The sequence below is a fragment of the Tenrec ecaudatus genome, chromosome X (assembly GCF_050624435.1).
Source record: "Tenrec ecaudatus isolate mTenEca1 chromosome X, mTenEca1.hap1, whole genome shotgun sequence".
NCBI classification, from domain to species: Eukaryota; Metazoa; Chordata; class Mammalia; order Afrosoricida; family Tenrecidae; genus Tenrec; species Tenrec ecaudatus.
The window spans coordinates 57,436,977-57,508,689 of NC_134548.1; the positions used below are offsets into that span (position 1 = coordinate 57,436,977).

Below are 71,713 nucleotides of genomic sequence, written 5' to 3' on the forward strand. Positions count from 1 at the left end.
TATTGATGGATTTTTGTCTATTCAGAGCTGTATTCTTATCACTGCCTGGCACATAATTGGGCAAAATGAATAAGTAAACAAATACAAAGTTGTCATGGGAAAGCTAATCTGCTTTCCCTTGGCAAGCTGTGGCTGAGTGCCTAGGCCAGCAGTCTCACCCTCAGACATATGCTGCATCCCCCAGGGGCACGCGTTATAATGGCAGACCCTACCTGGAGGCAAATTTCAACTTGGAAAGATTTTTCCCCATGTTCAAGATTTAAGGGAGTTGTGGGGCCTTCACTGTAACTTTGCCCTCTCATCTGCTGGAGATCAGCCTGGAATGGCTCTTGGGCACTCAATGGTCGGCACGACGATGCCCTGAGACATATCACTTCAGGGCATCATGGTAGGGCAGAGGGGGTGGAGTGGTAGTGCAGTTCCTTTGGAACAATCCGTTGTGTTTGGAACTACAAGTTTACACTCACTCAGGACATCAACTACCTTTCTTGATGGTGGCTCCCATGGGTCACATTCACCATGCTGGTCACCAAGCTCATTTCGGCTTATGTGGACACTGAGTCTGAGATTGTGGCCATCATTCTCACGTTGCCAACTAAGTCCCTCTATTTCAGCAGATGAAAATCCAGCTTTGGGGGAGGGGTAGCATTAAAACCCACCCCCATCCCCAAACTCATGGCCAGCCAATCAATTCTGACTCATCAAATAAAATGCACTGCCAATCCGTGAATTCCCACTCATTGTGAACCTACAGGACAGAGCATAGCCACTGTGCATTTGCAAGACGATACATCTTTACAGGCTTCAAAAGCCTCACCTTTCTCCTGTGGAATTCTGGTAGGTCCCAACTATTGATAGACCTTGCTGTTATAGGCCAAATGTGTACCTGTGTAACTCACTATACCACCATGTCTCCAAAGTGACTAAGTATATAAACTTGATTTTTATTGGGGACTCTTACAGCTTTTATAACAATCCATTCATCACTTGTGTCAAGCACATTCGTACAGATGTTGCCATCATCATTGTCGAAGCATTTTCTTTGAGCCTTTCTTATCAGCTCCTCTTTGTTTTCCCTCCCCCCATGACCCTCCCACCTGGGCTTTATAAATCCTAACAGAAGCAGTCAGCCTCATCTTTCTCTCCACAGGGATTGATAGATTTGGACCACCAAAGATCCGGTTAGTAGTTCAACGTTTTAACCTAGAGAGATACCATAGAGCTTTGGGATATGATACAGGAGTGGAGGTGGGATGGGGGTTGGAGGGATGGGTGTGTGATTAGTCACAGCAACATCACCAGTTTGAGCACTTCCGGGTGCCCAGTTCAACTGGAAGTAACCCTACTTCCACCCTCATTCAGCCCACCTCATTCCCACTAATCCAAATGTTTCAGTTCCTCTCCATTCTTATTCATTTTCCACCATTCCCGCACACACACGAGGCATTTGAATATAACAAAGCTTGCTCCTTAACATTTTAAAAGAGGTCTTTTCCTGCACATTTCCCCAATCCAACATATCATTTGAGTTATTGGTTGTTATTTCCATGAGCATGGATTGCTGACACAAGGAAAATGAATTCCTTGAAAGCATCAGTCTTTTCAATGTTTATCATGACTTTGTTTATTGCTCCAGTAGTGAGGATTCTTGTTTTGTTTTCTTTGCCTTGAGGTGTAATCCATACAGAAGGCCAAATTCTTGTATCTTCATCAGGATTAGCTTCAGTTCCCCTTTACTTTTAGCAAGCAAGCAAAATTATGTCATGAGCATATCACAGGTTGATATAAGTGCGGTGTAAGAAGACAGGCAGAAGGAGGGGAAGGATATGTGGAGAACGTGGCTACCTTGTTCAAGATGATCAGGGAAGGATGGTTTCCCTGGAGTGCTGATGACTGCATACTGACCCAAAGGAAAGAGGGGCGCTGGCCAGGGAGAAGCGAATGTTAGGTGAAAAGAACAGCAAGCGAAAAAGCTCTGAGGGGAAACCCACTTGATGTGCTCCTGGATTATTTCAGGCAAGGTTCTCTGGAGACCCCAAACCACGGACACTTTATATATGTATATAATGACTCTCTCGTGGTCATCCAGTCAGTGCTGACTCATAGCGACTCCCTGTTGGTTTCTGTGTCTGTAGATGTTTATGGAAGTAGAATGCCCAGTCTTTCTCCAGAGGAGCTGCTGGTGGTTTTGAACTGCTGACTGGATGGATCATAACCCAATGCATAAGCCCTACACCACCATTGCTCCTATATATAATGAGAGGCGTTTGGGTCACTTTCCAAGAGACCCGACGCAGGATCCAGGCCAGCAGTAAGAAGAGGAAGAGGTAAAGGGTTCATCACTGCTTCTCTTTTGTGGGTATCAGGTAGGACACATCCCCAAAGAGAGGTCCTCATGCTGTGCCCCGAGTGAGAGGTTGCCTTGCTGCACAAGGCAGCCTGGAATTGTTTACATTGTGTTGGGTTCAAACTACTGAGGCCCAGTCAAGTTGGCACAAAACCTAACCCACACGGTCTACATTGTCAATTTAGCACCTGTACACATCTTACACATCTATTTAAACAAGCATAATCTCCTGTTAGCCTTGCGTAATCCCTCCCAGTCCCATGTTTTTCTTTTTAAAGGATGCCCAACTGGCCTGAATCAAGCAATCCATCTGCAAAGGTCTGGTCAACAGAACTGAGTCTACATTCTCAGTTCCCTGACAATTAGATCCAGACATCTTAGTGATCTGACCCTTGCCCAGGAGTACAAACACTGCTTGCGGGGTAAGAGGCACGAGCGCTTGATAAATTGCTTTTCCCCACCTTTGTGCTACTTTCAGCCTGACTCCAGTGCAACAAGTCGTGGGCTGAGAGCTGTTGGCCCTTGTTGTCGCCCACAACACTTACCATACAGTGCGGACAGCTGCCGTGTGAAAACTTTGTAAAATAAGTTGGTGAAGCTACACAAATCATTTCAGAAAGTGGGGATTCCCTGGTAAAAGATTCAGTTTGAAACAATGTCAGACACTTGCTGTCAACTCTCCAGGAACGCTGCTTTCTTAGGTTGGCCCTTCACCATGCTGCAGGCTGCATCAAGTGTCGTTTTGTGTGGGTTAGTATGCCCATAAACCGCTTGCACACCTCCAACGACTTGGGAAGATAACCACTGGACTGTTGTTACGTTTGATATCAACCTTGAGCTCTAAATGGGTTTTTTGTTTTGTCTTGTCTTTTTGCGGATGGCATGAAATGCATCCTTTTATGGAATATACCCTAACAATATGAAGTCAAATGTGTGATTGAGAGAACTTGTCTGCAGCCATTCACTGATCACAAAGACATATTTAAATCCATTTAGTTTGGAATAAACCCATGAGTGTATGAACTGAAGTCATAGCAGTGATACCTTTTCACTTACCCTTTTGTAGTCAATATTCTTTATCAACACCGTAATTCACGTACTCCAAAAATAAAAACTAAAATGATAAAAAAAGAAAATACTAGTTAAAATAATTTTTTCTCATGTGATGAGATTACAGTTGATTCAGATGTGCACATATTTACTTTATTAGTTACTTCTGTTGAAATTGTTGGGGAAACCAAGCAATTAGGAACTGGAACAACACGTTCATTGTTTTGACAACCTCCCACCCCACCACACACACCAAATCTTATTAGTCCAGGTCTTGAAAACCAACAATCATTCAGTAATTCCCCAGGGTCACTTTGAGGCATGCTGGGAAGAGGTATTCTATGGAAACCAAGAGCACATAATTTTGTTTTCTTGATACAACTTGCCTTGCCCCTCGTTGGAAATGTTTTGCCGCCGATCCTATTGGCAACAGGTGCAAAGATCTGTGTAATGACATGTCCTACTGATTTCAATGTTGTTTTTCTCCCCCAATTTATTGATTTACCACAAGATTTCTGGATTGACCACAAGAGAAAGCACCATGTTGAATTGCTCGTTTTTCATAATCTTCAAGTCAATGAGGTCAGTTTTGATGAGTTATTAAAGTTTTGAGCGTGTGGAAAATACATATTCGAATAGAATGTGCAGGCATCACATCGAAATGTTTGGTACAAATGTGAAGCTATGAGGCCAGTGCCTGAAATAGTTTATACTCCTTTACAAGGACCATTTCCTCTGCAGGAAGCGCTTACATGTTACATTTCAGCACCAAGCACTCATCTATATAAAAGGAACTTATGTTCAGAGGGAGACATTTTAATTAATACTGTGTGGAACACTGCATCTGTAGATTTAAAATGCAGGTGTAGGAAAGGAGCTTTAAACAAAATTCATTCCTCTTTGGGGGACTGTAGTCACAATAGCACTTGCAGCAGCCAGGCAGGATGTACCATTCATCCATGTGGATCGTCATGGGGAGCGGAATATCCATTCTGCCCACAATGTGAGTACCTGTGCGATACAGTCTCTCCTCTCTCGTAGCCCCTTTGTGTTCATAAGAAGACACTTTTAAGAGAGTGAAGAGAAAACCACAAAGTACTCTGACAGGATATATGAAGAATCTATACAAACAAAGTTTCATGGCCTAGATGAATTTGGCCTTAGGGTGGCAGAGAGATTTGTGGTATCTTTGATTGGTATCAAAGATAGCCAGTCTTGGGGCCAGCCCCATACCACCTAAGTGGACAGCACCACCCATCCACTACAACCCCCAGAAGAATTCACTTCAGAGGAGAGAACTGAAGCCACAGCACAAGACAAGGGACTTGTCTGATCAGAGCACACAGGAGCCAACGAGGGGGGAAAGGGAAAGAAAAAAAAGAGTGAGGCACATCCTGGCTCACCAAGCCCTGAAGACAATGTTTCTGGTCAGAGCAGCAATGCACAGCTACGACCACAGGGCCAGCCTCACCACGGGACACAGATTTTCTCAATGACCATTGGGGACAACACTAGAGACGGACACTGGGAATTGTGCCCGCCTTGTCCTCACTATGCCTAAGCCAGCCTCTGGGGGCATGCAGCAGAGCAGTAGGGGGAGAAGAGCAATGAGGTCCCCAGGGATAGATGTGGGGCCAGGGCATGGCAGCCAGTCAGACTCGACAGCAAAGCACTCGCGAAGGACAACAAATAGACCCTGAACAATGTATAGGATGTTTTGGTGTGTTGTTTTTGTTGTTGTAGCTATTGTTTTACTTTCTCTTGTTGCTTCATTGTACTCAGTCTTGTGACGGTACATAGCATGCCTACCTGGAAAGGATCGGCAGGATAAACAAGCCGGAAGAGAGAACAACTGGATGACAGTTCTGGCGGGACATGGGAGAAGGAGAGGTGGGTGGAGTGGAAAGAAGTGGATGTTAACAAACCCAGGGACAAAGGATCAAAAAGTGATCCGAAATCAGTAGCAAGGAGGGTGCAACAGGTCTGGCAAGGCTGGATCAAGGGCAATGTAACTGAGAGGAATTCCTAAAACCCAAAGGAAGGCTGAAAATGATAATGGGACAAGAGGAAAGTACAAGGAAATAGAGGAAAGAACTAGGAGGCAAAGGGTAGCCATAGAGATCTAAATACAAGCATATACAGATGTAAATATATATATATGATGAGGAGGTAATAGAACTATTTACATATATGTATAGGTTTAGTATTAAGGAAACAGATAGCCAGTTGCCCCTGCTCAATTAATCCCTGAACAAAAGAACACTTTGTTCTATCAATTTGGCAGTCTGAGATGCTCACCTTCCTGGCACATTCGCTGAAGACAATGGGTGCACAAGCAAATGTGGTAAAGAAAGATGATGGTGCGCAGCTACCAAAAGATATAGTTTCTGAAGTCTTAAAGACCTGAGGATAAATATGTGGTCATCTAGCAGAGAAATAACAAAACGCACATGGAAGAAGCACACCAGCCTACCCCAACAAGATCGCTGAAGACAAAGCGGGTGCATAAGCAATCGTGCTGAAGAAAGCTCACTTTGCCCACCTGTCAAAAGATATAGAATCTGGGGTCCTATAGGCTAGAAGATAAACACCGGGCCATCTAACTGAGAAACCACGAATCCCACATGGAAGAAGCACACCAGCCTGTGAGATCACAAGGCACGGAAGGGATCAGGAATCTGGCATCTAAGACATCCGCGCAAAAAAACCATAGCATTGTGAATGAGGGTGAGTGTGGAGTCTGGACCCAGGGCCCATCCGTGGGAAATTAGACATCCCCTTCCAGAAGGACTGTGGGGAGGAGATGAGCCAGTCAGGGTGCAGTGTAGCTACGATGGAATTTATAATTTTCCTCTAGTTCTTGAATGCTTCGCCCCCTCCCACTATCATGATCCCAATTCCACCTAACAAATCCAGCTGGACGGGAGGATGTTAACTGGTACAGATAAGGACTGGAAACATGGGGAATCCAGAACAGATGAACCCAGAAGGATCAGTGGTGAGAGTGGCGATACCGGGAGGATGAGGGAGAAAGGGGGAACAGACTACAAGGATATACTTATAACCTCCTCCCTGGGGGACGGACAGTGGGGAAGGGCGTGAAGGGAGACGTTGGACGGTGTCAGATATAACAAAATAATAATAATTTATAAATTATCAATGGCTCATGAGGTAGGGGGAAGTGGGGAGGGAGGTGAAAAAATGAGGAGCTGATGCCAAGGGCTCAAATAGAAAGCAAATATTTTGAGAATGATAATGGCAACATTTGTATAAGTGTGCTTGACAAATAGATGGGTGTATTGATTGAGATAGACTTGTACAAGCCCCCAATAAAATGATTTTTTAAAAGATAACCAATCATGGTAATATCTTAAATATTTATAACGGTACTTCCCACTTTTTATTCTTAATTTTATTCCTAACTCTGCATTTGTGCAATAGTTTCAACCAGGCTGCCTACTTATGGTACACTCTCTACCTGGGTGACTGAATGTTTTTTTTTTTACATCCTATAGCATCTACATAATGTTATCTTCCAAATGTCTATCTCAAGCAAAAACACCTGTCTCTCTAGATATGCTTGTCTCTCTCAATAATTCAGAGGTGTCTTACCTTCAATATGTTCAAAGCACACGGCTTACTTGATACCCAGTAGAACAGCAAAACTGACCAAGCATCTCCAGTAGAGTTTCACACATGCTATTTGGGTGGTCGCCCCCAAATATTTGGAGGGAGTTACGAATACCATGGATAGAAAAGCCATACTAAGGAATTTCACTTCATGGCAACCATAGTTCCTTCCTCTTCTCGTTTCCTCCAGCACTCCTTTTCAACCTCCATAAATGTTTCCCCAGGATCATTCAGAGACACACAATAGTGTGCTACTGATAAGAATTGTTGATGTGTGAGCATGCCCTCCACAAAAGACTCCAAACTCTCTTCTTCTTTAAAAAAACAACAACACAAAAAACCGTGTTATTGGCATATACTTACTTCACATAGCGTACAATTTAATCATTCCGTCGTACGAAGATAACTTGTACGTTCGTCACCACAATCAATATCAGAACATTTTCTCCTCTACTCATTGTTCCTAGTTCCCCATCCCCCCGGCCCCAATCCTCCGCTGCCATGCCTCTCGGCAATTGTCAGTGCAGTTGCTGTCTCTATAGATCTACCCATGCCTGGATTTCATATATAGGAAAATCATATACAACACAAACAGGAAGCAAATAAACAACCAACTAGACAAAACATAGACAAGCCTCCATCGATGAGAAAAAGGGAAATATTACAACTTTAAAATGGGTCAAAGGAGAGATCTAATGATGAGGTATTACATTTTAAGCCAACTACATCTAACAAAATCATCTTTACAGTGTTCTCTGTCTGAATAAGCAGGTTATTCACATCTCTTACCTAGTCAGAGGAAATTCACCAAGGCCTTAGTCTATGCCAGGACTCTGCAAATGGTCCTGGGTTTCCACTGTCAGCCCTAGCCTTCTGCAAACTGGGAGTGCACAGCTTAAGCTCTGATTCCATTCACTCCTTTCCCTTTGAATTTTATAATTTACAAGTTTTGGATCACACGGGCTGGTATGCTTCTTCCATGTGGACTTATTGATGTCTCACTTGGATGCTTCTTTGAAGACTAGCCTTTAAGACCCCAGACACTCATTTTTCTGATAGCCTGGCACCATCTGGTTTCTTGACCGCACTTTGCTAGAGCACCCATAACTTCAGTGGCCTCATTGTGAGGGCGAGCATCGGGCAGGGACCTGTCATAAGAACTAATTGTTCATAGATTGGGCTGGAAGTAAGTGTGCACCCAAATTCCACCCGCGCATCTATAGTTTATACATAGACAGGTTCACTTTAGAGACATCATTATCATTTTATAATAGACAGCATTATCAATCATCTCCCTGGGACATAAGGTAACTCTCTTGATGGTGCCATTAATTTAGCCAATGGTATAGAATTTAAAACAGTGTGGAGAAAAGGAAATTCTGCAAGTATAAGGCGGCTTCAGACTGCAATCCAGGAATTTCTGACTTATACAGATTAAAATCTTGCATGGACACCATTTACAGAAACAATGGAGGTTGGTGATAGGGCAAAACTGTCCATAACACTCATTTACAAAGTCAGAACCATGCCTACCAGGTTACATACATGTGAGAAGAAAGCAAGGAGATAATGAAAATAGTAAATATGTGGACCGCCATTCATTGGGCACCCAGAACACAAGAAATCCGAAGTAAAGTCCAACGTCGGCCAATTCCATAATCTGGGGACAGCAGCTGTCTGATTCTTCTCACACTAGAGTATTTCAGCCTTAATTCCCAGGGAGTATGTCAGCTCCTGTCTCTTTGTTCTTTGGGGGATATGCCCAGCAAAGGTATTGCTCGGTGGCATGGTATTTCTCTCCCCCGTTGTGTTAGGTAGCATCATGTCGCTTTCCACAATGGTTGTACTTATCTACAAGCCTGGGAGCAGCGTATCAGTATTCTAATCTTCCCAAACCCTCCCCAGCCTCTGCTCTTCTCAGTTTCTTTTAATTGGGCTGTCATTGTGGGTGGAGAGTGACATTCCATCTTTATTTTGACTTGCATCTCCTGGATGGCTAGTGATCCTGAGCATTTCCTCGTGTGTTTGCTAGCCATCTGAGTGTTGTCTTTTGTGAGTTGTCTATTCATGCCCTTTACCCACATTTTCATGGTATTACTTGATTTTTTCTTATTGAGGTGTTGCAGAATCCTGTGTATTTCAGTAATCGGTCCCTTGTCTGTTGTTTCATGGCTAACGATTTTTTTCCCCTATCTATTGAATTTCATTTTACTCCTTTGATGTGCATGAGTGTTTTGTAGGTCCCAGTTATCTATTTTGTCTTCCACTGTCTGTGCTTTCTTAATTACATTTCACACTCTGTGTATGCCCTGCAAGGGAGCCCTTAAGTTTATCCTGATTTTCTCATTCATGATCCTTGTAGCTCTGGGGTTTACATTTAGACCTCTAATCCATTTCAAGTTCATTTTTGTGCATGGGGCCAGGTATGGGTCCTACTTCTTTCTTCTGCAGATGAAGGTCCATTTTTCCAGGACCGCTTGTTGAGAGGGTGTCTCTTCCCAGTAAGTTTAATTTCTCATTGCCAGGAAGTGCAGGATGTCCCTTCTACCGGAAACTCTCCAGTAGTGGCTGAGGAGATCTTCCCACGCGTGTTAGCTAGTGGCCATAATCCCTGGCCTAGAGTCTTGTTCTCCCCCTTATTTTCCCAGGTTCTCTTATCCTTTGACAATGCACACCTCAATGCCCAGGGCCTGGGCCCTGGAGCTTGGCTTCAGGAAATGACTTTTAGAATTGATGAAATGAAAATATGATTCACTAGCATTAGCCTATGAATCACTCTGAAAGTTGAAAACTTTGTCAACAAAATGTTAACATAGCTAGACTATACATTATATAGGAAACAGCTTAAGGAATGAATAGAGGTAACTTACAGTCTTACCTGCATATATTAGAAAAGAAGAAGGGCTGAAAATGAATTATCAAAGTCTTCATCTCAAGAAGCTATTGTAAAAAATAGCCAATTGTATCCCAAATAAGTAATAAAAATTAGATGCAAAATCAAAGAAATAAGAGAACAATGAATAACAACAACAACAAATACCCAAACCATCTGCTATGGGATCTATTCCACTTCAGAGCAGCCCTTTATAAGGATTCAAAATCTGTAAATCATTATGGGCACTGACCACCTCATCTTTCTCCTGCGGAGTCGCTGGTGGGTTTGAACCTCTGGCCTTGGGGTCTAATCAACTGTGCCACCAGACTAGAATCAATTAAAAACCCAACAAGATGAAATTTTTTAATTGAGAAAACAAACAGATTAATAATCAGTAATTTACAAAGTGCAGGGGACTTAATAAGAAACACTGGAGATATTAATAAAGTTGAGGTTCCCCCCCCCCGATAATATATCTCTGTTTGATATCATGAGGTCAAAGTCGACTACTGTGTTCAATTGATTTATAGGAATTCTTTATAATTTAATTTTATTTTTATGAAATACTTTTATTGGGGACTCTTACATCTCTTATCACAATCCATACGTGCATCCAGTGTGTCAAGCACATTTGGACATATACTTCCATCATCATTTTCAAAGCATTCTTTCACATTCCCTGACACGATCACTGAACACAAAATGGTGCAAAGTCAATGGGGTGAAGAGAGTGGATGGTACCCAGGTATAAAAAATATAGCATCTGGAGTCTTAAAGGATTGAATGTAAACAAGAGGCCATCTAGCTGAGAAGCAACAAAGGCCACATGGCAGAAGCACACCAGCCTGTGCGATCATGAGGTGTGCAGGGGCTGAGGCATCAGGCATCAAAGATCCAAAAGAAAAAATCATATTGATATGAATGAGGGGGAAGGCAGAGTGGAGACCCAAAAGTCATCTGTAGACAACTGGACATCCCTTTACAGAAGGGTCACAAGGAAGTGAGGAGCCAGTTATGCAAGGCACAGTATAGCACTGACGAAACATAAAACTTTCCTCTAGTTTTTAATGCTCCCTCCCTCCCCCAGGTTACCCACCACCATGACTCCGATTCTACCTTACAAATCTGGCTAGACCAGAGCATGTACACTGGTACAGATAAGAGCTTGCAACACAGGGAATCCAGGACAGATAGACCCTTCAAGACCAAATATGGGAGTAGCGATACCAGGAGGGGGAGGGGAAGGTGGAGCGAGAAAGGAGGAACTGATCACAATGATCAACATAGAACTCCGTCCCAGGGGAACAAACAACAGAAAAGTGGGTAGAGGGAAACAAGACAGCGGTCAATGTAAAACATGAAAAATAATAATTAATAAATTATCAAGGGTTCATGAGGAAGAGAGTCGGGGGTAAGGACGAAATGAGCTGATATCAAGGGCTCAAGAAGAAAGGAAATGTTTTGAAAATGATGATGGCAACATATGTACAAATGTGCTTGACACAATATATGTATGTGTTGGCCAAGAGCTGCAAGGGGCCCCAAGAAATTATTGAAAGAAAGAAAATAGCCACAGAATTCAAAGCTGAAGTATTAGAGCTAACAGCAACAGGGTTACAAGTTCATGTGAAGCTGGCTTAGTGACGAGTTTGCTTAAATAAATAGCTGTAATGCTAATATCCAAAATAAGCCCCGCCTCCCCCCCCAACACAACCAACAACCCGTCCCGCACACACGTCAATAAAGAAGGTAGGCAATCATTTGTAAAAGATTGATAGGCACTCCCTACTGATCATGATCTAGGTTTTTCTTTTCTTTACTTTTCAAATCTGATCCTTCTGGTGTGGCCTAAAAAAGATGTTTCCGCACTGGACATCGCCTTATGGAATGGTCGCGGGGGAAGAGCCAGTCCGGGTGCAGTGTAGCAACGATGAAACATACAACTTTCCACTAGTTCTTAAATGTTTCCCCACCACCACCACTACCATGATCCCAATTCTTCCTTACAAATCTGGCTAGGCCAGAGGATGTACACTGGAACAGATAGGCACCTGAAACACAGGGAATCCAGGACAGATGATCCCTTCAGGAACAGTGGTGAGAGTGGTGATACTGGAAGGATGGAGGGAAGGTGGGGTAGAAAGGGGGAACCAATTACAAGGATCTACATATAACCGCCTCCTTGGGGAAGGGACAACAGAAAAGTGGGTGAAGGGAGACATTGGACAGTGTAAGATATGACAAAATAATTTTAAAATTATCAAGAGATCATGAGGCAGGGGGCGGTGAGGGAGGGGGAAAATGAGGACCTGATATCAAGGGCTCAAGTGGAGAGCAAATGTTTTGAGAATGATGAGGGTAACCAATGTTCAAATGTGCTTTATTCAATTGACGTATGTATGGATTGTGATAAGAGTTGTATAGCCCGCCCCCCAATAAAATGATTTTAACAAAAAGAAGATGTTGTGCACCTTCAAAATTCAGAGCCTGAAATCCTAGCTGTCTAAAATACATGGTTTTTAGAAGAACCCAATAAGGGACGTGGTACGGAGCTTAGTGGTCTATATACTTTATGTTGATCCCTTTTCTCAATAGCAGGCAGCCCCACCGGAAAGGGTAGTTGGCTCTCCCCGAATAGCGTTTCTTAACAAATTACCAGGAGACCTTAACATCACTGCTGCTTTAAGTGTCACACAAAGCAGCAAGGTCAGAGTCTAGACCTTTTGCCCCTAAAGGGCAAGGACCACGCCTGAAGTTTGTAGATCCGCCCCTTTCTCAATATGTACATTTCAACTCCCACAACCCAATTGCTCAAAACACTATTATTGTCCTCACATGGAAAGTCCTCAGCTCTAGTCGATCTATGTTCCATTCTCTTCCTCCACCTACCTCTGGCTTAATTTACAACCACTTCTATCCTACATTGATCCTCTAGGCTCAAAGAAAACTGGCGAATACACACCTGTACATGCATTTGCACACGCATGAGAACCGTTGGGACACATTTAGTGAAGTCCATGTTTATGGGTCATCCCCGTAATGCATCCCGAGTCTTAGTTTCCTCTTGCGATGTTGCTTTTCTCTTCTGCCAGATGAACACAGCTTCAGTTTCCTTGAGAGCTAATTTGGAATTCAGTCTCAACCTCTGGTTACACAGAAGGAGACAGAGGAGCATGTTCCCGATCTTAGAAAATGCTGTCTCTAAGCTTCTTCACCCCATAGGGTCTTCGCAGTCTCCGTAGTGGTGCCATTGGAAGGGGATCTCTGTGCTTTCCTGTTCCTCTCGGGGTTCTCGGTGGTTTCTGTGGCAAAGATGACATTTAGCTTGTGTCCCACTGGGGAGAATGCCCTCCATCAACCACCTCTGTGGCTGGTGTAGCTTGCAGGTTTGTCTCTCACCTTGGCCAGGCCTGGTACTGCTCCCTAGCTGACTTGGCTTCAGTGGCTCTGTGCTGGCATCTGCAGACCCTCTGTTTCTGAGGCCCCTCCCCCCTGGGACCCCCGGCAAGGGCATTCCATACCACAGCCTCAGCCACAGCTGCATAGCCATTTAGCCCCTTTCAAGTTTGGGTTTCCTGCATGGTAGAAGCCCAGGCTTGAACCCAGCCCTTTTCCACATTGGCCCTCCCTGGCAGGCTCTCACCTACTCCACCACCAGTTCCTGAGGCGTCAATTCCCAAACTCCAGCCATCCCACTGCCCAAGGAATCTGCTGGATCGTCTTGAACAGCGAGTCCTCTGGGTTCCCTTTATAAAATATAAATCGGGACAAAACTCTTTGCGTGGGGCCTCTCCCACCTCTCTGATACACTACTCTGCCTGAGATGAGGCCCAGAGAAGGCAGCTTGAGACACGAGTGTCTTATCTGCATCTGTCACTGCCTCTGTGTGCCTTCTGATTTCCTGTGGAAGGAAGGGAACACATTCTTCTTTCATTTGTTTCATGTCCACCAAAGGTACTGTTTCTTCCAGAATCCAGGCTCTGGGTTAAGCCGTACTAGAATACAAGGAGATAGAAAGGAGCTAATTGGCTTAAAACAACAACAACAACAAAAATCACAAAGCATAAAATATATATGTCTCTGTTAGGCCACATGGGGCGTGGGGGGGGGGGGCGGGCGGGCGGGACAGAAACAAAAACAAGAAACCCAAGCACTCTGTGACAATAAACTCAGGGTTGTGTAGAAAACTTTTCTTCTGGGCAAGCCGTCCCCCGCCACCTCTGAGAACCATTGAGAATAGGTAAGCAGTAGAGCTGAACTATGGGGAAGCTCTTGGTGCGTTCTAGGAGGTAGAGGAACAATTGTGGATGGATGCTCATGTCCGTATGACCGTGGGACTGCACGGAGGCCCCAGCAACCTTCTGATTGGCTGACCTCCCCCTTTCTCACACGTGTTTATCATGGACATCACATTTGAAATGGCAATAAAGCGATTTCATGGTCTAGAGGAAACAGCAGGCAAGGCAGGTGACTTTGTTTCATCTTTTACATACATGCCCAGAATCCTGCAGGAGTTAGCGAGGGCATATGTGCATTGCAAACTGACACGCAGAATCGAGGGGAGATCCTTTAGTCACTTCTCCCACTCTCACCCAACTCCCCTTTAAGGTGACAATAAACGGCCAAAGTTTTCCTTCCAAAAAGCATTCGGCCAACCTTTATGGAACCTTGTCAAATAGGTTTGGGGCATTCTTACAGAATTTGCTACTTAGGTGGGTCCAAAAGGAAGACCAAGGAAGTAATGAAGAAATAAGTACAGAATGTGGTAAGTGTCAGCAACAACCCAGCTCACGGGCTAGCATCTGCTCCTTTACTTGGAACGGGGGGTGTCATAGAAGACCTCTTTGGGAAGATCATACCGGAGTAGAGACCCAAGGATTAGACAAAACCAGCCATATAAAGAGTTGGTAGTAAACAGTTCCAGGCTCAGGGGGCTAAAGTTATAGAAGCCTTAATGGGGAAATAAGCTTGGAATTAGGCCAGTGGTGTTGTGGTGAAGGCAAGAGATGAAGTACTTGCTTGGATGTGAACGCAGTAGAAGTCAACAAGGCAGGAAGGGGCTGGAAACAAGACGTATCCCGAGGATCGAATCAAGTGGCTTTGCTGGTGGATTTCCACTGTAAAGTGGGAAACAAACAAAACACATCGCAGAGGTGTGCTTGGGGCATGAGTTAACGAAGAGTTGCCTCCAGGTGATTCAAACAGAGACACAGGCAAGTGTGGATCATGGGGCAGACAGGTGTTTGCTTGCGATAGACATTTGGAAGATCACACTATGCAGATGATTTCTGATGGCCAAATGAATCCCGTCACCCAGAAGAGCATGGAGAGAGTAAAGTCAGGCAGCAAAGGAGGAGCAAATATGGACGCTGAGGGATGGAGGGGCCGGTGTGTTTGGAGAACCATCGGGAGAGGATAATGGCATGAAGCCAAAAATGAAAATGAAATGAAATGAAAGAAGCAAGGAAGTGAGGTGGGTGAGATGAATGGGGATGAGAGTAGCCTTCAAAAAGGAGAGAATTCTCAAATGTACTGAATGGACCCAAGGCACTTGGTGGGGCAATGCACAAAGATTCATTAGGGCTTCGACGCCTTTAAAGAAGCATTGTCCTTGCGGAGAAAGAGGGCTAGAAGGTCAACTGCAGACACAATGATTACGGAGTAAGTGGAGACATTCCCTGCTTGGAGCTTAAAGAATGTGAGACAGTAACTTGGAGGCAAACAGGATAAAGTTTTACGCTTTAGAAGGGAAAGTACTTCTGGATCAACCCCCTCCCCCTCTCCCCAGAGACCACAGATGTGAATGGTCTTGTTCGGCAGTGTGCAGAAGACGTTAGGCTAAAATCTAACATCTTCTGATTTTGAAACTTCTTTCTGACCCATTTTAAATTTGTTTAGTGTTTCCTGCTTTCATTTTGATGGAGGTTTTTCTCTACTCTATTATGTTATTGTTGCCTTTTCCCGGAAGGGTCTCTCTCTCTCTCACTCTTGCTCAGCTTTCCTGTATATGAAATCCAGGATAGGCAACTCGATATACTTCTATTGACGGTTCATTGTGGGTATGGAGGGGGAGGGGAGGTTGGAGAGCAATGGTGAGCTAATAACAATGAGTATGAGAAGGGGAAATGTTCTAGAACTGATTGTGGTGATAACTGTAATATTCTTGCAAATAAGAATGCTGAAGTGTATCATACGTGAATTTTATGTCAACTCAATGACTGATATGAAGACTTTGTACTTTCCTATCTTTAAAGGTGTGAGAAACAGTAGCATGTTAGTACATGGTAGGATGATCGACTGCAGAAGGACAGAGGAATAATTGCAACCCCTCCCCCCTACCCCCCCCTGGCCCCTGAGGATGGTCCAGTCTCAAAGATGGTCTGGTCACTTCCTCCAGAGGGACAACACAGACTACAAGGGCAGAGTCATGGTTTTGTGAAAGTGGGGAGGGCTCCTGACTGATGTTTTCTGGTTTCCTTCCTGAGACAGTCCGAAGGGTGGTGGTGATGGTTGCTGGGGGGTGTGCAGAGAATTTGTCTAGTGTTGGGGGTGTTGGACGGGAGGGGGGATGAAGAAGAGCCAAAGAGGTTTGCTGGACTTGGGGTTGAGTAGTTCTGCATAAGCAGAGGGAGGGAGGGTGTGGAGGAAGATGACAAGCTAGTTAGGTGGGAGGAGTTGGGTCTCCTTGCAGTTAAAGGGGCACTGGAAGGGAAGGAGGTGGTAACCAGCCAATGGAGATGACTGAGAGGTTGGGGGCCCGGGGCGATGGAGGCTCAGGTGACCTGCAGGAGAGTATCCCTAAGGACTGAGGGACTGTGGGGTTGGCCAGGTCAGCCTCCAGAATGCAGTGATCCCTTGTAATAAGGAGAGGAGGTTAGCACAAAGAGGAGGACTGCAGGTGCCCTGGGAGTGACACAATCCCAAGGGTAGCTAAGGTGGATAGCTTGGCGGCTGTCGGTCCGGAGAGTGGCCGGAAACTGGTAAGGGTCTCGCCCGGGAGCGCCTTCCAGTGGTAGGACCTGGGCTTCTGGGTCACGTCATTGATGCTCCCATACAGGAGGGCCTGCAGGCTGAAACCTGGAAGGACCATTCTTCCATTCCGGGGCCTGGGCTCGCGCATCACAGGCAGCCCCGCCCCGTGGGCGGAGCCGCGACCAGGCGGCTTGACGTCACCGGTTTGTTGCCGTGGTTACCAGGGCGGGCTCAGAGGTTTCCCGGTCCTGGCCCTTTGCCGTGCCTCTTTTGCCTGCCTGGAACCCGTCCCTTCTGGTGCCTTCACGTCTCTACCCCCGCGCGGCGCCTTTTCAGCCAGGTAAATGAGCCTAAGGGCCTCCGCAGAAACGCGGCGAGCAGGAAGGAGCCTTTCCTCCCTCGTAGCAGTCGCCCGCGGTTTCTCTGGCCTGAAGATGGCAGTGCGGCGCCGCGTGAGAGCCTGCGGCGCGCAGCTGCCCCGCCCGTCGTGCTGGAAAAAAAGCGCGCAGCCGTTTTCTTTAGAGAAGCCCGGTTTCCGCCTGGGCCTTAGCAGCCGGCTGCCCTGAGATTGGCCGAGGCGGCCCCTTGCGGGATTGGCTCACAAAACCTTAGCAACAGGCGCGCTGCCCCTTAGCTGTGCTTTTCAGGCCGCCATTTCTTCCTCTGGGACTGCTGGGGCCTTTAGCAACGGTAGTTCTTCATCCTGAAAACTCTGATCGTTCCCTTTCCTAAAACTTGCCCCGGATTTTGATGTGTGAAGCTCGGCCCCGAGCTGTTGTCCACTGGGAACCGGCAAGCCCCAAACCCCTGTGCTTTGTTAGGGGCCAGAGATCCAGGGCTTTTCTGCAAAGAGTTAAACCGCGCGGTTTACAGAGTGAATCCACGGTTTTATGGAAGTATAGAATAACTTCCAAACACATGACGGGGTCCCTCTCCGGGCTTGAGAAGGACAGCTGCAGCCTAGATGAGCTGCACTTCCCTCCAGGAGGGCAGGAGGGCAGGGCCATTGTTCAGGGGTTGCAGGGTTGGCTATTTGAAATGGCCCTTTCCATTGGGCTGCCTCTGTGCTTCTGCAGATGGTCAGGCAACTTTCTAATGAGCTCCTGGGCGCCTCTTGGGTCTCCCACATATTTCCTTTCCGCTTTTGTCTGGGCCTCTGCTCCAGCCAGCATGCTTCAGAATGATCTTCCAGTCCACTTCTGTGTGCGTCACTGGGGCCTGCCTTGAGGGTTGCGGTGTTTGGAAGGCCTGTTCTCACAGGGTCCTTTGTTCACTTCTTATTTCACAGCGTGCTTTCTTTATCCCCTTAGCCAGCAGGGCAGAAACCCCTGTTCTGTCCCTGCCGTTTATGGACCTGCATGAACACCATTTTCAATATAGAGCTCCATCAGCCCCACCATGAGAAATCTGGAAGCCTGGTAAAGTGCAATCAGGAACACTCGCCTTTTCTCTACTGCAGCAACCCCCCCCCCCCCCAGAGATTAATATTAATTCTATTTTGTGGTATGTTGCATTCATTTAGGTGAGTTTTAAAAGTATTGAGGATAACACCCTGCCTTGAAAAGCAACCCTCAGGTAACAACCGCAACAAGTGGGGGGAGAAGGGTATAAAGAATACGTTCAATATGAACCTGTTGTTAGTTGCCTCCCAGTCATGTCCTGCTCATGACGGCCCCGCGCGCGCGCATGTGTGTGTGTGTGTGTGATGTGTAAATGCGTGTGTGGGCACACGCGCGCAAGGAGGGATTCCAAAGGTGTGCCTTTTCCAAAGCAGAGCGCCAGCTCTGGCTGGAACTGCCAGTATTCTAGGGTAGTAGTGGAGCGCTTAACTACTTACAGCACCCAGAGGCTCCGAATATGAATTTAGGGGCCCGACTACTGACATGCTAATGCAATTAGCTGGAAGAGGGGTGGTTCAGTGGTAGAATTCTCTTCTTTCATAAGAGAGACCTTGACTCGAATGGTGGCTGAGGCCTTTCATGCCTGGCCATCACTCCCCTGTCACTCCCCTTGTATGTTGCTTCCATCCTGAGCAAGTTTCAGCAGAGGTTCCAGACAAAGATGAACAGGGGAAAGCAGCCTGGCAACGGTGTACTTCAAAAATCAGCCAGGGAAAACTCTATGGGTCAGCCATGGACCACTGATCCACAAGTGATCGTGGGGTTGGCTCAGGACAGGGCAACATGGGGGTCTTTGTGCATTGGCTGCCCTGAGTCAGAGGCCAACTCAAATACCGTTAGCACCACCAACCGAGGACATGTTCCCTAGAGTGGGCCGGTAGTGCAAACGATTAATGTACTGGGCTGCTGAGTTTGAGGTTTAAGTCCACACAAAGGGGTATGAATGAAAGTCAAAAAAAAGAAAGTGCAGGGACCTAGTTTAGAAAGTCAGCCACTGAAAACCCCATGAGCACAGCTCTACTTTCACATGCTTGGGGTGGTCATGAGTCTGAAGGGACACAGGTGACAAATGGCTAGGGCTTTGTTGTTGTTTTCTTTGTTTTTTTTTTCCTTAGGAAGACATGTAAATGAAGCAAGCAGAACAAAAACAAAACCCTCCCTTCCATTGAGTGTATTCCACCCCTTGACCACTGTTCAGACTCTAGGGACCCTACAGGACAGAGTCGGCCTAACTGCCTGGGGTTCTGAGACTTTGAAAAGGTTTAAGCCTCATCCTTCTCCCACTGAGTGATTGATGGGTTCAGACCCTTGGCCTGTAGTTATCTGCTCAATGTGTAGCCCATTACACTGCCAGGGCTCCTTAAGCAGACCCAGTACGAAGTTAATATGAAGCAAAGGAGCCGTGGTAGTGTTATGGGGTACGTGTAGGGCTCCTCACCACAGGGTTGGCAGTTCAGGTCCCCCTGAGAAGAACGGGGCTCTCAATTCCAATAAAGATTTCCAGCCCCAGAATCCTATATAAGGCCGCTCTGAGTCAGAATCAACACAATGGCAGTGGGGTTGGTTTGGTTTTGTATATTAAGTAATCCTGATCTGTCTGCCTTGTTCTTGCTGCATGTCCTACTATATTCCTGAAGGATCTTGGAACATGCCTCACATACGAGGGGGAGGGGATCTCATACAAAAGAAAAGTTTCATTTTCAGCTACTATACCCACATAATCTGAAATCATTTATACTGGAAATCTCTGTACCATTCAAGAAGCTGTTTGATGTGTGCTAATTTTCACTTTGCCCAGGATCCCATGAGGCACGTGTCTTGGCACTACCAGATCTGCCTATTTTACTAGCTCTTTGTCAGTCTAAGTTGGGGCTGGAGAGACTACTGGTGATTGGGTGGGGGAGGATAGGGGAGGGAGATCAGCTAGGGAGCTCCTGTTCCCAGCCCCCAAATTCCTCCTTCTAATCTTTTGGGGTGTTTTGTTTTGTTTTGGGGGTTGTGTGTGTGTATGTTTGTATTTGTTTTTGCAAAGAAAGCCTTCTTTTCCTTTCTCAAAGAGTTTGAAATCCATTGTTGTGTTTGATCTCTAAGATGATTATTCTCTGTGCTTAAACTCCCAGAGATTAGTGGAAGGTTGGAAAGAAATGAAATTATGGAACTAAGTAGACCCAACCATCCTTTGGAGTACTGCGTATTCAAAGGAATCTCTAAGTCGATGACTCTGGTTTATATCGGGTCGGTTAAGGGGAGTCTACAAGAATTATAATCTCAAAACCTGCAGCCTGAGAAGGTACTGAACGTGGACATGGGACTGAACATGCAATCTTCCCAATTCTTACAGACATTTTGAGAGGAACAAAATACCTCGGAGAAGCCTAGAGAAAGAAGCATGAAGAGCAGGTAGGGCCGATTCTTAATCCAGTGCCATCCAAGGGAGAGGCCAATGCAATGATTGGGGTACCCAGGGAGATAGCCTCCGATTCTGGGGCAGGAGCGGCTTGCCTGACTGTCCCTAGGCCTTAGGGGAGAAATTCTCAAATACACCCCTCATCCCTAGTGTCCTAACCGTCTCCTGTCTGTGCAACCCCTTGGGCATGTCTATTCTCTTCACAAGGAAGACCAGAATGCATCCACTGTTGTAAATCAAGAAATGGGCATGTTTGGTCACACATCCGTGGCCGAGCAGCCCAAAGCACAACAAGGACTTGGGGCACTGATAAAATAATTTTGGGACCGAATTCTGCCACTTTCTTTGTTTTCATTTGGGTAGCCAATGGATTTCCCTTCACACGTAGTGTTCTACTGCAGCGCATTCTCACCCCGCTTTCATGATCATGCTAGGAAGAAGGTAGCTTAGGTAACATGCATGATGATCACCTCAAAACTCAAGCTTTCAAGTCAATTCGGACTCACGGAGCCCCATAGGCCGGGAGAGAACCGCTCCTGGGGCTTCCAAAGCCTGCAATTCTTCACGGGAGTGGAGAGCCTCATCCTGCTCCTGAGGAGAGGCTGGTGGTTTCAAACCGCTGGCATTGTGGTTAGCGAGAGCTCCGTCCCTGCGGGCTGTTGCAGTGAAGCCCGAGTACTACTATACAGATGGTTGGCAAAAGGAAAAGTTTGTTGGTTGTTTCCCATAAGATCCATGACGCAAAGGAGGCAGACGGTTGCTTCCTCTTCTGCTCTGAGAACAAAGAAAAGAGAGGATATTTATGCATTTGTGGGGGGAAAAGGGAGAGACTTGGGAAATAATCTTGTAGGAAGTTAGGGTGTGTCCGTTCATAAACGCTCTGCCTTCCTTAAGTTACATTCCCCTCCTTTGCCTGCTTGGTGGTCATTCCACTTTGAGTGGCGGCAGCTGTTCTCTGGAACTCCAAAGAACAAGCTTTAATCTGGTTACTCTTTAACAAGCATGCCTATTCTCCTGCCTAAAATCACAAACTAACCCTGTGTTCCCATTTATTTACGACGAGGAAAATGAAAGTACATCCGAAGGTGACCACAAACAAGGTACACTGAAATCATTAAAATCTTAATTCAATGTACCCCACTCTTCATTTATGTTGTTGCGGTTGTTAGGTGCCTTCCCGTCCGTCCAGTCAGTTCTGACTCATAGCAACCCTGTGTTCAACAGAACGAAAGCACTGGCCAGTCCTGTGCTTCTGCCCATTGTTGCAGCCACTCTGTCAGTCCATCTCATGGAGAGCTAAAGCAAGTGGAACAAATGATGAAATCAAAGAGCTGAAAAGACATTTTTAAAGGGCAGGTTGAGAAGAACAAGGGAGGTATTGTACTGATATGGACAATGACCTGAAGTTATAAAGCCCAGCAAAATATGGGTAACCTTGAGGAGAATGGGAATGTGATCGGGAAAACCCAGTCCCTGGAGAAAGACACCGTGCTTGCTAAAGTGGAGCATCAGCAAAAACGAGGAAGCCCCTTGAGGAGGTGGACTCACACGGTAGAATCAAATATAATAACTGTTAGTATCGCTGAGGACTGGGCAGTTTTCTTCCACTGTATATGCGGTTGTGGGCAGTGTTTCCTTCCGTTGTCTATGTGGTTGCTGTGTACCTGAACAGACCGGACACTACAGCCCCCTAACCACACATTGAACCTTCCATTTGACTTAAAACATTTCAACAAGAATTTGAACCTTCCATTTGACTTAAAACATTTCAACAAAGCTAAGGCCAGCATGCATGGTGGCTTGGCACTTAGTTCACTGAGGTCTGATACGACTTAAGTGGCGCCATGACAGAACTGCCACAAGTGGAGTGTTTGTTGTTGCCGTTTCAAAGATCATTTTATGGGGGCTCTTACAGCTCTTATCACAATCCAGACGTCAATTGTATCAAGCACATTTGTACATATGTTGCCATCATTATTTTCTAAACATTTACTTTCTATTTGAGCCCTTGGTATCAGCTCTTCTTATTTCCCTCCCTTCCCCCCTCTCACCCTGGTGACCCCTTGATAAATGATAAATTATTATTATTTTCATATCTTTTAAAAAAATGTTTTATTAGCGGCTTATACAACTCTTATCACAATTCATACATACATCAATTGTGTAAAAACCACATCTGTACATTCATTGCCCTCATCATTCTCAAAACATTTGCTCTCCACTTAAGCCCCTGGCACCAGGTCCTCATTTTTCCCCTTCCTCCCTGCTCCCCCTCCCTCATGAGCCCTTTATAATTTATAAATGATTACTTTGTCATATCTTGCGCTGTCCGACATCTCCTTTCCCCACTTTTCTGGTGTCCGTCCCCCAGGGAGGAGGTCACATTGTAGATCCATGTAATCGGTTCCCTCTTTCCAACCCACTCTCCCTCCACCCTCCCAGTATCGCCACTCACACCGCTGGTCCTGTAGGGATCATCCGCCCTGGATTCCCCGTGTTTCCAGTTGCTATCTGTACCAGTGTACATCCTCTGGTCTAGCCAGACTTTCAAGGTAGAATTATTTTCATATCTTACACCGACTGCTGTCTCCCTTTCCCCATGGTTTCTGTTGTTCGTCCCCATGGGGGTGGGAGGTGGGGAGTAGGGGGTGGCATGTGTGTGATATGTCGATCGATCATTGTGATCAGTCGGTTCCCCTTTCTTCCCTTCCTCTCCCCACTTTCCTCCAACCTCCTGGCATCGCCTCTCCCATTTCTGTTCCTGAGGGGGTCAAATGACCTAGAGTCCTTGTGCCATGGGCTCTTATCGGTAACTGTGTGTAAATGCAAGTAGATAGTTTTAACAAGCATAAGTTCTCTCTCACATTTTAGGAGGCTAGAAGTCCAAATCCGTAGTGCCAGCTCTAGGGGAAGGCTCTCTCTGTCTATCGGGTCTGCCAAAAGGTCTTTGTCTCCTTTCAACATCTGTGGACCAGACATTCATCCCTTGTAGATCTCCTTGTGCCGTGCTAGCAATCTTCCCCTGGATCTAGGAGCCTCACAATACAGGGGCCCTATGTCAAATGGACATACTGCATGCCTGTCTCTTCTGTCTTGGCAGTAGTAGTAGGTCTCCCTCTCTCTCTGCTCACATCCTTTCCTTTGATCTCATGTAAGGTAAAAGATGTTGCTGGCCATCAGCAGGAAAACCCCTCTTGGTGGCATACTGGTTAGCAGTTTGAAACCACCAGCTGCTCCCACGGAGAAAGACAGGGCTTTCTATTCCCACAAGGAGACTTGGAAACTCACAGGAACACTTCTACCCTGTCCTATAAGGCCGCGATTAGTCAGCATCAACTCAATGGCAGAGAGTTTGGTTTTCTGAGGTTAATATAGGAGCAGTACTCTGACAGGATTAAGGGTATTACAACCTACCCTCAATCCTCTTATTGGTTTATCAAGTCAAATCCCATCAGAGGGGCCCATCACATAACTGCCACTTCACACTATTGCCAGAGAGTCCTGGCCTAGCCAAGTTGACATGCATTTGGGGGGACACTTTGTAAGTATGTACTTCAAATAAGGCCCTCCTTCATCAGTGAGCCTTGGAAATGCCAAGTAGTTTGTGCTGTAATCTCATAGGTGAAGTAACCGTGATGTCATAATACATCGCTGATGAAACAATAGTAATTAGTTCCCATGACACAAGAAAGTCCTCTGCAGTGTTGGTCTCTGCAACACTTTGCCAAGGACTTGAACCTTAAATAGGCACTGGCAGCCGCTCCAGTCTAAGAGTTTTTCTGTGGAAGTGGTTAGAATGATGTAACCTGGAATCGTAATTTGGGGGCAGAGTACAATGAGTTTACTTAGGTAAAGCTTATTAACTTAGTCTTTAAACTTTCCTGTTCTTTCCACTCACTTTGTTCATGTAAAATCGGGAGACTAAATTTTAGGAAGCAAACTAACAGCTTGGTTTAGAGTTCGTGTGTTTTAATTTTCCTCTCCCTACTTGGGGATGATGCACTTTGGACTTTGTCTCTCTGGGGTCACAGATGGAGATGTGTATTCTCAAACAAGTTCTCAAATTTCTATGTTGCCACTCACTTGCTATTTAAGTGCTTGGTTGGATGACCATTACTCCCGCCCCACTATCTTTGTGATTTATTTTCAGGAAAAGAAGACGAAATGGTAATGAAGATGACAGCCACCAATTGCCCCGGTCCAAAATGAGTAAGAGTGACGTCTATCAGGATTCTCTGGATACAGAGGTAGGAAACAGAGTCCTTCTCTATTCATTGATTGACTAAGCTAAATTATCCAGGCTGTGCCCTGAAGTTAAGAAACTTCCACCAGGTTAATTTCATTTAGCACGTTTTAAAGAATCACACTTGAAAATCTGTTGAGTGCCCCAACACACACACTCCCTCAAATTTTGTTGTTGTCAGAAAATCATAGACCATTGAAAAACCTATCCATAGAATTCCTGTTTAATGATAATTTTGGAAGTACCTTTTGTTCTAGTAATTTACAACCTTTCTTTTTTGTCCATAAGTCATAATATGTTATTGCTTTGGTTTATGTGTCTTTCCAATGGAACCAAAAGCTATAAGAAAGCCTATTTTAAATGTTTTCACTTTTCCACTGTGTTGTTCTGAAAAGGGCTGAAATTTCCAAAAATGTTTGGTTTATTGACGTTCTACCTAATGTATGGATATTAAAGTGAATTTTTGCATGTTTTCACATAATTTACTTTTCAGTGATCTGGATTTGGTAAATGGTCATCCGTTTCACTGATTTCTGTTTCTGACTTCTAATTTCTCCAGGGATGAAATGCATAGTAGGGGTGGAAAAAAATCTTGTTTTGATTTTTCTTCCTTTTCTTTCTTGTGAGGTTCACATGAAGGAAAGCACTGAAGCATGGGGAATGGGCTGGAGGTGAGAGGAAGCTAGGCCTTGAAAGAAACTCAAATACTTGGTTCCGCTGCCTTACAAAGAGCTTCACAATTTTATATTATAAATGCCATCTATATTCCAGTTCTTGTTTTTAAATCGTTTTATTGGGGGCTCATACAACTCTTATCACAATCCATACATGACATCCATTGTGTCTAAGACATTTTTATCTAGTACATTTGTTGCCATCATCATTCTCAAAATGTTTGCTTTCTACTTGAGCCCTTGATATCAGCTCCTCATTTTTCCCCCTTCCTCCCCACGTCCCTTCCCTCTTGAACCTTTGATAATTTATAAATTATTATTATTCTGTCATATCTTACACTGCCCATCATCTCCCTTCACCCACTTTTCTCTTCTCCATGCCCCAGGGAGGAGGTTATGTGTAGATCCTTGTAATCGGTTCCCCATTTCTATCCCACCTTCCCTCCACTCACTCTCCCGGTATCACCACTCTCACCACTGTTCCTGAAGGGATCATCCGTCCTGGATTCTCTGTGTTTCCAGTTCCTATCTGTACCAGTGTGTATCCTCTGGTCTAGCCCGATATGTAAGGTAGAATTGGGATCATGATGGTGAGGGTAGGTGGGAGAAGGAAGCATTGAAGGACTAGGGAAGTTGTGCGTTTCATCCATGCTACCCTGAACTCTGACTGGTTCGTCTCCTCCCCGCGACTCTTCTGTAAGGGGATGTCCAGTTGCCTACAGATGGGCTTTGGGTCTCCACTCTGCACTCCCACTCATTTACAGTGATAGGATATTTTGTCTTTGATGCCTGATACCTGATCCTTTCGACACCTGGTGGTCACACAGGCTGGTGTGCTTTTCCATGTGGGCTTTGTTCCCGATATGATCACTGAAGACAAATGTGTGCCTAAGCAAATGTGGTGAAGAAAGCTGATGGTGCCCGGCTATCCAAAGATATAGCTTCTGGGGTCTTAAAGGCTTGAAGATAAAGAAGCGGCCATCTAGCTCAGAAGCAACAAAGCCTACGTGGGAGAAGCATTCCAGGTCTTTTTTCGAAGATAAGTAATTGATATTCCTTCTCATCTCTTCATAGTTCACTTAACCACTAGTTCTTTCATTAGCCTACTGAGGTTTCTATTCTCCCTTCCTGCCTTAGTTTTTCCTCAAGTTACTGATTCTTTTCTCTCTCCTTACCTCCGAGTTGTGACCTGTATGCACTGCCTGTTTTTTCCATCTCCTTTGTTACAACTAGTCACTAAAACTTGGCTTCCTCCACTGCTATGCTATTTCTCAGGGACCCCTTGAGATCTTCTCAAATTCATTCATCAAGTCCTGACAGTTAAGTTCAGGACTGTCCACTGGACAAGCATTAACGTTGGTGCTTGGCATCAACTTAAGTGTCTCAGTTCTCTTCTTGCAAGGAAAGCTGGACGCCTTTTGGAAGTGGGCTGCTTGCAAAGTGAGGTACCTCCAGGCACACACTGGGGGAGTTAGTTCTGTTAACATGTGAAGTTAAGGATGGAGTTCCTTTGAGCTGAGGCATATGGCAGAGTGAGGTGCCTTTTGGGGCATTCATCGGTGGCACTAAAAGAACTTTGTAATATTGCTTGAGCCGGGCAAAGGACAGGGGACTGGGTAGCTCAGAGGCTGAAGACCAGAGAGAGTTGTTCCTGTAGACATGTCTGAGAAGAGCTGTTCCTGAGCAGAGGATTGCATCCTGAGGAGTTCTAATTCTTAATCATAACCTGTCAACTTCCCTAGTCAACGAGAGTACGCACTGTGGCTGCTATGTGGACATTGCAATGAATTATCAAACCCAGCTGAGAAGTAGCGAGGGATGGTCGGTATGAGAACTGCTAAAGAAGGTTGGAGTGTGAAGGCATGTCTGATCTTCACCTCATAGGACTTGACCTTGGGGTGATGTGAAGTTTGATTGTCCTTCCCTTGGTGAAGTCAGAAGAGGTCAGATGCTGCCTGCAAAGCATTTCGACAGAGATGAAAATCGATTCCTTAGAAAGCATTTGTAGTTCTTCTTGCTTTATTTTTCACACAGTATCTGTAGCTTAAAACAATAAGGAATATCAACTGACAGGAACCAAAGTATTTTAGTGGTCGGTCTCTTATCCAATGTAATAGCCTACTTGATATTTCAATAATAAGAAGTTGACTAGTTTTTACCAGCGGGGAGAATTTTGCCCTCTGAGCCAGGGACATCTTTTCTTGAATTTTCTTCGGTATTAAGCCCTTATGACAATTTCATTGCTATTGCCGATAACCCTGCCACCTGAATTCATTTGGCCATTACTTACCAGGTGACAAATGCATAAATGTCCCACGTGTGTTTGTTTTTAAGTTGTATCTCATTGCTTACTTAATTACTTAAGCGAACTACTGCATTCATTATCAGAAGGGACATTCCATGATCTATCTTAAAGTACAGCACTGTCTATAATAGGATAACATCTATCCATATACAAAGAACTTGAGTCAATACAACAATTATTCAAGTCTCTTCACCACTGACTAAAGCTATTGACAAAGAAATTTAAGAATTCTACTAGCATCTTCGTTCTGTAATTGATCAAACATGCAGTTAAGATGCATTGATAACTTTTGGTGACTGGAATACAAAAGTTGGAAACAAAGAGGTAAGAACAAAGAAGTTGGAGGATATGTTCTTTGTGGGAAACAAAGCTAGAGATCGCATGATTGAATTGTGTAAGACCAATCACTCATTCATAGTAAATACCTTTTTACAACAACACAAACGTTGACTATGTACAGGACTTCCTCGAATGGCATGCATAGAATTCAAGTGGACTCTATGTATCTCTGGGAAAGCCAGCGGGGAAACTCAGGCCAGGGACTGACTGGAACAGACCGTGAGTTTACTCATGTGTACGTACGTTCAAGTTGTAGCTCAAGAAAATTAGAAGTCTACAAGAGCTAACATATGCCTTTGAGTCTATCCCGCCTGAAATTCAAGAACCCCCAAGGAGCAAATCTGACACATTGAACAGTAATGGCAGAAGACCTGATGAGTTGTGAGAGGACATCATGCGCATCATTCGTGAAGAAAGCAAACGGTCATTAAAAAGACAGGAAAGAAAGAGAAGAGCAAAGTGGATGTCAGAAGAGACTCTGAAACATGCTCTTGATCTTAGAGTGGCTAAGGAAAATGGAAGAAAGGATGACGTCAAGAAGCTGAATAGAAAATTCCAAAGGGCAACGGAAGAAGATAAAGTCAAATATTATGATGAAAAAGTACAAAGACCTAAGAGTTAGAAAACCAGAACTTGAGAGCACGCTGACCATACAGAACTCAAGCACAAATTCGAGCCTCAAGTTGGAATATTAAAAAGATCCTATGGGGAAACATTGACTGACGCAGGAAGCATCAGAAGAAGATGGAAAGGATACTGAGAATCACCCGCCAGAAAGAACTGGTCGACATTCAACCATCGTGTGAGGTCGCATATGAGCAGGAGCGCCAGTTGTGCTGAAGGAAGATGTTAAAGCCGCACGGAAAGCATGAGACAAAAACAAGGCTCCAGGAATTGATGGAATGCCAAATGAAATGTTTCAACAAGGCGAAGAAGCGCAGGAAGGACTCACTCGTCTAAGCCAGGAAATTTGGAAGGCATCTACTTGGCCATCTGGCGGGAAGAAATCCATATTTATCCCCATTCCTAAGAAAGGTGACCCAACAAAATGCTCCCATTATACAGCAATGTAATTGATGATCACATTGTGGCAGTTGCATGATCTCGTGTCCATTTGAGAGTATTAAGAGTGAAGGGGTGGAGTCTAGCCTGTCAATCAGGTCACAGCCTGATGATACTTCCTTGTGGGTGTGGATTTCCTATGAGGATTCTAGGAACCTCCTGTCTTTCTCCGGGGAGGCAAGCCACACTCTCCTCTCTCTGCTGCACCTTCCTGATGACAAGCCACGCCGATGGCAGCCAGAGACCTGGAGACGCGTCCACTGCCATTGGCTCCACAAGACTTTGCACCCACCAGCCTGTGATCTTCCTGCATTTTCCACCATTGCATGTGACTGCATGAGTCTGGAGAGTGATTTATAGACTAGTATCAGACTTATGGACTAATATCAGACTTATGAACTTGATCTGGACTGGGCTGGAATGTTTTCTCTATATACAATTACTCTTTGATATACAGCTCTTTCGTATACACATATGAGTGTCCCTGGATTTGTTACTGTAGTCGACCCGGACTAACGCACAAATGCACATAAAAGTTTGCTGAACGTCATCCAACAACAGTTGCTGCAATGCATGCATTGACAGGGAGCTGCCATAAATTCAGGCTAGATTTAGAAGAGGATGTGGAACAAGGGATATCACTGCTGATGTTAGGGTTGAAAGCAGAGAATGCCGGAAAGATGCTAACATGTGTTTTACTGACTACGCGAAAGCATTTGAAGTGGATCATAAAAAAAAAACCACAAAACTGTGGGTAGCCTGGGGAAGAATGGGAACTCCAGAACACTTCATTGTGCTCATGCAGAACTTGTACATGGATCAGAAGGCAGGTGTGCAAACAGAAGAAGGGAACACTGCACGGCTTACAATCAGTACAGGTGTGTGTGTGTCAGGTTGTATCCTTTCACCGTATTCATTTAGTCTATATGCTGAGCAACTAGTCAGAGAACCTTGATTATGTGACGAAAAATATGCCATCAGGATTGGAGGAAATCTCACGAACAATTTGCAGTGTGCACATGACACCATTTTGCTTGCTGAAATTGAAGAGGGGATTTAAGGACGTACTGATGAAGATCAAGGATTGCAGCCTTCAGAACGATTACAACTCAATGTCAAGAAGACCAAAATCTGCCCAACAGAACCAGTGGGTAACATCATGATACATGGAGAAAAGATTGAAGGTATCAAGGATTTTGTCTTGCTTGATTCCACAATCAGTGCTCATGGAAGCAGCAGTCAAGAGATCAAAAGATGTGTTGCCTTGGGTAAATCTGCTGCACAAGGCCGCTTTAGAACACTGAAAAGCAAGGATGTTTCTTTGAGGACGAAAGTGAGACTGACCCAAGCCCTGATATTTTCAGTTGCTTCACATGCATGTGAAAGCTGGACATTGGCTGGATAAGAAAGGCCGAAGAAGAATGGATGCATTTGGAGTACGGCGATAAGAGAACAAACCCATACGTCTTGGAGGAAGTACGGCCAGAGTGCTCCTTTAGATGGAAGGCTGGCAAGACCCCGTCTGACACACTGTGGACATATTGTCAGGACAGACCGGTCCCTGGAGGCCAGTCCCTGGAGAAAGACGTCACGCTTGGTAAAGTGGAGGTGCAGTGAAAAGAGGCAGGCCCTCGAGGAGAGAAAATAGCACAATGGCTGCAACAATGGACTCAAGCATGGGAGGATGGCGCAGGACCAGGCAGAATTCCCTTCAGTTGTTCCTAGGGTTGGTAAGAGGGTACTAACAACAACAACAGCAGCAGCAGCAGCATATACATGTGAAAGCTGGACGGTAACTAAGGAACGCCAGAGAACAGCCCATCCATTTGAATTGTGCTGCTGGTGAACAATATTAATAGTGCCATGGAGGCGGGAGGGGGAGAAAGGGGGAACCCATCACAAGGTTGGCTATATAGCCCCCCAGGGGGACAAATAACAGAAAGGTGGGTGAAGGGAGACAAGGCACAGTGTAAGACACGAAATAGCAGTAACAATATAGGGCTGGTCAAGGATTGGCGAGGGTGGAGAAGGGAGGGGGAAAAAGAGGAGCTGATGCCAAGGCTCCAGCAGAACGAAATTGTTTTGGAAATGGTGATGGCAACATATATACAAGTGTGATTAATACAATTGAACGATGGATTGTCACAAGATTTGTAAGAGCCCCCCAATAAAATGATTAACTAAAAAAAATACCGTGGACCGCTAAAAGGACAAGTAAAGCTGTCTTGGAAGGAGGACAGACAGAGTGCTTCTTAGAGGCAAGGATGGCCAGCCTGGCTCTCACGTACTTTGGGCATGTTGTCAGGAGAGACGTGCTTGGTAAAGTAGAGAGGCAGCAAAAGAAATAAGAGCCTTCGATGAGATGGATGGACGCAGTGGCTGCAACGATGGGCCCTAGCATCGGCTCAATTGTGAGGACGGTGCAGGACCAGGCCGTGTTTCATTCTGTTGTGCACAGGGTCGCTAAGTGTCAGAACCAATTCGATGGCATCTCACAACAACAACGACAAGAACGGTTCCCAGAAGCCATCTCATTTCTTAGAGGCATACCTGAAACTACGGCCTGCAGCACTGCCCGAGGTTGCTCTTCCTCTGAGTCCAGCGACTTACTTCTCTGAGGCAGATTCTTGAAAGAAATGATGCAAATGGAGACAAAGGATGTGTGAAGGAAGGCATCCTTTGGCGTTTGATGCCCTGGGTTTTAATCTCCACCCTGCCACGTTCTAGGTATCTGAACGTGGGCACATCAGTGGTCTCAGGTTCCTCATTTGTAAATTGGGGCTATTCATCCAAACTTACTTTACAGGGCTGTTGTGAGGTTAGAATGAAATCTCCTAAGTGGGTGTGCTTGGTAGACTATGAAGCCAAGCATAGAGTCTGGTGCTGTTATTCTCCAGACCGAATAGAAGGGAGAAAAAAAAAATATATATATATATGTACACACACACACACACAGTAATCACAGAGCAGTGATCCCATTTCTGTTGTCTTCTTTGCAGTTTTCCAGCAATAATTATGACAGGAGCAGCGGCAGTGTGAATTACCAGGATCCAGCAAGAAGACCAGAGAGCAGTTTAAACCAGATCGTTGCTGAGCCCATCCCTAACAGCCCTCGGTTCATCTGTGAGGAGGCTGACGTGTGCCAAGGCTCCTATGTGCACATCAACCAGATCTTGAAGGAAGCGCACTTTTACAGCTTACAGCAGCGAGGACATTCTTTTCCGAGAATGTGAACTAGGAGCTCCTTATTGCAAACGAAAATTTGATCGAAAAGTAATTGTGCATAACACACAAAAGTCTGTTGGTTTTTCAGCATCTATTTTAAACGACAAGTTAGTGAACAGTTATTTCTAGGTGGTTTTGCTTCACTGTTGCAAGGCCAAAGGGACTTTGAAGCATTTTGACGGCATTATTTTTAGGGTGGGTGTCGAATCCATGTCAAGGCAGCAGTGCAAGGGAGTTTCCTCTGTGTGTTCCTCCATAGTGTGTTCACATCACCTTTCATTACAGATGTGTCCGTTAGAAATTCTACGTCATGTCAAAAGGTCTTTCAGTATGTATATGGAGGTGGGGGTCCTTCCTTGTAAAAAAAAACATTCAGTAGGCCAATAAAGACTATGAAGTTTTCATAGAAACCCAAACAAAAAGACGGCACATAGTTGAATTTTCCTTAGCTCAGCAAGCTTCCTTGGGTCTAGTCCTGCAAATGAACCGTGGCACTGCCTCTCGGGAAGCAGATGTTCTGTTAGCAGTGCTTTCTCCTTGTCACAGCCCTCCCTGGGGGGTGGAAATGCTTAACCCTCTTTTCTGCTAACCTAAAGGTGGAGGTTCCAGTCCTCCACAGGTGCCTTGGAAGAAAGACCTCAAGGTCTGCTTCTGAAAATTAGCCATTGAAGTCTCCATGGAACACTGTTCTGCTCTGACACAAATGGGGACACCAGGGGTCAGAGGAGTTTCAAAGAGCAGCTGGTGCCCATAGGTATAGATCCCATTAGATTATGTAAGCAAATCGCTATAGAACTGTTTTCAGCTTTTGTGTTTCCCGCCTCCATCATTAATTCTCCAAAATGTGCATTTCTGACTTAGTAGGATACACTGCACTGTCCAGTGAGACAAGACGTGCATAACTGAACTGCAAACTTGTCGTGGTGGGAGCTTTTGGGATCCCATTTACAAGTCTACCTATTCGGTATACAGTAAATCTGACACCGTGTGAGCTCTTCTAACTGGTGCCTGAGGGATACGAGTATGAGGGGGCTTCAGAAAGCTTGTGGCGGAAATGCTACTTTTTAATTCCACATCTCCATGAACTTTAAAAAGCCACCTTGTATTTGAAAACTGAGTAAAATCACCATCCTCTTTATGCTTCAAGAACTCTTCCAGGTAGTTTCTGTCATTGAACCTACAAAGATCAGTAGAGGTTAGAAAGAGTCAGCCGAGGTGTCTTTAGAAGGAATAATAAGTACCCATGTTATTAATCAGACTAAAAAAAACACCCAAATTTGAATGGTGACTGTACCTCAGTGATACACTGTATGACAGAGCGCAGTGTATCAGACCCTCTGCCCTGGAGAATGGCAGATACAACCTGCCACTACACGTAAAAGTTTCTGCGCATGCCCTTTCCGCAATACTTGGACACCCACATAGCAGAAACAAGCAGACCTAAGAAACACAGCTTGCTGCTATAGAAAAAGGCCTTCACCACTTACCAAGACTTGATCATGAGGTGTCGATGGGATCAGGGATCAGGCATCAAAGACCCCGAACAAAAAATCTTATCAATGTCAACGAGGGGGCGTGCGGAGTGGAGACCCAAAGCCCATCTGTAGACAATTGGACATCCCCTTACAGAAGGGTCACAAGGAAGAGACAAACCAGACGGTGCGGCACAGCACCGATGCAACATATAACTTTCCTCTAGTTCTTTAGTGCTGCTGCTCCTCCACCCACTATCATGACCCCAAATCTAGCGTACAGATGCGGCTCAACCAGAGCATGTACGCTGGTGCCGATAAGAGCTGCAAACAAGGGGCATCTAGGACAGGTAAACCCCTCAGGACCAATAATGAGAGTAGCGATACCAGGAGGCCAAGGGGAAGGTTGGGGGAGAAAGAGAACTGATAACATATAACCCCCTAAGACATGAAAAATAAAATGATAACTTTTCAAGGGTTCATGAGGAAGGGAAGGAGGGAGGAAGGGAAGGGGAGGGGGGCGAGAGAAATGAGCTGATACCAAGAGTTCAAGTAGAAAGAAAACGTTTTGAAAATGATGATGGCAACATATGTACAAATGTCCTGGACACGATGGATGGATGGATGTATAGCTTGTGGTAAGAGTTGTAAGAGTCCCCAATAAAATGATTTTTAAAAAAAGACTTAAGGAAATAGAATGCCAGAAAGAAGGGTTATGTTAAAGAATTGCTCTACCAGTTTGTCTTGGAGTTCAACAATGAGCCTGAAATTTGCAGTTTTTACAGAGAATATTGTTTTCTCATTTTTATATTGGGCTTGTGGGGTGCCTTGATTTCCAGGCTGTCACGCTGACCCCCAGGGGAGGGGATCTAGCTTATCAGAGAGGTTGTTTTCTTGGCCAACTGGGACCCGGGGCTATGCCTACTGGCTTATGCTCTGCCACATCGCTCTCTGATTCCGGTAAATTTCCTGATGAGTTCCCTCAGCCACGTGTAGGGCCCCAGGACAGGCAGGGCATCCCCAGCCACCGGAGGACAGGCAGGACCTCCCCAGCTCCCCCCATTGGCCTTGTAGAGTTGCCCTAGCTTGTGCCGAGACCGCTGAGGCCCCAATAGCTCAGAGTTTGTCCCCCACCCCTCTGGCAGCTCGAATTGAATGAAATTAAATTGGGCCTCCTGGTTTGTGCTCAGTGAGCTATTCTGAAACTGAGGCTTGCTCCAGAAGCTCTCTGTTGTGTAGAAAGAGTCTCGGCTCTGTAACTAACTTCTGCCATTCCTTAGCACTGGCTCCCTTATTATGGCAGTGTATATTAAAGGACTTCTTATGCCACTTTGTCTTCGAGTTAAACAATGAGCCTGCCTTTTGTAGTTTTACTGAGAAAATATTTGGGTCTTATGGATTCCCCTGTTTTGGGGGCTTTTACTCTGACCCCCAGCGGAGGAGATCTAGCTTTTCAGAGAGGCTGTTTTCTTCTGGGCCAACTGGAACTGAATTCAACCCCGAGGCTATGCCTACCTGCTTATGCTCTGCCACACTGCGACCTGACTTGGGTAAACTTCCTGATGGCTTTTCAATTGCTCTAAACCTATGGCCAACTCGCACCAACGCAGACTCTCATCTAGAGCCCATAGCAGCTAACAGCCGGGTGAGCTCTGGTGTGGCGTCCGGTGCTAGCTCAGAAGTTCTCCTCGAGTCTGGATTGTGACCCCTTTTAGAAGTCAGCCTGCGGAAATCGCTACTCGCTACCGGACTAGGGTGCTGGCAGCTGCTTGGTCCGGAGTCCACGAACACAGCACACCCAACCCAAAGCTTTTCAGTGAGTTCTCGGTTCACTTTGTGAGTGAAAGTCAAAGAAAGTGTGGTTCAGGACAGGCCCTAGTACCCTGATTCTAATTTTAGTACCTCGCCTCCCAGTCTCCGTCACCGTACCTCCCAATTTTCTGGTCTGGCAGCCGGAGCTCCCACTGTCCTCCACAGCCTTCTACCAATCAGGTGTTCACAATTTAAACTCTGATATTTTCCCCTTGATCATATTTGTATTTTGTTATTGTTATCTTCGGATCACACAGGCTAGACACACACATCCTGCCGTAGTTGTTTCCTTTAGTATGTATAAGGTTTTGTCAGTTACATGATGTGGAATCAATTTTTTTTCTATTCATGCCTATCCTCACCCCCAAATTTATTGGGAGCTCTTAAAGATATTATAACAATCCATAATTCATTTAGATCAAGCATAATTATATAATTGCTGCCACAATCATCTTCAAAACATTTTCTTTCTTCTTGAACTCTTTGATATCAGCTCCCTTTTCCCCTCCCTTCCCCCATCCCCCCAGGAGCCATTATTATATATATATTTTTTAGTTCGCACGCCCGCCCCTCCCCCCGCGGCCGCCCCCGCCCCCACGAGCGTCGCTCCCAGGGCTGCTACCCCCTCCCCACGCGCAAGGTCCTCCAGCCTCACCAAAGACACGTCCTGCCCCTCCCGGCCCCACCGTTTGGGCGAGTCTATTATATTATTTTTATTGCCATATCTTACACCTTACAATGTATCTATTCACCTGCAATTCTGTTATTAGTTCCCCACTGTCATCATTGCTATCGGTTTCCCCTTCTCCCCTCTTCTCCCCTCTTCCTGTACTCTCAGGGAATCATTACTCCCATTTCTATTTTGAAGGGTTTCTCTATCTTGGATTTCATTCATTGAGTGCCTTAAATTATACAAATGAATATACACAGGTCTCACAAAACTAAAGAGGTAAAAGAAAGACCATCATAGTAGATGGAGGAAATATTGAAGAACTAGAGAATTATTGTGTGGTTCATCAATTCTATACTGCACCTTGGATATATCATCCCTTTCATGTGGTTCCTCTGTGAGGGACTGTGCAATTATCTTACAGGAGAGCTTTGGGTCTACACTTTGTCTACACTCCTTCACATCAATTTGATTGCTTATTTTTGAAATTCTGATATGTATTCATGTTGACACCTCATGATCACACAGGCTGGTGTGCTTCTTCCATATGAGCTTTGTTGCTTCCATGATAGCTGCTAGTTTAAATTCAAGCCTCTAAGACAACAGATGCCATATCTTTTAATAGCTGAGCACCATCAGTTTCCTTCACCACATTTGCTTATGCACCCATTTTGTCTTCAACAATCATGTCAGGAAGTGGGTTATCATATATTGCCACATTATTAGAAAAAAACTGTTCTTGTACTGAGATAAGATTTAAGTAGAGGCCCAAAGTCCATGTGCTTCCTCTGTGTGTGTGTGTGTGTGTATACACACACACCAACACACCTATCTTTATATATTTGCATATATAATTTACAGCTCTACATATAATTTTTATTTTCTTATTCTTTCCTCTTTTTCTTTCTCCTATCCCACTATCATGTTTGCCCATCATTCAACTCTCCGTAATTCCTCTCAGGTGAATTTCAATTGATCACACATGACAAGAAATGCTACACCAATTCCTCACCATCAATTTTAGATCCCTTACTGTTCCCCTGTCTCTGTCATTATTTGTTCGTTGCTTCCCTCCCCCCGCCACCTCCTCTCCCATGTCCCCCACCCACCCTGATAGATCTAACATAATTTGTTGCCATGACTCAGATGTATCCTGTCCAATTGGGATAGATTTGATCCAGAGAGGCTGGACAAACAGAAGCTGATATCATTGTGCAACTCTATTTGGCCACAATATCTTTTAGACAAAGGAGAATCGTGGCCAGAGGATGGTACACTTTCCCTTCCAAGCCTGATTCAGCTAGAACATTTTTTGGAATGGTGGGGAATTGGGCAGAGATCCTATATGTTAGAGCATTTTTCCTTTTGAGGAGCAGTCAAGACCTTAGTTCCCAGTGCACCCAGGACCCCCTGAGGGACCCCAGATTTAGGGGCAACTATTCCTCCAGCACTGAAACAGCCCTGATCATTCTACCCATAGTAGAGGCAGCAGGGGAACTTGGTCCCCAGGCAGTTTACAAGCCTCTTACTCTAATTGAACTCAAGCAAATTAAAAATGACTTGGGAAGTTACTCTAAGAAACTCGAACAGTACATAGAACACTTCCAGCACCTCACCCTAGTCTGTGATTTAACCTGGAAGGATGTAATGGTCATACTGGGACAGACTTAGAGGAATAACTAGCGCTCAAAGGTGTTAGGAATAGGCTGGAAGATAAACAAGGAGCCATCTAACCGAGAACCAACAAAGCCCACATGGAAGAAGCACACTAGCCTGTGATATCACAAGGCGTCGAAGGGATCAGGTATCAGGCATCAGAGACAAAAAAAAAAACAACCCACCAAAAAACATAGCACTATGAATAAGGGGGAGTGTGGAGAGGGGACCCAGGGCCCATCCGTGGGAAATTAGACATCCCCTTGCAGAAGGGCTGCCAGGAGGAGATGAGCCATTCTGAGTGCAGTGTAGCAATGATGAAATATACAATATTCCTCTAGTTCTTGAATGCTTCCTTCCCCGCCCACTATCATCTCAATTCGACCTGACATTTCCGGCTGGACCAGAAGATGTACATGGCACAGATAGGAATTGGAAATACAGGAAATTCAGGAAAAATGATCCCCTCAGGATCAATGGTGAGAGTGACGATATCAGGAGGGTGGAGGGACTGTGAGGGAGAAACAGGCAAGATTACAAGGTCTACATATAACCTCCTCCCTGGAGGACGGAGAAGTGGGTGAGAGAGACGTAGGAGAGTGTACGATATAACAAAATAATAATATATAATTATCAAGGGTTCAGGGGGCAGGGGAAGCGGGGAGGGAGGGGAAAATGAAGGGCTGATACCAAGGACTCAAGTAGAAAGCAGGTGTTCTGAGAGTGATGATGACAACACATGTGCTAATGTGCTGTACACAATTGGAATATGTATAGATTGTGATAAGAGTTGTAGAACACCTAATAAAATGATTTTTTTTAAAAAGGTACTAGGATGTTTGCATGTGATGAATGAAAAGTACCCCATAGGGGAAACTGCTGTATCTTTAACCTACCCTGCTCAGAATCATAGTGAACCTCAGGATAAGTGGGTACGGGAATATTTTCTGGTGTGCATCACAAATAGACTAAAGTCACATAGGCAAAAGGCCATTAATTATGCAAAAGTGACAGCTTTCCACAATAACAGAGAGCTTCTGGAGCAAGCCTCAGTTTCAGAATAGCTCACTGAGCACAAACCCAGAGGCCCAATTTAATTTCATTCAATTCGAGCTGCCAGAGGGGTGGGGGACAAACTCTGAGCTATTGGGGCCTCAGCGGTCTCGGCACAAGCTAGGGCAACTCTACAAGGCCAATGGGGGGAGCTGGGGAGGTCCTGCCTGTCCTGGGGCCCTACACGTGGCTGAGGGAACTCATCAGGAAATTTACCGGAATCAGAGAGCGATGTGGCAGAGCATAAGCCAGTAGGCATAGCCCCGGGTCCCAGTTGGCCAAGAAAACAACCTCTCTGATAAGCTAGATCCCCTCCCCTGGGGGTCAGCGTGACAGCCTGGAAATCAAGGCACCCCACAAGCCCAATATAAAAATGAGAAAACAATATTCTCTGTAAAAACTGCAAATTTCAGGCTCATTGTTGAACTCCAAGACAAACTGGTAGAGCAATTCTTTAACATAACCCTTCTTTCTGGCATTCTATTTCCTTAAGTCTTTTTTTAAAAATCATTTTATTGGGGACTCTTACAACTCTTACCACAAGCTATACATCCATCCATCCATCGTGTCCAGGACATTTGTACATATGTTGCCATCATCATTTTCAAAACGTTTTCTTTCTACTTGAACTCTTGGTATCAGCTCATTTCTCTCGCCCCCCTCCCCTTCCCTTCCTCCCTCCTTCCCTTCCTCATGAACCTTTGAAAAGTTATCATTTTATTTTTCATGTCTTAGGGGGTTATATGTTATCAGTTCTCTTTCTCCCCCAACCTTCCCCTTGGCCTCCTGGTATCGCTACTCTCATTATTGGTCCTGAGGGGTTTACCTGTCCTAGATGCCCCTTGTTTGCAGCTCTTATCGGCACCAGCGTACATGCTCTGGTTGAGCCGCATCTGTACGCTAGATTTGGGGTCATGATAGTGGGTGGAGGAGCAGCAGCACTAAAGAACTAGAGGAAAGTTATATGTTGCATCGGTGCTGTGCCGCACCGTCTGGTTTGTCTCTTCCTTGTGACCCTTCTGTAAGGGGATGTCCAATTGTCTACAGATGGGCTTTGGGTCTCCACTCCGCACGCCCCCTCGTTGACATTGATAAGATTTTTTGTTCGGGGTCTTTGATGCCTGATCCCTGATCCCATCGACACCTCATGATCAAGTCTTGGTAAGTGGTGAAGGCCTTTTTCTATAGCAGCAAGCTGTGTTTCTTAGGTCTGCTTGTTTCTGCTATGTGGGTGTCCAAGTATTGCGGAAAGGGCATGCGCAGAAACTTTTACGTGTAGTGGCAGGTTGTATCTGCCATTCTCCAGGGCAGAGGGTCTGATACACTGCGCTCTGTCATACAGTGTATCACTGAGGTACAGTCACCATTCAAATTTGGGTGTTTTTTTTAGTCTGATTAATAACATGGGTACTTATTATTCCTTCTAAAGACACCTCGGCTGACTCTTTCTAACCTCTACTGATCTTTGTAGGTTCAATGACAGAAACTACCTGGAAGAGTTCTTGAAGCATAAAGAGGATGGTGATTTTACTCAGTTTTCAAATACAAGGTGGCTTTTTAAAGTTCATGGAGATGTGGAATTAAAAAGTAGCATTTCCGCCACAAGCTTTCTGAAGCCCCCTCATACTCGTATCCCTCAGGCACCAGTTAGAAGAGCTCACACGGTGTCAGATTTACTGTATACCGAATAGGTAGACTTGTAAATGGGATCCCAAAAGCTCCCACCACGACAAGTTTGCAGTTCAGTTATGCACGTCTTGTCTCACTGGACAGTGCAGTGTATCCTACTAAGTCAGAAATGCACATTTTGGAGAATTAATGATGGAGGCGGGAAACACAAAAGCTGAAAACAGTTCTATAGCGATTTGCTTACATAATCTAATGGGATCTATACCTATGGGCACCAGCTGCTCTTTGAAACTCCTCTGACCCCTGGTGTCCCCATTTGTGTCAGAGCAGAACAGTGTTCCATGGAGACTTCAATGGCTAATTTTCAGAAGCAGACCTTGAGGTCTTTCTTCCAAGGCACCTGTGGAGGACTGGAACCTCCACCTTTAGGTTAGCAGAAAAGAGGGTTAAGCATTTCCACCCCCCAGGGAGGGCTGTGACAAGGAGAAAGCACTGCTAACAGAACATCTGCTTCCCGAGAGGCAGTGCCACGGTTCATTTGCAGGACTAGACCCAAGGAAGCTTGCTGAGCTAAGGAAAATTCAACTATGTGCCGTCTTTTTGTTTGGGTTTCTATGAAAACTTCATAGTCTTTATTGGCCTACTGAATGTTTTTTTTTTACAAGGAAGGACCCCCACCTCCATATACATACTGAAAGACCTTTTGACATGACGTAGAATTTCTAACGGACACATCTGTAATGAAAGGTGATGTGAACACACTATGGAGGAACACACAGAGGAAACTCCCTTGCACTGCTGCCTTGACATGGATTCGACACCCACCCTAAAAATAATGCCGTCAAAATGCTTCAAAGTCCCTTTGGCCTTGCAACAGTGAAGCAAAACCACCTAGAAATAACTGTTCACTAACTTGTCGTTTAAAATAGATGCTGAAAAACCAACAGACTTTTGTGTGTTATGCACAATTACTTTTCGATCAAATTTTCGTTTGCAATAAGGAGCTCCTAGTTCACATTCTCGGAAAAGAATGTCCTCGCTGCTGTAAGCTGTAAAAGTGCGCTTCCTTCAAGATCTGGTTGATGTGCACATAGGAGCCTTGGCACACGTCAGCCTCCTCACAGATGAACCGAGGGCTGTTAGGGATGGGCTCAGCAACGATCTGGTTTAAACTGCTCTCTGGTCTTCTTGCTGGATCCTGGTAATTCACACTGCCGCTGCTCCTGTCATAATTATTGCTGGAAAACTGCAAAGAAGACAACAGAAATGGGATCACTGCTCTGTGATTACTGTGTGTGTGTGTGTGTACATATATATATATATATTTTTTTTCTCCCTTCTATTCGGTCTGGAGAATAACAGCACCAGACTCTATGCTTGGCTTCATAGTCTACCAAGCACACCCACTTAGGAGATTTCATTCTAACCTCACAACAGCCCTGTAAAGTAAGTTTGGATGAATAGCCCCAATTTACAAATGAGGAACCTGAGACCACTGATGTGCCCACGTTCAGATACCTAGAACGTGGCAGGGTGGAGATTAAAACCCAGGGCATCAAACGCCAAAGGATGCCTTCCTTCACACATCCTTTGTCTCCATTTGCATCATTTCTTTCAAGAATCTGCCTCAGAGAAGTAAGTCGCTGGACTCAGAGGAAGAGCAACCTCGGGCAGTGCTGCAGGCCGTAGTTTCAGGTATGCCTCTAAGAAATGAGATGGCTTCTGGGAACCGTTCTTGTCGTTGTTGTTGTGAGATGCCATCGAATTGGTTCTGACACTTAGCGACCCTGTGCACAACAGAATGAAACACGGCCTGGTCCTGCACCGTCCTCACAATTGAGCCGATGCTAGGGCCCATCGTTGCAGCCACTGCGTCCATCCATCTCATCGAAGGCTCTTATTTCTTTTGCTGCCTCTCTACTTTACCAAGCACGTCTCTCCTGACAACATGCCCAAAGTACGTGAGAGCCAGGCTGGCCATCCTTGCCTCTAAGAAGCACTCTGTCTGTCCTCCTTCCAAGACAGCTTTACTTGTCCTTTTAGCGGTCCACGGTATTTTTTTTAGTTAATCATTTTATTGGGGGGCTCTTACAAATCTTGTGACAATCCATCGTTCAATTGTATTAATCACACTTGTATATATGTTGCCATCACCATTTCCAAAACAATTTCGTTCTGCTGGAGCCTTGGCATCAGCTCCTCTTTTTCCCCCTCCCTTCCCCACCCTCGCCAATCCTTGACCAGCCCTATATTGTTACTGCTATTTCGTGTCTTACACTGTGCCTTGTCTCCCTTCACCCACCTTTCTGTTATTTGTCCCCCTGGGGGGCTATATAGCCAACCTTGTGATGGGTTCCCCCTTTCTCCCCCTCCCGCCTCCATGGCACTATTAATATTGTTCACCAGCAGCACAATTCAAATGGATGGGCTGTTCTTTGGCGTTCCTTAGTTACCGTCCAGCTTTCACATGTATATGCTGCTGCTGCTGTTGTTGTTGTTAGTACCCTCTTACCAACCCTAGGAACAACTGAAGGGAATTCTGCCTGGTCCTGCGCCATCCTCCCATGCTTGAGTCCATTGTTGCAGCCATTGTGCTATTTTCTCTCCTCGAGGGCCTGCCTCTTTTCACTGCACCTCCACTTTACCAAGCGTGACGTCTTTCTCCAGGGACTGGCCTCCAGGGACCGGTCTGTCCTGACAATATGTCCACAGTGTGTCAGACGGGGTCTTGCCAGCCTTCCATCTAAAGGAGCACTCTGGCCGTACTTCCTCCAAGACGTATGGGTTTGTTCTCTTATCGCCGTACTCCAAATGCATCCATTCTTCTTCGGCCTTTCTTATCCAGCCAATGTCCAGCTTTCACATGCATGTGAAGCAACTGAAAATATCAGGGCTTGGGTCAGTCTCACTTTCGTCCTCAAAGAAACATCCTTGCTTTTCAGTGTTCTAAAGCGGCCTTGTGCAGCAGATTTACCCAAGGCAACACATCTTTTGATCTCTTGACTGCTGCTTCCATGAGCATTGATTGTGGAATCAAGCAAGACAAAATCCTTGATACCTTCAATCTTTTCTCCATGTATCATGATGTTACCCACTGGTTCTGTTGGGCAGATTTTGGTCTTCTTGACATTGAGTTGTAATCGTTCTGAAGGCTGCAATCCTTGATCTTCATCAGTACGTCCTTAAATCCCCTCTTCAATTTCAGCAAGCAAAATGGTGTCATGTGCACACTGCAAATTGTTCGTGAGATTTCCTCCAATCCTGATGGCATATTTTTCGTCACATAATCAAGGTTCTCTGACTAGTTGCTCAGCATATAGACTAAATGAATACGGTGAAAGGATACAACCTGACACACACACACCTGTACTGATTGTAAGCCGTGCAGTGTTCCCTTCTTCTGTTTGCACACCTGCCTTCTGATCCATGTACAAGTTCTGCATGAGCACAATGAAGTGTTCTGGAGTTCCCATTCTTCCCCAGGCTACCCACAGTTTTGTGGTTTTTTTTTTATGATCCACTTCAAATGCTTTCGCGTAGTCAGTAAAACACATGTTAGCATCTTTCCGGCATTCTCTGCTTTCAACCCTAACATCAGCAGTGATATCCCTTGTTCCACATCCTCTTCTAAATCTAGCCTGAATTTATGGCAGCTCCCTGTCAATGCATGCATTGCAGCAACTGTTGTTGGATGACGTTCAGCAAACTTTTATGTGCATTTGTGCGTTAGTCCGGGTCGACTACAGTAACAAATCCAGGGACACTCATATGTGTATACGAAAGAGCTGTATATCAAAGAGTAATTGTATATAGAGAAAACATTCCAGCCCAGTCCAGATCAAGTTCATAAGTCTGATATTAGTCCATAAGTCTGATACTAGTCTATAAATCACTCTCCAGACTCATGCAGTCACATGCAATGGTGGAAAATGCAGGAAGATCACAGGCTGGTGGGTGCAAAGTCTTGTGGAGCCAATGGCAGTGGACGCGTCTCCAGGTCTCTGGCTGCCATCGGCGTGGCTTGTCATCAGGAAGGTGCAGCAGAGAGAGGAGAGTGTGGCTTGCCTCCCCGGAGAAAGACAGGAGGTTCCTAGAATCCTCATAGGAAATCCACACCCACAAGGAAGTATCATCAGGCTGTGACCTGATTGACAGGCTAGACTCCACCCCTTCACTCTTAATACTCTCAAATGGACACGAGATCATGCAACTGCCACAATGTGATCATCAATTACATTGCTGTATAATGGGAGCATTTTGTTGGGTCACCTTTCTTAGGAATGGGGATAAATATGGATTTCTTCCCGCCAGATGGCCAAGTAGATGCCTTCCAAATTTCCTGGCTTAGACGAGTGAGTCCTTCCTGCGCTTCTTCGCCTTGTTGAAACATTTCATTTGGCATTCCATCAATTCCTGGAGCCTTGTTTTTGTCTCATGCTTTCCGTGCGGCTTTAACATCTTCCTTCAGCACAACTGGCGCTCCTGCTCATATGCGACCTCACACGATGGTTGAATGTCGACCAGTTCTTTCTGGCGGGTGATTCTCAGTATCCTTTCCATCTTCTTCTGATGCTTCCTGCGTCAGTCAATGTTTCCCCATAGGATCTTTTTAATATTCCAACTTGAGGCTCGAATTTGTGCTTGAGTTCTGTATGGTCAGCGTGCTCTCAAGTTCTGGTTTTCTAACTCTTAGGTCTTTGTACTTTTTCATCATAATATTTGACTTTATCTTCTTCCGTTGCCCTTTGGAATTTTCTATTCAGCTTCTTGACGTCATCCTTTCTTCCATTTTCCTTAGCCACTCTAAGATCAAGAGCATGTTTCAGAGTCTCTTCTGACATCCACTTTGCTCTTCTCTTTCTTTCCTGTCTTTTTAATGACCGTTTGCTTTCTTCACGAATGATGCGCATGATGTCCTCTCACAACTCATCAGGTCTTCTGCCATTACTGTTCAATGTGTCAGATTTGCTCCTTGGGGGTTCTTGAATTTCAGGCGGGATAGACTCAAAGGCATATGTTAGCTCTTGTAGACTTCTAATTTTCTTGAGCTACAACTTGAACGTACGTACACATGAGTAAACTCACGGTCTGTTCCAGTCAGTCCCTGGCCTGAGTTTCCCCGCTGGCTTTCCCAGAGATACATAGAGTCCACTTGAATTCTATGCATGCCATTCGAGGAAGTCCTGTACATAGTCAACGTTTGTGTTGTTGTAAAAAGGTATTTACTATGAATGAGTGATTGGTCTTACACAATTCAATCATGCGATCTCTAGCTTTGTTTCCCACAAAGAACATATCCTCCAACTTCTTTGTTCTTACCTCTTTGTTTCCAACTTTTGTATTCCAGTCACCAAAAGTTATCAATGCATCTTAACTGCATGTTTGATCAATTACAGAACGAAGATGCTAGTAGAATTCTTAAATTTCTTTGTCAATAGCTTTAGTCAGTGGTGAAGAGACTTGAATAATTGTTGTATTGACTCAAGTTCTTTGTATATGGATAGATGTTATCCTATTATAGACAGTGCTGTACTTTAAGATAGATCATGGAATGTCCCTTCTGATAATGAATGCAGTAGTTCGCTTAAGTAATTAAGTAAGCAATGAGATACAACTTAAAAACAAACACACGTGGGACATTTATGCATTTGTCACCTGGTAAGTAATGGCCAAATGAATTCAGGTGGCAGGGTTATCGGCAATAGCAATGAAATTGTCATAAGGGCTTAATACCGAAGAAAATTCAAGAAAAGATGTCCCTGGCTCAGAGGGCAAAATTCTCCCCGCTGGTAAAAACTAGTCAACTTCTTATTATTGAAATATCAAGTAGGCTATTACATTGGATAAGAGACCGACCACTAAAATACTTTGGTTCCTGTCAGTTGATATTCCTTATTGTTTTAAGCTACAGATACTGTGTGAAAAATAAAGCAAGAAGAACTACAAATGCTTTCTAAGGAATCGATTTTCATCTCTGTCGAAATGCTTTGCAGGCAGCATCTGACCTCTTCTGACTTCACCAAGGGAAGGACAATCAAACTTCACATCACCCCAAGGTCAAGTCCTATGAGGTGAAGATCAGACATGCCTTCACACTCCAACCTTCTTTAGCAGTTCTCATACCGACCATCCCTCGCTACTTCTCAGCTGGGTTTGATAATTCATTGCAATGTCCACATAGCAGCCACAGTGCGTACTCTCGTTGACTAGGGAAGTTGACAGGTTATGATTAAGAATTAGAACTCCTCAGGATGCAATCCTCTGCTCAGGAACAGCTCTTCTCAGACATGTCTACAGGAACAACTCTCTCTGGTCTTCAGCCTCTGAGCTACCCAGTCCCCTGTCCTTTGCCCGGCTCAAGCAATATTACAAAGTTCTTTTAGTGCCACCGATGAATGCCCCAAAAGGCACCTCACTCTGCCATATGCCTCAGCTCAAAGGAACTCCATCCTTAACTTCACATGTTAACAGAACTAACTCCCCCAGTGTGTGCCTGGAGGTACCTCACTTTGCAAGCAGCCCACTTCCAAAAGGCGTCCAGCTTTCCTTGCAAGAAGAGAACTGAGACACTTAAGTTGATGCCAAGCACCAACGTTAATGCTTGTCCAGTGGACAGTCCTGAACTTAACTGTCAGGACTTGATGAATGAATTTGAGAAGATCTCAAGGGGTCCCTGAGAAATAGCATAGCAGTGGAGGAAGCCAAGTTTTAGTGACTAGTTGTAACAAAGGAGATGGAAAAAACAGGCAGTGCATACAGGTCACAACTCGGAGGTAAGGAGAGAGAAAAGAATCAGTAACTTGAGGAAAAACTAAGGCAGGAAGGGAGAATAGAAACCTCAGTAGGCTAATGAAAGAACTAGTGGTTAAGTGAACTATGAAGAGATGAGAAGGAATATCAATTACTTATCTTCGAAAAAAGACCTGGAATGCTTCTCCCACGTAGGCTTTGTTGCTTCTGAGCTAGATGGCCGCTTCTTTATCTTCAAGCCTTTAAGACCCCAGAAGCTATATCTTTGGATAGCCGGGCACCATCAGCTTTCTTCACCACATTTGCTTAGGCACACATTTGTCTTCAGTGATCATATCGGGAACAAAGCCCACATGGAAAAGCACACCAGCCTGTGTGACCACCAGGTGTCGAAAGGATCAGGTATCAGGCATCAAAGACAAAATATCCTATCACTGTAAATGAGTGGGAGTGCAGAGTGGAGACCCAAAGCCCATCTGTAGGCAACTGGACATCCCCTTACAGAAGAGTCGCGGGGAGGAGACGAACCAGTCAGAGTTCAGGGTAGCATGGATGAAACGCACAACTTCCCTAGTCCTTCAATGCTTCCTTCTCCCACCTACCCTCACCATCATGATCCCAATTCTACCTTACATATCGGGCTAGACCAGAGGATACACACTGGTACAGATAGGAACTGGAAACACAGAGAATCCAGGACGGATGATCCCTTCAGGAACAGTGGTGAGAGTGGTGATACCGGGAGAGTGAGTGGAGGGAAGGTGGGATAGAAATGGGGAACCGATTACAAGGATCTACACATAACCTCCTCCCTGGGGCATGGAGAAGAGAAAAGTGGGTGAAGGGAGATGATGGGCAGTGTAAGATATGACAGAATAATAATAATTTATAAATTATCAAAGGTTCAAGAGGGAAGGGACGTGGGGAGGAAGGGGGAAAAATGAGGAGCTGATATCAAGGGCTCAAGTAGAAAGCAAACATTTTGAGAATGATGATGGCAACAAATGTACTAGACAAAAATGTCTTAGACACAATGGATGTCATGTATGGATTGTGATAAGAGTTGTATGAGCCCCCAATAAAACGATTTAAAAACAAGAACTGGAATATAGATGGCATTTATAATATAAAATTGTGAAGCTCTTTGTAAGGCAGCGGAACCAAGTATTTGAGTTTCTTTCAAGGCCTAGCTTCCTCTCACCTCCAGCCCATTCCCCATGCTTCAGTGCTTTCTTTCATGGGAACCTCACAAGAAAGAAAAGGAAGAAAAATCAAAACAAGATTTTTTCCCACCCCTACTATGCATTTCATCCCTGGAGAAATTAGAAGTCAGAAACAGAAATCAGTGAAACGGATGACCATTTACCAAATCCAGATCACTGAAAAGTAAATTATGTGAAAACATGCAAAAATTCACTTTAATATCCATACATTAAGTAGAACTTCAATAAACCAAACATTTTTGGAAATTTCAGCCCTTTTCAGAACAACACAGTGGAAAAGTGAAAACATTTAAAATAGGCTTTCTTATACCTTTTGGTTCCATTGGAAAGACACATAAACCAAAGCAATAACATATTATGACTTATGGACAAAAAAGAAAGGTTGTAAATCACTAGAACAAAAGGTACTTCCAAAATTATCATTAAACAGGAATTCTATGGATAGGTTTTTCAATGGTCTATGATTTTCTGACAACAACAAAATTTGAGGGAGTGTGTGTGTTGGGGCACTCAACAGATTTTCAAGTGTGATTCTTTAAAACGTGCTAAATGAAATTAACCTGGTGGAAGTTTCTTAACTTCAGGGCACAGCCTGGATAATTTAGCTTAGTCAATCAATGAATAGAGAAGGACTCTGTTTCCTACCTCTGTATCCAGAGAATCCTGATAGACGTCACTCTTACTCATTTTGGACCGGGGCAATTGGTGGCTGTCATCTTCATTACCATTTCGTCTTCTTTTCCTGAAAATAAATCACAAAGATAGTGGGGCGGGAGTAATGGTCATCCAACCAAGCACTTAAATAGCAAGTGAGTGGCAACATAGAAATTTGAGAACTTGTTTGAGAATACACATCTCCATCTGTGACCCCAGAGAGACAAAGTCCAAAGTGCATCATCCCCAAGTAGGGAGAGGAAAATTAAAACACACGAACTCTAAACCAAGCTGTTAGTTTGCTTCCTAAAATTTAGTCTCCCGATTTTACATGAACAAAGTGAGTGGAAAGAACAGGAAAGTTTAATGACTAAGTTAATAAGCTTTACCTAAGTAAACTCATTGTACTCTGCCCCCAAATTACGATTCCAGGTTACATCATTCTAACCACTTCCACAGAAAAACTCTTAGACTGGAGCGGCTGCCAGTGCCTATTTAAGGTTCAAGTCCTTGGCAAAGTGTTGCAGAGACCAACACTGCAGAGGACTTTCTTGTGTCATGGGAACTAATTACTATTGTTTCATCAGCGATGTATTATGACATCACGGTTACTTCACCTATGAGATTACAGCACAAACTACTTGGCATTTCCAAGGCTCACTGATGAAGGAGGGCCTTATTTGAAGTACATACTTACAAAGTGTCCCCCCAAATGCATGTCAACTTGGCTAGGCCAGGACTCTCTGGCAATAGTGTGAAGTGGCAGTTATGTGATGGGCCCCTCTGATGGGATTTGACTTGATAAACCAATAAGAGGATTGAGGGTAGGTTGTAATACCCTTAATCCTGTCAGAGTACTGCTCCTATATCAACCTCAGAAAACCAAACTCTCTGCCATTGAGTTGATGCTGACTAATCGCGGCCTTATAGGACAGGGTAGAAGTGTTCCTGTGAGTTTCCAAGTCTCCTTGTGGGAATAGAAAGCCCTGTCTTTCTCCGTGGGAGCAGCTGGTGGTTTCAAACTGCTAACCAGTATGCCACCAAGAGGGGTTTTCCTGCTGATGGCCAGCAACATCTTTTACCTTACATGAGATCAAAGGAAAGGATGTGAGCAGAGAGAGAGGGAGACCTACTACTACTGCCAAGACAGAAGAGACAGGCATGCAGTATGTCCATTTGACATAGGGCCCCTGTATTGTGAGGCTCCTAGATCCAGGGGAAGATTGCTAGCACGGCACAAGGAGATCTACAAGGGATGAATGTCTGGTCCACAGATGTTGAAAGGAGACAAAGACCTTTTGGCAGACCCGATAGACAGAGAGAGCCTTCCCCTAGAGCTGGCACTACGGATTTGGACTTCTAGCCTCCTAAAATGTGAGAGAGAACTTATGCTTGTTAAAACTATCTACTTGCATTTACACACAGTTACCGATAAGAGCCCATGGCACAAGGACTCTAGGTCAGATGACGCCCTCAGGAACAGAAATGGGAGAGGCGATGCCAGGAGGTTGGAGGAAAGTGGGGAGAGGAAGGGAAGAAAGGGGAACCGACTGATCACAATGATCGATCGACATATCACACACATGCCACCCCCTACTCCCCACCTCCCACCTCCCACCCCCATGGGGACGAACAACAGAAACCATGGGGAAAGGGAGACAGCAGTCGGTGTAAGATATGAAAATAATTCTACCTTGAAAGTCTGGCTAGACCAGAGGATGTACACTGGTACAAATAGCAACTGGAAACACGGGGAATCCAGGGCGGATGATCCCTACAGGACCAGCGGTGTGAGTGGCGATACTGGGAGGGTGGAGGGAGAGTGGGTTGGAAAGAGGGAACCGATTACATGGATCTACAATGTGACCTCCTCCCTGGGGGACGGACACCAGAAAAGTGGGGAAAGGAGATGTCGGACAGCGCAAGATATGACAAAGTAATCATTTATAAATTATAAAGGGCTCATGAGGGAGGGGGAGCAGGGAGGAAGGGGAAAAATGAGGACCTGGTGCCAGGGGCTTAAGTGGAGAGCAAATGTTTTGAGAATGATGAGGGCAATGAATGTACAGATGTGGTTTTTACACAATTGATGTATGTATGAATTGTGATAAGAGTTGTATAAGCCGCTAATAAAACATTTTTTTAAAAGATATGAAAATAATAATAATTTATCATTTATCAAGGGGTCACCAGGGTGAGAGGGGGGAAGGGAGGGAAATAAGAAGAGCTGATACCAAGGGCTCAAATAGAAAGTAAATGTTTAGAAAATAATGATGGCAACATATGTACAAATGTGCTTGATACAATTGACGTCTGGATTGTGATAAGAGCTGTAAGAGCCCCCATAAAATGATCTTTGAAACGGCAACAACAAACACTCCACTTGTGGCAGTTCTGTCATGGCGCCACTTAAGTCGTATCAGACCTCAGTGAACTAAGTGCCAAGCCACCATGCATGCTGGCCTTAGCTTTGTTGAAATGTTTTAAGTCAAATGGAAGGTTCAAATTCTTGTTGAAATGTTTTAAGTCAAATGGAAGGTTCAATGTGTGGTTAGGGGGCTTGTTGAAATGTTTCTTGTTGAAATGTTTTAAGTCAAATGGAAGGTTCAATGTGTGGTTAGGGGGCTGTAGTGTCCGGTCTGTTCAGGTACACAGCAACCACATAGACAACGGAAGGAAACACTGCCCACAACCGCATATACAGTGGAAGAAAACTGCCCAGTCCTCAGCGATACTAACAGTTATTATATTTGATTCTACCGTGTGAGTCCACCTCCTCAAGGGGCTTCCTCGTTTTTGCTGATGCTCCACTTTAGCAAGCACGGTGTCTTTCTCCAGGGACTGGGTTTTCCCGATCACATTCCCATTCTCCTCAAGGTTACCCATATTTTGCTGGGCTTTATAACTTCAGGTCATTGTCCATATCAGTACAATACCTCCCTTGTTCTTCTCAACCTGCCCTTTAAAAATGTCTTTTCAGCTCTTTGATTTCATCATTTGTTCCACTTGCTTTAGCTCTCCATGAGATGGACTGACAGAGTGGCTGCAACAATGGGCAGAAGCACAGGACTGGCCAGTGCTTTCGTTCTGTTGAACACAGGGTTGCTATGAGTCAGAACTGACTGGACGGACGGGAAGGCACCTAACAACCGCAACAACATAAATGAAGAGTGGGGTACATTGAATTAAGATTTTAATGATTTCAGTGTACCTTGTTTGTGGTCACCTTCGGATGTACTTTCATTTTCCTCGTCGTAAATAAATGGGAACACAGGGTTAGTTTGTGATTTTAGGCAGGAGAATAGGCATGCTTGTTAAAGAGTAACCAGATTAAAGCTTGTTCTTTGGAGTTCCAGAGAACAGCTGCCGCCACTCAAAGTGGAATGACCACCAAGCAGGCAAAGGAGGGGAATGTAACTTAAGGAAGGCAGAGCGTTTATGAACGGACACACCCTAACTTCCTACAAGATTATTTCCCAAGTCTCTCCCTTTCCCCCCCACAAATGCATAAATATCCTCTCTTTTCTTTGTTCTCAGAGCAGAAGAGGAAGCAACCGTCTGCCTCCTTTGCGTCATGGATCTTATGGGAAACAACCAACAAACTTTTCCTTTTGTCAACCATCTGTATAGTAGTACTCGGGCTTCACTGCAACAGCCCGCAGGGACGGAGCTCTCGCTAACCACAATGCCAGCGGTTTGAAACCACCAGCCTCTCCTCAGGAGCAGGATGAGGCTCTCCACTCCCGTGAAGAATTGCAGGCTTTGGAAGCCCCAGGAGCGGTTCTCTCCCGGCCTATGGGGCTCCGTGAGTCCGAATTGACTTGAAAGCTTGAGTTTTGAGGTGATCATCATGCATGTTACCTAAGCTACCTTCTTCCTAGCATGATCATGAAAGCGGGGTGAGAATGCGCTGCAGTAGAACACTACGTGTGAAGGGAAATCCATTGGCTACCCAAATGAAAACAAAGAAAGTGGCAGAATTCGGTCCCAAAATTATTTTATCAGTGCCCCAAGTCCTTGTTGTGCTTTGGGCTGCTCGGCCACGGATGTGTGACCAAACATGCCCATTTCTTGATTTACAACAGTGGATGCATTCTGGTCTTCCTTGTGAAGAGAATAGACATGCCCAAGGGGTTGCACAGACAGGAGACGTTTAGGACACTAGGGATGAGGGGTGTATTTGAGAATTTCTCCCCTAAGGCCTAGGGACAGTCAGGCAAGCCGCTCCTGCCCCAGAATCGGAGGCTATCTCCCTGGGTACCCCAATCATTGCATTGGCCTCTCCCTTGGATGGCACTGGATTAAGAATCGGCCCTACCTGCTCTTCATGCTTCTTTCTCTAGGCTTCTCCGAGGTATTTTGTTCCTCTCAAAATGTCTGTAAGAATTGGGAAGATTGCATGTTCAGTCCCATGTCCACGTTCAGTACCTTATCAGGCTGCAGGTTTTGAGATTATAATTCTTGTAGACCCCCCTTAACCGACCCGATATAAACCAGAGTCATCGACTTAGAGATTCCTTTGAATACGCAGTACTCCAAAGGATGGTTGGGTCTACTTAGTTCCATAATTTCATTTCTTTCCAACCTTCCACTAATCTCTGGGAGTTTAAGCACAGAGAATAATCATCTTAGAGATCAAACACAACAAATGGATTTCAAACTGTTTGAGAAAGGAAAAGAAGGCTTTCTTTGCAAAAACAAATACAAACATACACACACACAACCCCCAAAACAAAACAAAACACCCCAAAAGATTAAAAGGAGGAATTTGGGGGCTGGGAACAGGAGCTCCCTAGCTGATCTCCCTCCCCTATCCTCCCCCACCCAATCACCAGTAGTCTCTCCAGCCCCAACTTAGACTGACAAAGAGCTAGTAAAATAGGCAGATCTGGTAGTGCCAAGACACGTGCCTCATGGGATCCTGGGCAAAGTGAAAATTAGCACACATCAAACAGCTTCTTGAATGGTACAGAGATTTCCAGTATAAATGATTTCAGATTATGTGGGTATAGTAGCTGAAAATGAAACTTTTCTTTTGTATGAGATCCCCTCCCCCTCGTATGTGAGGCATGTTCCAAGATCCTTCAGGAATATAGTAGGACATGCAGCAAGAACAAGGCAGACAGATCAGGATTACTTAATATACAAAACCAAACCAACCCCACTGCCATTGTGTTGATTCTGACTCAGAGCGGCCTTATATAGGATTCTGGGGCTGGAAATCTTTATTGGAATTGAGAGCCCCGTTCTTCTCAGGGGGACCTGAACTGCCAACCCTGTGGTGAGGAGCCCTACACGTACCCCATAACACTACCAGGGCTCCTTTGCTTCATATTAACTTCGTACTGGGTCTGCTTAAGGAGCCCTGGCAGTGTAATGGGCTACACATTGAGCAGATAACTACAGGCCAAGGGTCTGAACCCATCAATCACTCAGTGGGAGAAGGATGAGGCTTAAACCTTTTCAAAGTCTCAGAACCCCAGGCAGTTAGGCCGACTCTGTCCTGTAGGGTCCCTAGAGTCTGAACAGTGGTCAAGGGGTGGAATACACTCAATGGAAGGGAGGGTTTTGTTTTTGTTCTGCTTGCTTCATTTACATGTCTTCCTAAGGAAAAAAAAAACAAAGAAAACAACAACAAAGCCCTAGCCATTTGTCACCTGTGTCTCTTCAGACTCATGACCACCCCAAGCATGTGAAAGTAGAGCTGTGCTCATGGGGTTTTCAGTGGCTGACTTTCTAAACTAGGTCCCTGCACTTTCTTTTTTTTGACTTTCATTCATACCCCTTTGTGTGGACTTAAACCTCAAAACTTTCAGTCAGCAGCCCAGTACATTAATCGTTTGCACTACCGGCCCACTCTAGGGAACATGTCCTCGGTTGGTGGTGCTAACGGTATTTGAGTTGGCCTCTGACTCAGGGCAGCCAATGCACAAAGACCCCCATGTTGCCCTGTCCTGAGCCAACCCCACGATCACTTGTGGATCAGTGGTCCATGGCTGACCCATAGAGTTTTCCCTGGCTGATTTTTGAAGTACACCGTTGCCAGGCTGCTTTCCCCTGTTCATCTTTGTCTGGAACCTCTGCTGAAACTTGCTCAGGATGGAAGCAACATACAAGGGGAGTGACAGGGGAGTGATGGCCAGGCATGAAAGGCCTCAGCCACCATTCGAGTCAAGGTCTCTCTTATGAAAGAATTCTACCACTGAACCACCCCTCTTCCAGCTAATTGCATTAGCATGTCAGTAGTCGGGCCCCTAAATTCATATTCGGAGCCTCTGGGTGCTGTAAGTAGTTAAGCGCTCCACTACTACCCTAGAATACTGGCAGTTCCAGCCAGAGCTGGCGCTCTGCTTTGGAAAAGGCACACCTTTGGAATCCCTCCTTGCGCGCGTGTGCCCACACACGCATGTACACATCACACACACACACACACACACACACGCGGGGCCGTCATGAGCAGGACATGACTGGGAGGCAACTAACAACAGGTTCATATTGAACGTATTCTTTATACCCTTCTCCCCCCACTTGTTGCGGTTGTTACCTGAGGGTTGCTTTTCAAGGCAGGGTGTTATCCTCAATACTTTTAAAACTCACCTAAATGAATTCAACATACCACAAAATAGAATTAATATTAATCTCTGGGGGGGGGGGTTGCTGCAGTAGAGAAAAGGCGAGTGTTCCTGATTGCACTTTACCAGGCTTCCAGATTTCTCATGGTGGGGCTGATGGAGCTCTATATTGAAAATGGTGTTCATGCAGGTCCATAAACGGCAGGGACAGAACAGGGGTTTCTGCCCTGCTGGCTAAGGGGATAAAGAAAGCACGCTGTGAAATAAGAAGTGAACAAAGGACCCTGTGAGAACAGGCCTTCCAAACACCGCAACCCTCAAGGCAGGCCCCAGTGACGCACACAGAAGTGGACTGGAAGATCATTCTGAAGCATGCTGGCTGGAGCAGAGGCCCAGACAAAAGCGGAAAGGAAATATGTGGGAGACCCAAGAGGCGCCCAGGAGCTCATTAGAAAGTTGCCTGACCATCTGCAGAACCACAGAGGCAGCCCAATGGAAAGGGCCATTTCAAATAGCCAACCCTGCAACCTCTGAACAATGGCCCTGCCCTCCTGCCCTCCTGGAGGGAAGTGCAGCTCATCTAGGCTGCAGCTGTCCTTCTCAAGCCCGGAGAGGGACCCCGTCATGTGTTTGGAAGTTATTCTATACTTCCATAAAACCGTGGATTCACTCTGTAAACCGCGCGGTTTAACTCTTTGCAGAAAAGCCCTGGATCTCTGGCCCCTAACAAAGCACAGGGGTTTGGGGCTTGCCGGTTCCCAGTGGACAACAGCTCGGGGCCGAGCTTCACACATCAAAATCCGGGGCAAGTTTTAGGAAAGGGAACGATCAGAGTTTTCAGGATGAAGAACTACCGTTGCTAAAGGCCCCAGCAGTCCCAGAGGAAGAAATGGCGGCCTGAAAAGCACAGCTAAGGGGCAGCGCGCCTGTTGCTAAGGTTTTGTGAGCCAATCCCGCAAGGGGCCGCCTCGGCCAATCTCAGGGCAGCCGGCTGCTAAGGCCCAGGCGGAAACCGGGCTTCTCTAAAGAAAACGGCTGCGCGCTTTTTTTCCAGCACGACGGGCGGGGCAGCTGCGCGCCGCAGGCTCTCACGCGGCGCCGCACTGCCATCTTCAGGCCAGAGAAACCGCGGGCGACTGCTACGAGGGAGGAAAGGCTCCTTCCTGCTCGCCGCGTTTCTGCGGAGGCCCTTAGGCTCATTTACCTGGCTGAAAAGGCGCCGCGCGGGGGTAGAGACGTGAAGGCACCAGAAGGGACGGGTTCCAGGCAGGCAAAAGAGGCACGGCAAAGGGCCAGGACCGGGAAACCTCTGAGCCCGCCCTGGTAACCACGGCAACAAACCGGTGACGTCAAGCCGCCTGGTCGCGGCTCCGCCCACGGGGCGGGGCTGCCTGTGATGCGCGAGCCCAGGCCCCGGAATGGAAGAATGGTCCTTCCAGGTTTCAGCCTGCAGGCCCTCCTGTATGGGAGCATCAATGACGTGACCCAGAAGCCCAGGTCCTACCACTGGAAGGCGCTCCCGGGCGAGACCCTTACCAGTTTCCGGCCACTCTCCGGACCGACCGCCGCCAAGCTATCCACCTTAGCTACCCTTGGGATTGTGTCACTCCCAGGGCACCTGCAGTCCTCCTCTTTGTGCTAACCTCCTCTCCTTATTACAAGGGATCACTGCATTCTGGAGGCTGACCTGGCCAACCCCACAGTCCCTCAGTCCTTAGGGATACTCTCCTGCACGTCACCTGAGCCTCCATCGCCCCGGGCCCCCAACCTCTCAGTCATCTCCATTGGCTGGTTACCACCTCCTTCCCTTCCAGTGCCCCTTTAACTGCAAGGAGACCCAACTCCTCCCACCTAACTAGCTTGTCATCTTCCTCCACACCCTTCCTCCCTCTGCTTATGCAGAACTACTCAACCCCAAGTCCAGCAAACCTCTTTGGCTCTTCTTCATCCCCCCTCCCGTCCAACACCCCCAACACTAGACAAATTCTCTGCACACCCCCAGCAGCCATCACCACCACCCTTCGGACTGTCTCAGGAAGGAAACCAGAAAACATCAGTCAGGAGCCCTCCCCACTTTCACAAAACCATGACTCTGCCCTTGTAGTCTGTGTTGTCCCTCTGGAGGAAGTGACCAGACCATCTTTGAGACTGGACCATCCTCAGGGGCCAGGGGGGGTGGGGGGGAGGGGTTGCAATTATTCCTCTGTCCTTCTGCAGTCGATCATCCTACCATGTACTAACATGCTACTGTTTCTCACACCTTTAAAGATAGGAAAGTACAAAGTCTTCATATCAGTCATTGAGTTGACATAAAATTCACGTATGATACACTTCAGCATTCTTATTTGCAAGAATATTACAATCATCACCACAATCAGTTCTAGAACATTTCCCCTTCTCATACTCATTGTTATTAGCTCACCATTGCTCTCCAACCTCCCCTCCCCCTCCATACCCACAATGAACCGTCAATAGAAGTATATCGAGTTGCCTATCCTGGATTTCATATACAGGAAAGCTGAGCAAGAGTGAGAGAGAGAGAGACCCTTCCGGGAAAAGGCAACAATAACATAATAGAGTAGAGAAAAACCTCCATCAAAATGAAAGCAGGAAACACTAAACACTAGAACAAATTTAAAATGGGTCAGAAAGAAGTTTCAAAATCATAAGATGTTGGATTTTAGCCTAACGTCTTCTGCACACTGCCGAACAAGACCATTCACATCTGTGGTCTCTGGGGAGAGGGGGAGGGGGTTGATCCAGAAGTACTTTCCCTTCTAAAGCGTAAAACTTTATCCTGTTTGCCTCCAAGTTACTGTCTCACATTCTTTAAGCTCCAAGCAGGGAATGTCTCCACTTACTCCGTAATCATTGTTTCTGCAGTTGACCTTCTAGCCCTCTTTCTCCGCAAGGACAATGCTTCTTTAAAGGCGTGGAAGCCCTAATGAATCTTTGTGCATTGCCCCACCAAGTGCCTTGGGTCCATTCAGTACATTTGAGAATTCTCTCCTTTTTGAAGGCTACTCTCATCCCCATTCATCTCACCCACCTCACTTCCTTGCTTCTTTCATTTCATTTTCATTTTTGGCTTCATGCCATTATCCTCTCCCGATGGTTCTCCAAACACACCGGCCCCTCCATCCCTCAGCGTCCATATTTGCTCCTCCTTTGCTGCCTGACTTTACTCTCTCCATGCTCTACTGGGTGACGGGATTCATTTTGCCATCAGAAATTATCTGCATAGTGTGATCTTCCAAATGTCTATCGCAAGCAAACACCTGTCTGCCCCATGATCCACACTTGCCTGTGTCTCTGTTTGAATCACCTGGAGGCAACTCTTCGTTAACTCATGCCCCAAGCACACCTCTGCGATGTGTTTTGTTTGTTTCCCACTTTACAGTGGAAATCCACCAGGAAAGCCACTTGATTCGATCCTCGGGATACGTCTTGTTTCCAGCCCCTTCCTGCCTTGTTGACTTCTACTGCGTTCACATCCAAGCAAGTACTTCATCTCTTGCCTTCACCACAACACCACTGGCCTAATTCCAAGCTTATTTCCCCATTAAGGCTTCTATAACTTTAGCCCCCTGAGCCTGGAACTGTTTACTACCAACTCTTTATATGGCTGGTTTTGTCTAATCCTTGGGTCTCTACTCCGGTATGATCTTCCCAAAGAGGTCTTCTATGACACCCCCCGTTCCAAGTAAAGGAGCAGATGCTAGCCCGTGAGCTGGGTTGTTGCTGACACTTACCACATTCTGTACTTATTTCTTCATTACTTCCTTGGTCTTCCTTTTGGACCCACCCAAGTAGCAAATTCTGTAAGAATGCCCCAAACCTATTTGACAAGGTTCCATAAAGGTTGGCCGAATGCTTTTTGGAAGGAAAACTTTGGCCGTTTATTGTCACCATAAAGGGGAGTTGGGTGAGAGTGGGAGAAGTGACTAAAGGATCTCCCCTCGATTCTGCATGTCAGTTTGCAATGCACATATGCCCTCGCTAACTCCTGCAGGATTCTGGGCATGTATGTAAAAGATGAAACAAAGTCACCTGCCTTGCCTGCTGTTTCCTCTAGACCATGAAATCGCTTTATTGCCATTTCAAATGTGATGTCCATGATAAACACGTGTGAGAAAGGGGGAGGTCAGCCAATCAGAAGGTTGCTGGGGCCTCCGTGCAGTCCCACGGTCATACGGACATGAGCATCCATCCACAATTGTTCCTCTACCTCCTAGAACGCACCAAGAGCTTCCCCATAGTTCAGCTCTACTGCTTACCTATTCTCAATGGTTCTCAGAGGTGGCGGGGGACGGCTTGCCCAGAAGAAAAGTTTTCTACACAACCCTGAGTTTATTGTCACAGAGTGCTTGGGTTTCTTGTTTTTGTTTCTGTCCCGCCCGCCCGCCCCCCCCCCACGCCCCATGTGGCCTAACAGAGACATATATTTTATGCTTTGTGATTTTTGTTGTTTTAAGCCAATTAGCTCCTTTCTATCTCCTTGTATTCTAGTACGGCTTAACCCAGAGCCTGGATTCTGGAAGAAACAGTACCTTTGGTGGACATGAAACAAATGAAAGAAGAATGTGTTCCCTTCCTTCCACAGGAAATCAGAAGGCACACAGAGGCAGTGACAGATGGAGATAAGACACTCGTGTCTCAAGCTGCCTTCTCTGGGCCTCATCTCAGGCAGAGTAGTGTATCAGAGAGGTGGGAGAGGCCCCACGCAAAGAGTTTTGTCCCGATTTATATTTTATAAAGGGAACCCAGAGGACTCGCTGTTCAAGACGATCCAGCAGATTCCTTGGGCAGTGGGATGGCTGGAGTTTGGGAATTGATGCCTCAGGAACTGGTGGTGGAGTAGGTGAGAGCCTGCCAGGGAGGGCCAATGTGGAAAAGGGCTGGGTTCAAGCCTGGGCTTCTACCATGCAGGAAGCCCAAACTTGAAAGGGGCTAAATGGCTATGCAGCTGTGGCGGAGGCTGTGGTATGGAATGCCCTTGCCGGGGGTCCCAGGGGAGAGGGGCCTCAGAAACAGAGGGTCTGCAGATGCCAGCACAGAGCCACTGAAGCCAAGTCAGCTAGGGAGCAGTACCAGGCCTGGCCAAGGTGAGAGACAAACCTGCAAGCTACACCAGCCACAGAGGTGGTTGATGGAGGGCATTCTCCCCAGTGGGACACAAGCTAAATGTCATCTTTGCCACAGAAACCACCGAGAACCCCGAGAGGAACAGGAAAGCACAGAGATCCCCTTCCAATGGCACCACTACGGAGACTGCGAAGACCCTATGGGGTGAAGAAGCTTAGAGACAGCATTTTCTAAGATCGGGAACATGCTCCTCTGTCTCCTTCTGTGTAACCAGAGGTTGAGACTGAATTCCAAATTAGCTCTCAAGGAAACTGAAGCTGTGTTCATCTGGCAGAAGAGAAAAGCAACATCGCAAGAGGAAACTAAGACTCGGGATGCATTACGGGGATGACCCATAAACATGGACTTCACTAAATGTGTCCCAACGGTTCTCATGCGTGTGCAAATGCATGTACAGGTGTGTATTCGCCAGTTTTCTTTGAGCCTAGAGGATCAATGTAGGATAGAAGTGGTTGTAAATTAAGCAAGAGGTAGGTGGAGGAAGAGAATGGAACATAGATCGACTAGAGCTGAGGACTTTCCATGTGAGGACAATAATAGTGTTTTGAGCAATTGGGTTGTGGGAGATGAAATGTACATATTGAGAAAGGGGCGGATCTACAAACTTCAGGCGTGGTCCTTGCCCTTTAGGGGCAAAAGGTCTAGACTCTGACCTTGCTGCTTTGTGTGACACTTAAAGCAGCAGTGATGTTAAGGTCTCCTGGTAATTTGTTAAGAAACGCTATTCGGGGAGAGCCAACTACCCTTCCCGGTGGGGCTGCCTGCTATTGAGAAAAGGGATCAACATAAAGTATATAGACCACTAAGCTCCGTACCACGTCCCTTATTGGGTTCTTCTAAAAACCATGTATTTTAGACAGGTAGGATTTCAGGCTCTGAATTTTGAAGGTGCACAACATCTTCTTTTTTTTTAAATCATTTTATTGGGGGGCGGGCTATACAACTCTTATCACAATCCATACATACGTCAATTGAATAAAGCACATTTGAACATTGGTTACCCTCATCATTCTCAAAACATTTGCTCTCCACTTGAGCCCTTGATATCAGGTCCTCATTTTCCCCCTCCCTCACCGCCCCCCTCCCTCATGAACTCTTGATAATTTTAAAATTATTTTGTCATATCTTACACTGTCCAATGTCTCCCTTCACCCACTTTTCTGTTGTCCCTTCCCCAAGGAGGAGGTTATATGTAGATCCTTGTAATCGGTTCCCCCTTTCTACCCCACCTTCCCTCCATCCTTCCAGTATCACCACTCTCACCACTGTTCCTGAAGGGACCATCTGTCCTGGATTCCCTGTGTTTCAGGTGCCTATCTGTTCCAGTGTACATCCTCTGGCCTAGCCAGATTTGTAAGGAAGAATTGGGATCATGGTAGTGGTGGTGGTGGGGAAACATTTAGGAACTAGTGGAAAGTTGTATGTTTCATCGTTGCTACACTGCACCCGGACTGGCTCTTCCCCCGCGACCATTCCATAAGGCGATGTCCAGTGCGGAAACATCTTTTTTAGGCCACACCAGAAGGATCAGATTTGAAAAGAAAAGAAAAACCTAGATCATGATCAGTAGGGAGTGCCTATCAATCTTTTACAAATGATTGCCTACCTTCTTTATTGACGTGTGTGCGGGACGGGTTGTTGGTTGTGTTGGGGGGGGAGGCGGGGCTTATTTTGGATATTAGCATTACAGCTATTTATTTAAGCAAACTCGACACTAAGCCAGCTTCACATGAACTTGTAACCCTGTTGCTGTTAGCTCTAATACTTCAGCTTTGAATTCTGTGGCTATTTTCTTTCTTTCAATAATTTCTTGGGGCCCCTTGCAGCTCTTGGCCAACACATACATATATTGTGTCAAGCACATTTGTACATATGTTGCCATCGTCATTTTCAAAACATTTCCTTTCTTCTTGAGCCCTTGATATCAGCTCATTTCGTCCTTACCCCCGACTCTCTTCCTCATGAACCCTTGATAATTTATTAATTATTATTTTTCATGTTTTACATTGACCGCTGTCTCGTTTCCCTCTACCCACTTTTCTGTTGTTTGTTTCCCCTGGGACAGAGTTCTATGTTGATGATTGTGAGCAGTTCCTCCTTTCTTGCTCCACCTTCCCCTCCCCCTCCTGGTATCGCTACTCCCATATTTGGTCCTGAAGGGTCTATCTGTCCTGGATTCCCTGTGTTGCAAGCTCTTATCTGTACCAGTGTACATGCTCTGATCTAGCCAGATTTGTAAGGTAGAATCGGAATCATGGTGATGGGTAACCTGGGGGAGGGAGGGAGCATTAAAGAACTAGAGGAAAGTTTTATGTTTCGCCAGTGCTATACTGTGCCTTGCATAACTGGCTCCTCTCTTCCTTGTGAACCTTCTGTAAAGGGATGTCCAGTTGTCTACAGATGACTTTTGGGTCTCCACTCTGCCTTCCCCCTCATTCACATCAATATGATTTTTTCTTTTGGATCTTTGATGCCTGATGCCTCAGCCCCTGCACACCTCATGATCACACAGGCTGGTGTGCTTCTGCCATGTGGCCTTTGTTGCTTCTCAGCTAGATGGCCTCTTGTTTACATTCAAGCCTTTAAGACTCCAGATGCTATATTTTTTATACCTGGGTACCATCCACTCTCTTCACCCCATTGACTTATGCACCATTTTGTGTTCAGTGATCGTGTCAGGGAATGTGAAAGAATGCTTTGAAAATGATGATTGAAGTATATGTCCAAATGTGCTTGACACACTGGATGCACGTATGGATTGTGATAAGAGATGTAAGAGTCCCCAACAAAAGTATTTCATAAAAATAAAATTAAATTATAAAGAATTCCTATAAATCAATTGAACACAGTAGTTGACTTTGACCTCATGATATCAAACAGAGATATATTATCAGGGGGGGGGACCTCAACCTTATTAATATCTCCAGTGTTTCTTATTAAGTCCCCTGCACTTTGTAAATTACTGATTATTAATCTGTTTGTTTCTCAATTAAAAAATTTCATCTTGTGGGTTTTTAATTGATTCTAGTCTGGTGGCACAGTTGATTAGACCCCAAGGCCAGAGGCTCAAACCCACCAGCGACTCCGCAGGAGAAAGATGAGGTGGTCAGCGCCCATAATGATTTACAGATTTTGAATCCTTATAAAGGGCTGCTCTGAAGTGGAATAGATCCCATAGCAGATGGTTTGGGTATTTGTTGTTGTTGTTATTCATTGTTCTCTTATTTCTTTGATTTTGGATCTCATTTTTATTACTTATTTGGGATACAATTGGCTATTTTTTACAATAGCTTCTTGAGATGAAGACTTTGATAATTCATTTTCAGCCCTTCTTTTCTAATATATGCAGGTAAGGCTGTAAGTTACCTCTATTCATTCCTTAAGCTGTTTCCTATATAATGTATAGTCTAGCTATGTTAACATTTTATTGACAAAGTTTTCAACTTTCAGAGTGATTCATAGGCTAATGCTAGTGAATCATATTTTCATTTCATCAATTCTAAAAGTCATTTCCTGAAGCCAAGCTCCAGGGCCCAGGCCCTGGGCAGTGAGATGTGCATTGTCAAAGGATAAGAGAACCTGGGAAAATAAGGGGGAGAACAAGACTCTAGGCCAGGGATTATGGCCACTAGCTAACACGCGTGGGAAGATCTCCTCAGCCACTACTGGAGAGTTTCCGGTAGAAGGGACATCCTGCACTTCCTGGCAATGAGAAATTAAACTTACTGGGAAGAGACACCCTCTCAACAAGCGGTCCTGGAAAAATGGACCTTCATCTGCAGAAGAAAGAAGTAGGACCCATACCTGGCCCCATGCACAAAAATGAACTTGAAATGGATTAGAGGTCTAAATGTAAACCCCAGAGCTACAAGGATCATGAATGAGAAAATCAGGATAACCTTAAGGGCTCCCTTGCAGGGCATACACAGAGTGTGAAATGTAATTAAGAAAGCACAGACAGTGGAAGACAAAATAGATAACTGGGACCTACAAAACACTCATGCACATCAAAGGAGTAAAATGAAATTCAATAGATAGGGAAAAAAAATCGTTAGCCATGAAACAACAGACAAGGGACTGATTACTGAAATACACAGGATTCTGCAACACCTCAATAAGAAAAAATCAAGTAATACCATGAAAGTGTGGGTAAAGGACATGAATAGACAACTCACAAAAGACAACACTCAGATGGCTAGCAAACACACGAGGAAATGCTCAGGATCACTAGCCATCCAGGAGATGCAAGTCAAAATAAAGATGGAATGTCACTCTCCACCCACAATGACAGCCCAATTAAAAGAAACTGAGAAGAGCAGAGGCTGGGGAGGGTCTGGGAAGATTAGAATACTGATGCGCTGCTCCCAGGCTTGTAGATAAGTACAACCATTGTGGACAGCGACACGATGCTACCTAACACACCGGGGGAGAGAAATACATGCCACCGAGCAATACCTTTGCTGGGCATATCCCCCAAAGAACGAAGAGACAGGAGCTGACATACTCCCTGGGAATTAAGGCTGAAATACTCTAGTGTGAGAAGAATCAGACAGCTGCTGTCCCCAGATTATGGAATTGGCCGACGTTGGACTTTACTTCGGATTTCTTGTGTTCTGGGTGCCCAATGAATGGTGGTCCACATATTTACTATTTTCATTATCTCCTTGCTTTCTTCTCACATGTATGTAACCTGGTAGGCATGGTTCTGACTTTGTAAATGAGTGTTATGGACAGTTTTGCCCTATCACCAACCTCCATTGTTTCTGTAAATGGTGTCCGTGCAAGATTTTAATCTGTATAAGTCAGAAATTCCTGGATGGCAGTCTGAAGCCGCCCTATACTTGCAGAATTTCCTTTTCTCCACACTGTTTTAAATTCTATACCATTGGCTAAATTAATGGCACCATCAAGAGAGTTACCTTATGTCCCAGGGAGATGATTGATAATGCTGTCTATTATAAAATGATAATGATGTCTCTAAAGTGAACCTGTCTATGTTTAAACTATAGATGCGCGGGTGGAATTTGGGCGCACACTTACTTCCAGCCCAATCTATGAACAATTAGTTCTTATGACAGGTCCCTGCCCGATGCTCGCCCTCACAATGAGGCCACTGAAGTTATGGGTGCTCTAGCAAAGTGCGGTCAAGAAACCAGATGGTGCCAGGCTATCAGAAAAATGAGTGTCTGGGGTCTTAAAGGCTAGTCTTCAAAGAAGCATCCAAGTGAGACATCAATAAGTCCACATGGAAGAAGCATACCCGCCCGTGTGATCCAAAACTTGTAAATTATAAAATTCAAAGGGAAAGGAGTGAATGGAATCAGAGCTTAAGCTGTGCACTCCCAGTTTGCAGAAGGCTAGGGCTGACAGTGGAAACCCAGGACCATTTGCAGAGTCCTGGCATAGACTAAGGCCTTGGTGAATTTCCTCTGACTAGGTAAGAGATGTGAATAACCTGCTTATTCAGACAGAGAACACTGTAAAGATGATTTTGTTAGATGTAGTTGGCTTAAAATGTAATACCTTATCATTAGATCTCTCCTTTGACCCATTTTAAAGTTGTAATATTTCCCTTTTTCTCATCGATGGAGGCTTCTCTATGTTTTGTCTAGTTGGTTGTTTATTTGCTTCCTGTTTGTGTTGTATATGATTTTCCTATATATGAAATCCAGGCATGGGTAGATCTATAGAGACAGTAACTGCACTGACAATTGCCGAGAGGCATGGCAGCGGAGGATTGGGGCCGGGGGGATGGGGAACTAGGAACAATGAGTAGAGGAGAAAATGTTCTGATATTGATTGTGGTGACGAACGTACAAGTTATCTTCGTACGACGGAATGATTAAATTGTACGCTATGTGAAGTAAGTATATGCCAATAACACGGGTTTTTGTGTTGTTGTTTTTTTTTAAAGAAGAAGAGAGTTTGGAGTCTTTTGTGGAGGGCATGCTCACACATCAACAATTCTTATCAGTAGCACACTATTGTGTGTCTCTGAATGATCCTGGGGAAACATTTATGGAGGTTGAAAAGGAGTGCTGGAGGAAAGGAGAAGAGGAAGGAACTATGGTTGCCATGAAGTGAAATTCCTTAGTATGGCTTTTCTATCCATGGTATTCGTAACTCCCTCCAAATATTTGGGGGAGACCACCCAAATAGCATGTGTGAAACTCTATTGGAGATGCTTGGTCAGTTTTGCTGTTCTACTGGGTATCAAGTAAGCCGTGTGCTTTGAACATATTGAAGGTAAGACACCTCTGAATTATTGAGAGAGACAAGCATATCTAGACAGACAGGTGTTTTTGCTTGAGATAGACATTTGGAAGATAACATTATGTAGATGCTATAGGATGTAAAAAAAAAACATTCAGTCACCCAGGTAGAGAGTGTACCATAAGTAGGCAGCCTGGTTGAAACTATTGCACAAATGCAGAGTTAGGAATAAAATTAAGAATAAAAAGTGGGAAGTACCGTTATAAATATTTAAGATATTACCATGATTGGTTATCTTTTAAAAAATCATTTTATTGGGGGCTTGTACAAGTCTATCTCAATCAATACACCCATCTATTTGTCAAGCACACTTATACAAATGTTGCCATTATCATTCTCAAAATATTTGCTTTCTATTTGAGCCCTTGGCATCAGCTCCTCATTTTTTCACCTCCCTCCCCACTTCCCCCTACCTCACGAGCCATTGATAATTTATAAATTATTATTATTTTGTTATATCTGACACCGTCCAACGTCTCCCTTCACGCCCTTCCCCACTGTCCGTCCCCCAGGGAGGAGGTTATAAGTATATCCTTGTAGTCTGTTCCCCCTTTCTCCCTCATCCTCCCGGTATCGCCACTCTCACCACTGATCCTTCTGGGTTCATCTGTTCTGGATTCCCCATGTTTCCAGTCCTTATCTGTACCAGTTAACATCCTCCCGTCCAGCTGGATTTGTTAGGTGGAATTGGGATCATGATAGTGGGAGGGGGCGAAGCATTCAAGAACTAGAGGAAAATTATAAATTCCATCGTAGCTACACTGCACCCTGACTGGCTCATCTCCTCCCCACAGTCCTTCTGGAAGGGGATGTCTAATTTCCCACGGATGGGCCCTGGGTCCAGACTCCACACTCACCCTCATTCACAATGCTATGGTTTTTTTGCGCGGATGTCTTAGATGCCAGATTCCTGATCCCTTCCGTGCCTTGTGATCTCACAGGCTGGTGTGCTTCTTCCATGTGGGATTCGTGGTTTCTCAGTTAGATGGCCCGGTGTTTATCTTCTAGCCTATAGGACCCCAGATTCTATATCTTTTGACAGGTGGGCAAAGTGAGCTTTCTTCAGCACGATTGCTTATGCACCCGCTTTGTCTTCAGCGATCTTGTCGGGGTAGGCTGGTGTGCTTCTTCCATGTGCGTTTTGTTATTTCTCTGCTAGATGACCACATATTTATCCTCAGGTCTTTAAGACTTCAGAAACTATATCTTTTGGTAGCTGCGCACCATCAGCTTTCTTTACCACATTTGCTTGTGCACCCATTGTCTTCAGCGAATGTGCCAGGAAGGTGAGCATCTCAGACTGCCAAATTGATAGAACAAAGTGTTCTTTTGTTCAGGGATTAATTGAGCAGGGGCAACTGGCCATCTGTTTCCTCAATACTAAACCTATACATATATGTAAATGGTTCTATTACCTCCTCATCATATATATATATTTACATCTGTATATGCTTGTATTTAGATCTCTATGGCTACCCTTTGCCTCCTAGTTCTTTCCTCTATTTCCTTGTACTTTCCTCTTGTCCCATTATCATTTTCAGCCTTCCTTTGGGTTTTAGGAATTCCTCTCGGTTACATTGCCCTTGATCCAGCCTTGCCAGACCTGTTGCACCCTCCTTGCTACTGATTTCGGATCACTTTTTGATCCTTTGTCCCTGGGTTTGTTAACATCCACTTCTTTCCACTCCACCCACCTCTCCTTCTCCCATGTCCCGCCAGAACTGTCATCCAGTTGTTCTCTCTTCTGGCTTGTTTATCCTGCCGATCCTTTCCAGGTAGGCATGCTATGTACCGTCACAAGACTGAGTACAATGAAGCAACAATAGAAAGTAAAACAATAGCTACAACAACAAAAACAACACACCAAAATATCCTATAAATTGTTCAGAGTCTATTTGTTGTCCTTCGCGAGTGCTTTGCTGTCGAGTCTGACTGGCTGCCATGCCCTGGCCCCACATCTATCCCTGGGGACCTCATTGCTCTTCTCCCCCTACTGCTCTGCTGCATGCCCCCAGAGGCTGGCTTAGGCATAGTGAGGACAAGGCGGGCACAATTCCCAGTGTCCGTCTCTAGTGTTGTCCCCAATGGTCATTGAGAAAATCTGTGTCCCGTGGTGAGGCTGACCCTGTGGTCGTAGCTGTGCATTGCTGCTCTGACCAGAAACATTGTCTTCAGGGCTTGGTGAGCCAGGATGTGCCTCACTCTTTTTTTCTTTCCCTTTCCCCCCTTGTTGGCTCCTGTGTGCTCTGATCAGACAAGTCCCTTGTCTTGTGCTGTGGCTTCAGTTCTCTCCTCTGAAGTGAATTCTTCTGGGGGTTGTAGTGGATGGGTGGTGCTGTCCACTTAGGTGGTATGGGGCTGGCCCCAAGACTGGCTATCTTTGATACCAATCAAAGATACCACAAATCTCTCTGCCACCCTAAGGCCAAATTCATCTAGGCCATGAAACTTTGTTTGTATAGATTCTTCATATATCCTGTCAGAGTACTTTGTGGTTTTCTCTTCACTCTCTTAAAAGTGTCTTCTTATGAACACAAAGGGGCTACGAGAGAGGAGAGACTGTATCGCACAGGTACTCACATTGTGGGCAGAATGGATATTCTGCTCCCCATGACGATCCACATGGATGAATGGTACATCCTGCCTGGCTCCTGCAAGTGCTATTGTGACTACAGTCCCCCAAAGAGGAATTAATTTTGTTTAAAGCTCCTTTCCTACACCTGCATTTTAAATCTACAGATGCAGTGTTCCACACAGTATTAATTAAAATGTCTCCCTCTGAACATAAGTTCCTTTTATATAGATGAGTGCTTGGTGCTGAAATGTAACATGTAAGCGCTTCCTGCAGAGGAAATGGTCCTTGTAAAGGAGTATAAACTATTTCAGGCACTGGCCTCATAGCTTCACATTTGTACCAAACATTTCGATGTGATGCCTGCACATTCTATTCGAATATGTATTTTCCACATGCTCAAAACTTTAATAACTCATCAAAACTGACCTCATTGACTTGAAGATTATGAAAAACGATCAATTCAACATGGTGCTTTCTCTTGTGGTCAATCCAGAAATCTTGTGGTAAATCAATAAATTGGGGGAGAAAAACAACATTGAAATCAGTAGGACATGTCATTACACAGATCTTTGCACCTGTTGCCAATAGGATCGGCGGCAAAACATTTCCAACGAGGGGCAAGGCAAGTTGTATCGAGAAAACAAAATTATGTGCTCTTGGTTTCCATAGAATACCTCTTCCCAGCATGCCTCAAAGTGACCCTGGGGAATTACTGAATGATTGTTGGTTTTCAAGACCTGGACTAATAAGATTTGGTGTGTGTGGTGGGGTGGGAGGTTGTCAAAACAATGAACGTGTTGTTCCAGTTCCTAATTGCTTGGTTTCCCCAACAATTTCAACAGAAGTAACTAATAAAGTAAATATGTGCACATCTGAATCAACTGTAATCTCATCACATGAGAAAAAATTATTTTAACTAGTATTTTCTTTTTTTATCATTTTAGTTTTTATTTTTGGAGTACGTGAATTACGGTGTTGATAAAGAATATTGACTACAAAAGGGTAAGTGAAAAGGTATCACTGCTATGACTTCAGTTCATACACTCATGGGTTTATTCCAAACTAAATGGATTTAAATATGTCTTTGTGATCAGTGAATGGCTGCAGACAAGTTCTCTCAATCACACATTTGACTTCATATTGTTAGGGTATATTCCATAAAAGGATGCATTTCATGCCATCCGCAAAAAGACAAGACAAAACAAAAAACCCATTTAGAGCTCAAGGTTGATATCAAACGTAACAACAGTCCAGTGGTTATCTTCCCAAGTCGTTGGAGGTGTGCAAGCGGTTTATGGGCATACTAACCCACACAAAACGACACTTGATGCAGCCTGCAGCATGGTGAAGGGCCAACCTAAGAAAGCAGCGTTCCTGGAGAGTTGACAGCAAGTGTCTGACATTGTTTCAAACTGAATCTTTTACCAGGGAATCCCCACTTTCTGAAATGATTTGTGTAGCTTCACCAACTTATTTTACAAAGTTTTCACACGGCAGCTGTCCACACTGTATGGTAAGTGTTGTGGGCGACAACAAGAGCCAACAGCTCTCGGCCCACGACTTGTTGCACTGGAGTCAGGCTGAAAGTAGCACAAAGGTGGGGAAAAGCAATTTATCAAGCGCTCGTGCCTCTTACCCCGCAAGCAGTGTTTGTACTCCTGGGCAAGGGTCAGATCACTAAGATGTCTGGATCTAATTGT

General features: G+C 45.2%; 2 protein-coding genes across 6 annotated transcripts; one reads left to right on the top strand and one right to left on the bottom strand.

The window, feature by feature from the left end:
- Positions 1-17,089: 17,089 nt before the first annotated feature.
- LOC142433877 (protein VCF1-like) lies at positions 17,090-34,472 on the top strand. 3 transcript variants are annotated; one of them, XM_075538519.1, is made up of 6 exons: positions 17,092-17,214; positions 18,185-18,292; positions 18,397-18,449; positions 20,616-20,674; positions 24,832-24,928; positions 32,304-34,472. In XM_075538519.1, exons 4-6 carry the CDS (start codon positions 20,664-20,666, stop codon positions 32,535-32,537), a joined length of 342 nt encoding a protein of 113 aa, XP_075394634.1. In that variant the 5' UTR covers positions 17,092-17,214; positions 18,185-18,292; positions 18,397-18,449; positions 20,616-20,663; the 3' UTR covers positions 32,538-34,472. The 3 variants fall into 3 exon arrangements, with proteins under 3 accessions (XP_075394636.1, XP_075394634.1, XP_075394635.1); XM_075538520.1 differs by lacking the exon at positions 18,397-18,449; XM_075538521.1 differs by lacking the exons at positions 18,185-18,292; positions 18,397-18,449 and having other exon boundaries at positions 17,090-17,214.
- Positions 34,473-39,912: 5,440 nt separating this feature from the next.
- LOC142434489 (protein VCF1-like) lies at positions 39,913-57,349 on the bottom strand. 3 transcript variants are annotated; one of them, XM_075539197.1, is made up of 6 exons: positions 57,225-57,347; positions 56,147-56,254; positions 55,993-56,045; positions 53,767-53,825; positions 49,440-49,536; positions 39,913-42,067 (listed from the first exon to the last, which is right to left on the bottom strand). In XM_075539197.1, the coding sequence occupies exons 4-6, from the start codon at positions 53,775-53,777 to the stop codon at positions 41,834-41,836; spliced, it is 342 nt and encodes a 113-aa protein (XP_075395312.1). In that variant the 5' UTR covers positions 53,778-53,825; positions 55,993-56,045; positions 56,147-56,254; positions 57,225-57,347; the 3' UTR covers positions 39,913-41,833. The 3 variants fall into 3 exon arrangements, with proteins under 3 accessions (XP_075395312.1, XP_075395313.1, XP_075395314.1); XM_075539198.1 differs by lacking the exon at positions 55,993-56,045; XM_075539199.1 differs by lacking the exons at positions 55,993-56,045; positions 56,147-56,254 and having other exon boundaries at positions 57,225-57,349.
- Between the last annotated feature and the right edge of the window lie 14,364 nt (positions 57,350-71,713).

Excerpts from the sequence above, each read along its gene's own strand:
- LOC142433877 (XM_075538521.1), top strand. Across the intron at positions 24,929-32,303 it reads AGGATTCTCTGGATACAGAG|TTTTCCAGCAATAATTATGA; the intron begins GTAGGAAACAGA and ends TCTTCTTTGCAG.
- LOC142434489 (XM_075539199.1), bottom strand. Across the intron at positions 42,068-49,439 it reads AGGATTCTCTGGATACAGAG|TTTTCCAGCAATAATTATGA; the intron begins GTAGGAAACAGA and ends TCTTCTTTGCAG.